Genomic DNA, 72,089 nt, shown 5'->3' with positions numbered 1-72,089 from the left:
ATTGTTTTAAGATTATAATGAACTCCATAGGTCCAGATAATGATTTTAGAACTGTGATGAGATCACACCAGTGAGACCTAAATCTTTGATAGCCATGACCTAAAATATTCTTAGTCATTGATTCATTGAGTCAGGGATCAATGATACCAGTAAGACTGGCATGTCCTATGTATGTTCAAAAATAAGGATGGTTGATCTTACAACCACTTGTGTGGTGACACTAATACAAGTATATGGATGCTCATTAAAGAATAAGTTCACTAAATAGACCTACGAGAGAATATCAGATGGAATCTTATTTATATATCAACTGATGATTCTCTAGTGGGAGTTGTGTAAGTGATCCTTTGATCTGAGATCACCATAGTACCTTATGTGCATGGATCCATATTTTGGTTCACTTCCTAACTTGATTCTTCGGTCCTTGTATGGGGTGTTCTGGATATGGTGAAATATGCATGGAGGTTGTGAGTAATCAATAAGGGATCAGTCATTCCTAATAAGGGGAGCGAACATCCTATGTGATCTTATATATCGGTGATTCTGAAAGTCTTTGGCCAAAGCAGGATGATAATTAAAAAAAAAATTTAATGTATCATTAACTATATTATCATCTTCTGATCGGGATACATAAAGATAAGTGATTGGGTTTGATATATTTTCATACCCACAGCTCCTCCGAGATATTGTTTGACTGAAAGATTGAATTACACGGTAACTTACCACTGAAGGATATTTTGATAATTTTTTATCAAAATTTTAAATCTTTTGGATAGTCATGACACATTGTTAGATGTCAATCTTGACTTGTAGACTCATTAGAATTAAAAGAGTTTAATTTTGAAATCAATTAGGAAGAGTCCTAGTTGATTGGGACTCTTCAGATGACCTAATCTGATCGGATTAGGGTTACGTCGAAAGTCTTGATCCACTACTGGTTAGATTTGGAACCCAATGGGTCACACACTTTGAAATTTGATCTTGGTCTGATTTAATTAGAGTTTAATATAAATTTTAAGGATTAATTTGATATGCTAGCACATTGTATTAACTCAAGTTCCTAAATTGGTTTAGATCAAAGTGTTTGAGCTAACCTAAATTAATTATCTTTAACCTAATGGGATTGGGTCTATCTTGATTGAATTTTTATCCAACAAAAAATAGTTTCAAGTGGAGAAGGACTCCTCTGCGTCTGCCAGATGCCACACCAAAAAATAAATGCCACCCTACTCATTTTAGCGTGTGAAGATGAAGAGTCCTTGTTCATCAAGACTCTTATCTTAACGCATTGCCTTAAATGATCAACCATAATTCCTATGATTTGTCACCAATTTAAGATGGAATTTTTATGGCACGTAGAAGAGGGAGAGTCCTTTTGTGTAAAGCTCTCTTGTGCCATAATTCCATACAGTGAATTTATTCACCGTATGAGAAAGTGGAGCGCCAAAGGTTGGCGCCCCTTGGTCCCATCTCACGTCTCTTGGTCCCTTATTTATATGAAACGTCCCATATGCCCAGGTGCTACAATTTTGGGTTGAAACTAAAGATAAGTGGCATGTAAATTAGAGATAAAATTCTAAAAAAATCTAAAAAAAAAAGCAAAAAAAAATTGAGTGGCAAAAGTTGTAAGAAGGATAGTGAGAGAATTAGCAAGTGTTGCTAGTGTGCCCTAGGGTTTGGTTTTTCTATGTGTTGGACCTAAAAATTAAATCCTAGGTTGTGAGACATCTGAAGAGTATCTTCTTGACATGATCCTGATGGCAAGTTTAGAGGTGACTGGGCTTTGACGTGATCGTTGCTTGAGTTCGAAGCCGACAGTGTTCTTGAGAAGATAAGGCTGCGGCGGCACACCGGTTAGGAAGGACCTTGGCCAACTTTCGTATGGATCACCATTGGAGGGTTTCTACTTTAAATTCTTATGGAGATCACCAATATGTCACATTATCATTTTGGTGAAAGTAAAAATTCTATCCCTTTTTGTATGCTTGTTTTGTTTTGATCAACATCGGCAAGGTGATTCTAGGGTTTGAATTTCGGCTCGATAGTTTTATATGTTAAAGCTATTGACTTGTTTGGTTTTTAAAATTTTAAAATTATTTTTTACTGTATGATTGAAACCCAATAGCTGGATGGTGGAGAAAAATTAGATGAAGACTCTCTTCTCTTTGATTTTTCCTCACCCAAAAATTTTAGAATAATTCTAGATCTCTCACCCGAGAGGAGATCGATCTCCTCCTTTGCACATGCCAAGATGGTAAGAACCCACCCCAAACCTCACACCCCAAGAAGGATGTTCAGCCCCTATTTTCCTCTAATATCTCACTGTAAAAATCAAAGACATGTTGGCACACAAAAACATAAGCTTTTTATGGTTGCCGGCATCCTCAGATTAGATAGGATAAGAGCCAGAGTTTGTTACAATTCAAACTATTTTGAATTTCAATTTAACCCCAACTTTTTTTCACCCTTATCTAACCTAAAAAAGGGCCGACTAAAAGATTTTGGGTATGAAAAATCAATCTAAAACTATTCCTTTTGTCGCACAAAATAAGCACGTTCACAAGGGCCGACGGGTAGGTAGAGTAGGATAAGAAGTTTGGTTCAAATTCAAAGTCCTACTTGAATTCAAACCCAAACAACTAATACCTATCCAAAATGGGTAACAAAAAGGGTGTTAACTTTTGATTTTCTCACACACAAACTGATTTTATGTGATGAGAAAAGACATGAGTCTTTCTGGGTGGCACAAGGGAGAGAGTCCTATTCATCTGAGACTCTAAGATTTAACCAATTATATTTCTTTCAAATCTAATCTAATTAAATATAAATAAAATATGATGAACCTAATCTAATTAGGCTCCTATAACCTCAATTAAACTTGATCAAATTAATAAATTAATTAAGGCATAAATCCAATCAAATCAGGGTCAATTCTTCCTTATCGATTAGGTCATCTCATAACCTAATTAGACCTGACCTAATTGAATCCAATTCAATCAAACTTGATCCAAACTTTAATGCTCAATCACATTGAGTTAATTAGTGATCTAATCACTGACTAATCCTCCATTAATGATAGAGTCCCAATCCAGTGGGAGTCTTCATCAGAGTTCCAGTCCAGTGGGACTCTTTAGCAGAGTTTCCATCCAGTGGGATTCTTCACCAGAGTCCCAGTCCAGTGGGACTCTTCAGATTAGCCATCTGCTCAGAGAGAAATTTTTAATGTGTGTGACCACATAGGTTTGAACCTAAGCCAGTAGCACAAAAATAGATTCCTGTATCAATCGGAATAACCATCTAACAATGGTATCCAACATCCGGATAGACCGAATGTATGCAAAGCAACACTCAAAAATCTATTTGGATACAGTTACCATATAATTCATCTCTTTGACCCTTGATGCTAGGATGACTTAGAGTTTAAACTGTCAATTCTTAACAGTACATCCATTATGTGTCTCAACCTAATAAATTCTGTGACTCCTCACAAGGACTGTCCTGGTCAAAGTCTTACTAAATTGAAACACAAAGTATTCTTTTCAATCCCTTGAACTGATCAATTCCATCTTGGCTCACACACTGACTTCACAAGTACTTGACTGTGCCCAAAAATCTTTTGATCTTGAATTAAAAATTCAAGTAGTCTGGTACCAAAGCACAATGAGTTACTTGCAAGTCATCGTGGTGATCTTAGGTCGGAGGGATACTTATACCTATATCCCTTCGAAGTAACTCTTGACAGTAGAGTACTCTGGAGTTGGTCACGTTCTATGAAATGTACTCCTATATTTCACCTGTATGCCATACCAGCATCTCCACGCTCTTTGGTTAAGAGGACAATCAACTTATATGGTACAAAATAACCTACACTTGATATGTCTATCATCCTAGTAATAACATATTATTTGGTCATGAACTCATTTAAGGACTAAACGATAAATCCTCCTTTATCGATTTAAAATAGTCCTATGGACTTTCATCATAACATAGAAGTTCGATATAGAAGATGTACAAGCTTATGATGAAAAATTATCAAATAAATATTTTATTAATAATTAATTTATATACAATTACATCAAATAACACAATCATCAATAGGCTGACGATTGACTTTGGGAATATTTTTCAACAACTCCCACTTATACTAAAGTCAATCGGTACAGAATCGTATACCCATCTTTATTTTGTGATCTTTGAACTTCTTTACCGCAAAGGTTTTAGTGAATGGGTCAGTTAGATTTTTCTTTCCATCGATCTCTTAAAGGTCGACATCATCTCGATCCATGATCTCTCAGATAAGGTGGTAGCGACGCAGAATATGCTTCATCCATTGATGTACCTTCAGCTTCTTTGCCTGAGCTATGGCTCTAATACTGTCGTAATAAAGCAGAACTGGACCATCGTGAAGAGTGCTACTCGAAGCTCGATGATGAATTTTCTTAGCCACATAGCTTCTTTTGCAGCATCAGATGCTGCGATATACTCTGCTTCGCATATTGAGTCGTACTGAGTCGGCCACAGTATGCTGCTTAAAATTTTTCCAGCAAACAGCTCCACCATTTAGGGTAAAGATGTATCCTGACATACTCTTGCTATCATCACGATCAACTAAAAATTAAAATTAGTGTATCTCACGAGTTTCAAGTCAGATTCTCCATAAATGAACCACTGGTCCTTAGTATTTCTCAAATACTTAAGGATGGTTTTTACAACCTTCCAATAATTCTCACCTGAATCTGATTGGTATCTGCTCACTACTCCTAGTGAGTATGATATATCTTATCTCGTACATGTCATGATGTATATTATAGAATTCACTGTCGAGGTATATAGGATTCTACTCATATGCTCTCTCTTGAGGGATTGTCGGACAATACTTATTCGAGAGAGAAATTTCATGACCTATCGGAAGATAGCCTTTCTTGAAATTCTCCATGCTGAACTATTTCAGTATGGTATCTATGTACGTAGATTGGGAGAGCTCGAGCTGCCTCTTAGATCTATCCTTATAAATCTTCATCCTTAGGATGTAAGCTGCTTCTCCCAAATTCTTCAAGGAGAATTATGACGACAGCTATATTTTTATTCTCTATAATGTAGGAACATCATTTTCGATTCAGAGAATGTCATCCACATACAAACAAGAAATACAATCACTGAACCATTAGCCCATTTATATATACAGGGTTTCTCTCCTTCTTAGCGAAGCTATACGTTCTAATCATCTTATCAAAACGTATGTTCCAACTCTGAGATACTTGCTTTAATCCATAAATGGATCTCTAAAGCTTGCACACTTTGGACTCATCTATGAATGTGAATCCTTCAAGTTATATCATATACACATCTTCGTTCAGCTCTCTATTTAAGAAAGCTATTTTTACATCCATTTGTCAGATTTTATAGTTCAAGTATGTTGCTATCGCAAGCATGATCCGAATAGATTTGAGCATTGTCACAGAAGAAAATATCTTGTCATAGTCAATACCATAATGTTGACGATACACCTTGGTAACCAAATGAGCTTTATAGGTCTCCACCTTTCTGTCTGTGCCCTTTTTCCTTTTGAAGATCCACTTACACCCTATGGATTTTACCGCTTCAGGTAGATCAACCAATTCCATACATTGTTGATCTTCATGGACTCTATTTTGAATTTCATGACTTCTAACCATTTCTCAGAGTTAGACCTCTGCATTGCATCCATATAGGTGATTGGATCCTTGTTGTTCTCATCGAGCTCAACAGGATCTCCGTCTCAGACTAAGAAACCTAAGTATCTGTCCGACTGATGTGGTATTCTACCGGATCACCTTAAGGATGTTTATATATTGAGTTCTAGGTTTGATCTAATCAAATCTGATTTAGATTCAGTCACTGGTGTCGGTTCTTCTACCTATCGAACTTCATCAAATGCGACTTTGGAGGTACTTATTCCTTCACTAAAATTTTTTTCAAAAAGTATGCCTTACGCTGACAAATATTTTTTATTCAGCAGGAAGATAAAAGTAATATCTCCTCATTTTCTTGGGGTATCCTATAAAATTATACTTATCGAACCTAGGTCCAAGCTTGTCGATTTGTAATCATTTGACATAAGTCAGACACCTACAGACCTTAAGGTAAGTGAGGTTCGGCCTACGCTCTGATCATATCTCATATGGTGTTTTACTAACTGACTTGCTCGAAATATTATTGAGCACAAAATAGGCTATCTCAAGTGCATATTTTCAAAAAGAGATCGACAGACTTGCAAACCTCATCATAGACCGAACCATGTTCAACAAGGTTCGATTCCTCCTTTCTGAGATGCCATTATGCTGTGGTGTCTCAGGAGGGGTCTATTGTGAAAGATTTTTATTCTCTCCTAGATATATCAAAAATTTACTGAAAAGATATTCACCCCTTCAGTCAGACCGAAGAGTTTTAATACTTTTTTCAATTTGTTTTCCTACTTCATTACGGAATCGTTTGAATATTTCAAATGATTCGGCCTTGTGTTTCATCAAGTAGACATATCCATACCTAGATAGATCGTTTGTGAATGTAATAAAATAGCTATATCCTCCTCTGGCACTAATGTTCATAGGTCCACATACATCACTATGTATTAGGCCTAAAACTTGATTAGCTCGTTCATCTTTTTCAATAAAAGGTGATTTAGTCATCTTTTCAAGAAGACAAGACTCACAAGTCGGCAATGATTCACAATCATTGATATTAAAGATATCCTCTTGTGCTAACCTATTTATCTTGCTCTTGTTAATGTGACCGAGCCTATAATATCAAAAGTAGGCATCTATGACATTATTTAACTTTGGATGTTTATTTGGAGTGCACATTACACTCACAAACTGTGATAAAATATAGATGCTATTTTTTAATTATCCTCACATTATTTAAATCATTCATAATGATATCACAATAATCATTTTTAATTGATAAACTATAACCATCTTTGATCAAAAGACCAATAGAGATTATATTCATCAAGAAAGATGGATAATAGTAACAATCACTTAAAATGACACTATTAGACTTGAAAACAAGCTCGACGACTCCTAAAGCTAGGATTGAAATTTGGCTTCCATCTCCCATATTTAGAAATCTCTCATCGTTCTCAAATTTTCTACTAACTTGAAGTCCTTGCAATGAATTGCATATATAAACTGGACTTTCGGTATCCAATACCCAAGTAGTAGTGTCACATATAGAGAAATTACAAGGTGTTATCATATAAGCACCTTGATCAGTAACTAATTGCTTGTTTCTCTTTAGCCTATTTGGATCATAGTTTGCTTGACTCGGTTCAGCCCTAAACCTTTTAGCTAGATTGGGCTCAAGACCAATGTTCAACTTCTGATACTGGCTATCGAAGTTGAGTCCAATAAGCTCATCACTATCAAATAGTGAGTAGAGCGACAAATTACTAGTCATTTTTAAAAAGAAAGAAAAACACAGACCCAATTAGTATGTGAATTAATCAAGCCTAAAGACATAGACTTTAGTTTAAAGGTTCTCTTACTATTTTATACGAAATGGTAGCCTCTACCTCCAATTCGAATAATTATCTTAATTTCTTAGTAGGTACTAAAATCCATACAGACTGCATACAGGCCCGAGTATAACTCGACCAACCCATATGCATCTATGGGTCAGTTTTCAACCAATTATTTCTTCAAATATTTTTTTATAATTAATTTTATCTCAGGTTTTATTTCAGTAGACGATGGGCCTCCATTGAAAGTCCTGATTAAGTCCAACCATTAACATGAACCTACTCAATAATTCTAACTAATGAATAATCGGACTTGAGTATAGCTCAGCCAACCCAACCATTCATTAGATAGTACAATAGAGATATTATATGATGAATAATAATTTCATCATTAAAAAAAATACCAGATGGATGGCGCTTGCAATATCAATCAGAAATAATAGACCCATTACCATTCACCTTAATGGGAGGCTATGATTTAGTTATCACCATAACTAGCTCATTTTATGAACCTAATAATTTAGAAGATTTGGTTAACATAATTTAATAAAATTAAATACACAGACCAGCTAATCTCGATCCTCCCACCGACTTCACCAAGTCAGACAGGCTGGACTAGAAACAAGCTGGTCCAACTAACAAGTCATCAATCCTCTCACTGACTTCACCAAGTCATGATGAGGACAAAAGCAAGTCAAACTAAGAGCACCTAAATCAGTAACAACTGATTTTTTAGTTAGCATGAATTAAATTCTAATCGTTAAGTGATCTGATCAAAATATGATTTACCATGTTGGCCAGGTAAGTGAGATCGGTGAAGGGATATGTCATTAACTCATCATAGACTTAATCTATGCGAGTAGCTTCCAATTAAAAATCACTGATCAAGACTGCTAAACTTACCTTAGACACCAACTGGTTAATCAGTTTCAGTTGGATCAACTTATGGATTTAGATTCGATCGCTGAGCTCAAGATCAAAGTCCATTTGGGTCTAATCAAAGATATGGACTCGACCAACTACAACTATTGTATTAGCTCTAGAGAAATTCTGATTTAATCTAATTTTTCTTTTCAGTCCATCTAATCTTTGATTCTAACCCTAGGGTCTAACCCAATTAAAAGGATCCGATCAAACTAACCCATAAACCCATCACCCATATTTTATGCGAATGACATTAGATCTTTAATTCACAATTCTAGATCTAATATGTTCAACTTAATTCTTAATTAAGTTTAGAGCCATGGATGGGGGTTTGATATTTGAAAATAATTTTAAATTTTATAAAATATTTTTATAATTAATTTTCATGCACAATTATTTAGATCTGAAACTTGAATCAGCTCATTCTTGGATTAAGCTGACTCATCATAATGAGTCGACTAAGTTTCTAGACTTAGTTGACTTATTGATGATGAATTATGAATCACAATGTTAGTCTATTTCATTGAGTCAACTCAACAGAAATTGAGTTGACTAATCAGGATCCTAAGTCGACCTAAACAATACTGAGTCGACTCAACAGACAAACTATAACAATTGTATTAATTTTAAATCAAAATAATTCTATATAAATAGTAATAAAATTAATCATAAATTATTTTAAAATTATTCTAAATATATTTATGATTCTAGATTTTATTTACAAAGATTAGATACAACTACTTTTCATAGAATGTATCACACACAATCCTAGAGTTTTATAGAAAAGTAAAGCTTTCTTTTCGCATTCATCTTCATAGGATATAATTACAATGGCACCCCTACACATCATAAGAAGATCCAATTGAATGAAAATAAAAAGATCTAATTTTATTACGTCCTATGACCAGACGGCCTGATGACAAATCCGATCTGATTACTTCGCTACTCAGATTATCTAATCTAAATAATTTAGATCTAATCTAAATTATTTCAGATCTGATTATTATATTTTGATCATATCAAAATTAGATAATAATTATCATAAATAAATTTTACATAATTTAATTTAAAATTAAATTTTATAAGGATCAGCACAAACTAGGACAACCTTTGCACTGTAAGGGTAAACCTTACAGTAGGACAATCTTATATCAGTTTATACGATCTGATCTATAACTAATTTTAGATCTAAATATCATATATCAGATCTAATCTAAATTAAATTATAGATCTAAATGCATACAATATCATGTCATATAGAATCATGGCTCGATACCACTGTTGGGACGCGAAGGGATTTCATGCATGCATTTCAAAAATTTTACAATGAAAAAATATTAGATTAAACTATTTAATCTATAAATACATGCATAAGATCTGATCTTAAAATTTTTATAAATGGATCTATAACATTAATTTACATGCATAAAAATCTGAATTTAAAATAACAAGCATGCGAACAAAAAATCAACATATTGTGATAGATCTAATCTACCACAGTGAGGGTTCCAAACCCAATAACTGAGCATAGGTAGTTGAACTCCACAATTGAGAACATAGATCTAAAAGTCTTCTCTGATCATTCACAATCGTACAAGCGTCCGACCTCTATAGATGGTCCACACGAAGCCCTCGGACCGATCAGCCCTCTGCGGAAGTGCTAGCTCACGCAGTTGGCTTCTGATGGAGGATCTGATTTGATCTCCTTCTTCGATCATCTCGAACCTTTCTGATATCAAAGATAGATCAGAGGAGGATGCTCAATGGTGAAGAAAAATCAGATGAAGACTCTCTTCTCTTTGATTTTTTCTCACCCAGAAACTCTAGAACAATTCTAGGTCTCTCACCCAAGAGGAGATTAATCTCCTCCTTTGCACATGCCAAGATGGTATGAACCCACCCCAAACCTTATGCCCCAAGAAGGATATTCGGGCCCTCTTTTTCTCTGGTATCTCACGATAAAAATCAGAGACATGTTAGCACACAAAAATATAAGCTTTTTATAGTTGCCGGCATCATCAGATTAGATAGGATAAGAATCAGAGTTTGTTGCAATTCAAACTATTTTGAATTTCAATTTAATCCTAACTTTTTCTCACCCTTATCTGACCTAAAGAAGGGCTGACCAGAAGGTTTTGGGTGTGGAAAATCAACCTAAAACTATTCTTTTTGTCGCACAAAATAGGCACGTTCACAAAGGCTAGCGGGTGGGTGGAGTGGGATAAGAAGTTTGGTTCAAATTCAAAGTCTCACTTGAATTCAAACCCAAACAACTAATACCTATCCAAAGTGGGTGACAAAAAAGGTATTAGCTTCTGATTTTCTCACGCACAAACTGATTTTGTGTGATGAGAAAAGATGCGAGTCTTTTTGGATGGTGCAAGGGAGAGAGTCCCATTCATTTGAGACTCTAGGGTTTAACCAATTGGATTTCTTTCAAATCCAGTCCAATTAGATCTAAATAAAATATGATGAACCTAATCTAATTAGGCTCCTATAACCTTAATTAAATCTGATCAAATTAATAAATTAATTAAGCCATAGATCCGATCAAATCAGGATCAATTCTCTCTTACTGATTAGGTCATCTCATAGCCTAATCAGACCTGACCTAATTGAATCCAATTCAATCAGACTTGATCCAGACTTTAATGCTTAATCAAATTGAGTTAATTAGTGATCTAATCACTGACTAATTTTTTATTAATGATAGAGTCACAGTCCAGTGGGAGTCTTCACCAGAGTCCTAGTCCAGTGGGACTCTTCAGCAGAGTCCCCATCTAGTGGGACTCTTCACCAGAGTTTCAATCCAGTAAGACTCTTCAAATCAGCCATCTAGTCAGACAAAAATTTCTAATATGTGTGACCCCATAGGTTCAAACCTAAACCAATAGCACAGGAATAGATTCCTGCACCAATCGGAGTAACCATTTAGCAATGATACTTGACATCCGGATAAGCCGAATGTATGCAAAGCAACACTCAAGAATCTATTTGGATACAGTTACTGTATAATTCATCCCTTTGACCCTTGATGCTAAAATGACTTAAAGTTTAAACTGTCAATTCTGAACAGTACATCCATTATGTGTCTCAGTCTAATAAATCCGGTGACTCCTCACAAGGACTGTCCTGGTCAAGGTCTTACTAAATTGAAATACGAAATATTCTCTCCAATCTCTTGGAGTGGTCAATTCCATTTTGACTCACGCACCGACTTCACAAGTACTTGACTGTGCCCAGCAACCTTCCGATCCTAAATTAGATTCAGGTAGTCTGGTACCAAAGCACAGTGAATTGCTTGCAAGTCACCATAGTGATCTTAGGTCGGAGGGACACTTATACCCATATCCCTTCGGAATAACTCTTGATAGCAGAGTACTTTGGAGTTGGTCACGTTCAGTGAAATATACTCCTATATTTCACCTACATGTCATACCAGCATCTCCATGCTCCTTGGTTAAGAGGACAACCAACTTATATGGCACACAATGATCTACACTTGATATGTCTATTATTCTAGTAATAGTATATCATTTGATCGTAAATTCATTTAAGAACTAAATGATATATCCTCTTTTATCGGTTTAAAATAGTCTTAAAGAATTTTATCGTAACACAAAAATTCGATATAGAAGATGTACAAGCTTATGATGAAAAATTAATAAATAAATATTTTATTAATAATTAATTCATATACAATTACATCAAATAGCACAACCATCAATTGGCTAATGACTGACTTTGGGACATATTTTCCAACAATACGTTGGAGTATGACCGAGGTGTCAACTTGTACTTGGGTCGGTAGGATGACATATATTACCTATCAGATCTAGCTTTTCAGGAATAGTCTGGTCTTCGAAGCTGAGGTTGTACCTAAGCATCGAATGTTGGAGAGAGCTATCTACTTAGCTACGAAGTACAGCCGTTTCGATGCTGCTGGTCCATCCCTTGACACCTCGGATTCCTAGGACTCCTATGCTGCTCCTGCAGCGATTTGAAGGATTCTTTTCATTTTCTGAGAGACCCCTTCTTCGGGGTTTATCAAAGTTAACTTTGATAGTAGTGTTAGGGATGGCAAGGGTGGTGCTAGCTATGTCATCTGGGGTCTAAATGCCAGGTTGCTGGCGGTAAGGGGCTCATATCTATTTCAACCTTCTATCCTCCGAAATTGAGCTTCAAGCCACCTGGGTGGACATCATCTGCACCACGCAGGAGCTATAGGCAGATAAAACTTTATAAAGAAATTCTACGACCTTATCTACTGGATCCGAGATGAGATGAAACAACTGGAAGCCCATCTATTCCTCCATGACATCTAAAGTTCCATATGTGATTTCATCCCAATGTCTGTTCGACATGTCTTCTAGAAGGCGAACAATATGACAAATTAGATTGCATCATATATTGTCGAGCACATCGAAGATTGAGCTTGACGATAGGATGAGGTTTGCTTGCAGGACTTTTTATTTTCTGGCTGTTTAGGATGTACTAACATTAGAATGGTATGATCGCCTGCATACACCAAGAGAGAGAGATAATTAAGATAATTTAAGTATACTGAGTAAATGGACTGCTTTTTTTTATTTTCTAAGATTGCTTGTTGCGGTTTCCAACGAGCTTGCATGAAGTAAATTATTATGTGTGCTGAAGAGAGCTGAGTTAAAGAAATTCAGATGATCTCCCACAATTTCATGTTTTCATTACCGACTTATGGACTGTTGAGATGCCTCAAAGTTGGTACTTTCTAACAAGTACACCTGTTTTCCTTACATCATGCCAGCATGTCGGTTATTAGGTGTTCCCGAGTCGGTTATCTATCAACTCTTGGTTTCAGTGCAATCCTCTTCCTGATGCAAAGTCTTTTCTTTCTTGTATCTATTTTATGATCTTGACGACATGAATTCACGATGAGCTCGATAAAAACCCTGTTCATTGAGATAATAGAATCCATGTCGTCCGATCTAATCAACAAACCAGTTAACCAATGCCCTTTTGTCAATGAAGACATGGCACATCATACATCCAACAATTGCCTGCATGAACGACTAACAAAAATGTTGACCGCTATTAAGACAATCCATATCCCATCCAATTGACAAATTAATTGACAACGAATGCCCCTTTCGATTAATGAGTAGAGCTGAAACACAACTACTGTTTGCGTATAAGATGAATTAACCTCGCAAGGGGAACAAGCTTTAAAGCTTAAATACAAAAAGTTCAAAACCATCCAAAATTTTCCAAATCCTCTTTTGCTGAGATAAGAAGAATTCATAAAGTTTGATTTAATTGGCCGATAAGTTGATAACCACCACATTTTGACCAACTAATAGCGCTGAAAATGTACGTCATGCACCGTACAAAGTGTACAGTCCTAGCATAGAGAACAAGCTTTTTGTGTGTTTTGGCAGCAATTTTCACAGCCTTAATAAATACTAGTAAAGTCTGATAACAAGATATGGAATTGCATAGAAATGGAAGCACAGAAATCCCAAATCGTACGAGACCACCAATCTGTCATACTATTGGCCCCTTAACGATATGTGCAGCCTTAAAAGGATATCAGAAGAAGAATAAGCTTCAAAGAATTGATACACAAGCCTGCAAACCAATCATAAATGCCTTCAATAACACCCCTCATGCAACAGTCCTAAAACCTCGCACCGCTGGATAGAGGTTCAAACCCATAAAATCCTCTAAACAAAAGAGAGGCCCCAAGATCGAACCAAGATGGTGGCAAGCCCTTGATCACAGGTGTGGATCAAAAGAAAAACAAGCTAGTATTGCTGTATTCTTCAATTATGAGTCAACAATCTTGATGAGAAAATGCAGGGTTTGAACAAGGTGGGCTATACCCTGAAACAGCAATCAAACTTCATTTTCTGTTTGCACTGCCACTTTCCTAGAAACTGAATTTGGGCATTGAGAGAAACCTCAAAGCATCTTGTCCTCCCACAAAATCTTTTGTCCATTCAGATAAAGAACAAAACAAATGTCACAGCTACTTTTCTCAAAACATGATTAATATCAGAAACATGTTCTATCAGCCGTCCTCAAAAAGCTAGACATTGTTACACAGTTTTGTGCTTCTTCTCCCACGCGTACCGAGCAAAATTAGCGCATAAAAACAAGGGGCACTTGAATCGGCTCAATTTGCTTCCCATTTTTCGTAGTGACATAAATTACTTGGTGAAGACATCCAGTGCAGTCCAACACAAAAAATTACCAAGCATAAACCGTCAATGGTTTTGTCCACAATTTGTGATAGATAGGCCGTGCATGCTCCTCCATTACAAACTTGCTGACAGTGCTTGTCTCTCCTCCAAAATTCACTGATTCCACAACTTTCCACCTGGTATAAACACCCACACTCTTTTGAAAGAATCCAACAAATTTCATGCTCGGAAGAGCCAAGCTACCATCGGATGATCCCCAGAAATGTTACCTGCTCTTTCTCCTCTTTCTCAGTTCACGTTCTATTGCTTTCTTCCGGTTATTCTCCTGTGTATCTTTCCTTTTTTCTCCACTGCTGGTGTCACGTCCAGCTCCAACCTCATCATTTCTTTCTCCAACAGATTTTTTCCCTTTGCTTCCATTGCTAGCGTAATTCCTAACTCCCCCTTGTCAGGCTTGTCGTTGTTTCCTTTAGCCTTGGTTGAGCTGGTGCCTTCTTCAGGAGTAGAGACTACCGCATGATTGGCTTCCTTGGCAGACACTCGCATGCTATGGCGTGCATTCTCGAACCATTTACCGATCTGTAAGCACATTAGCACAGTAAGGTAATCATGATGTATGTGTGTGTGCAAGAGAGAGAGAGAGGGAGGGAGTTGCTTCATGAGAGATTAGACCTGTCGACTGGTCATCCCAAGTTCTATTGCTAGCCTTTCTTTTGTCTCCCGGCTAGGATATTGGTTTTCTTTGAAGGAATCATGAAGTTTCTGCCAAAAAAAGAAAAATAACTATAGGTAATATTTTGCCAGCTAATAAAAATTTTGAAGATCATCAACTTCAAGCAAGCATTTCTTTGAGAACTGGGAAGGCAGAGAAGGCAGAAAAAAGGGTTTTCTTCGTCCCAATTCAGTAAGGTTTGTTCCTCCCAAATCACCTCCTGTAACCAGAACTCTCAGATCAATCTGTCAAAAAAAGTGCAGACCTTAGCCACTGGCCACAGTATTGCATATCATGGACAGGATAAAACAGGAGACTCCATCTCTTCACATCCTTCTTGGCAGACACTCATTAAAAGCTCTCTTGCACGAAGAGATACCATTTGTCGCGACACAAGGCCTCACCCAAAAGGCAAGCTGAAAGATGTTATTTGAGTTCTTTAGCCCTATATAAGTACTCAAGATCTGCCTAGTGGATAGCCAGTGTAAGTCTAAACACAGCCGCATGGGCCTTGCAAAAATCAAATTGGAAACAACTTGCCACAAGTTTTAAACAGGCACATCCTTATCAAAAAATTCTATGGCGAGATGGTTTAAGGAAATTCATTGCACTAGCAACTTAAAGTGGTAATTGGATCTTCACCCCAAGGTGATGAAAATGTTAATTCTATTTAGTTAAGGCAAAAGTCTTCAACAAATAATTGAAGAAATTATCTTCATTGTTAGAGATTGGTTTACAGCTATGTCCAGTGGCAGCAGCAGGAGATTCTAGAAGTTTGAGAACTCCTTGATCATCTCTCTATACTTTTCCATGGTAACCGCAAAATTTCTATATAGACCCCAAGAAATCTTTCCACTGCAGCATCAGCCCCCTCTATCCAAAATTCTGGTCTAATCCCTGCATTTCAGCAACTACTCAAGAATTGAGAACACCGGTCGGATCACAACTGTTGTTGTTCTTTGTATTTAAAATGTTTTTTTGGGAGAGAAATTTGTAGTCAGAATTGTTTTATACACCTAAGAGAGAAGCATGTATTAGGAGTCTTCCTTTAGATAATATGACAAATATAGACTTCCTTTAAGGCTTGACAAGTTCCTGATTGGAGGGAACCACAGCAGCCACAGTAATTTTCACATTTTATCTCCCTAAATTTATATTATTTCACCTTCTACACTCATGTTCCTGGAGTCTTTGGACTCTCTCTCTCTCTCTCATCCCAATTGCTGAGGATTCAAGTCTCATTTCCAAACAGCCTCCTTTCAAAGTCTTCCATATCCACTATAATTCTGCCAGTATACATTCAATAAGATTTGCAACTTAATTTATCTTGTTAAATGTATAAAAAATAGTGAAGTGTTTTTTTTATAGATTCTATTAAAAATGCGTTTGTTTTATTCAAAAAATCATACCTGAAAATATCTTATATATGCATTAAGCATAAAAAATCTTTTTATTTTATTGATAATCTTTATCAAAGTTAAAATTTATCAATCACCTGCATGATATGTCTATGTAGTTATGCACGTCAAGTTCTATTTTTATAGTATTTTCTATGTAATGCTTTTTTGTTCTTTCATTTGTTTATCCATGATAGCTCTCTACTTGTCAAAGCAGCAGAATAGAAATTAATTAGAAAAGAGTTTTTGAATAAATAATAAGGAAAAGCTAGGGAATACTATGTAAATGTTAAAATTTTAGAACTTGAGTTCCATTGGCATTATAGCTTTTAGAAATAATTATATCATCAAATCTTTCTATGATAAGGGATGTCTTGCTTTGGCATTCATTTCCACTTTTCAAACACAATAGTTGTTGCACAACGAACCACCCACCAAACCCCCCACCCAACACCAAAAACACACACACAGAGAGACCTAATTGGTGTTCATCAAGAAAATGAAGAATGTATGGAGAAGAGGAAACAAGAGGAGATGAGAGAGTAAGCTGAACTTTATAATGAGGAGGAGATCTTCTGTTGTTTGATAGATGAGATAGCCGGGGGCAGAACCAGGAATTTCCTCCTTATGAACACCAGACAACAGAAGATCTCCTCATTCATTATGAAGTTTGGTTTACTCTCTCATCTCCTCTTGTTTCCTCTTCTCCATACATTCTTCATTTTATTGATGAACACCAATTAGGTCTCTCTCTGTGTGTGTTTTTCGTGTTAAAGTAAAATGTTCAGACAAAATACAGACCAGATCTTGAAGAAATGAGTTGGTGAACTAGCACGTAGCAAAACCTGGTGAACGAATTGAATATGCATCAAGAAGAGAAACTAAGAGTAGGAGAGTGAGAATGTCAATGGCAAAAATGCAACCCTTCTCATCACGCCCAGAATGAAGATTAAACAAACATGATCCACTTGTGCAAACATGCCAAAAACCACAAACCCATTACTTATTTACTTTCACAAATCTGATATTATTCTCGACACTCATAAAAATATCCAACGTGCTCTTACGCTTTCAAGCCAGTTTGAAAGGTAATTTGATCTGCCAGTCAATACTGAAGTAATTGCATGATTTCCTGCCTAACAATTAGCTTCAATGTATTAAAAGTATTTTGCAAAAATGGCTGCAGCATTTTCATATTTGCAGGATCAACGCTTTTTTCTCCAGATCTGCAAGATCAACGATTTTTCTTTTCTGACCAAATTGCCTCTGGCCTCATACATAGATTCAATGGGACTTGAGCATATATTATACAGTTTACATATTTAGACTAATTAGTGCACACATTTAGACTAGGTACGTTTAACAAGAGGTTTAATCTAAAATAATTAGCTGCATGCATGTAAACTATTTGGTGCTTATAGATAAACCAGTAAAAAGTGTGCGGTACACACATTTAAACAAATTAATGCATTATAGAGATGCAGACATCTAAATTAATTAGTGTACAAATTCATTGAGATACACAAATGGGGAGAAAAAAGGTGATTCTGCAATTGTGAAAATGTGCATGGTCATTTTTGTAAAATGCCCATACTATGATGCACCACCAAAGACGAACAAGAATTTGTGCTTGCAAGCAAATAACGAGATATCAGCTAGTCAGCCGTAAAAGCACATTCAAGATCACTCCAGCTATGATACCTGTAGAATTTTACCAAGGAAAAATTTCTACTCTAGCCCATCTATCTTGGGACTAAAGGTACCAACTTGACATATCAATACCTATGTTACAACCCAAGCCAGTTATCAAAGCTCTAATAATACTAATCACCACCACATAAAGATACCTATAAGACATATCATCTTTCTACCCCACCTTTCCTCAAGTCAACCTTCCCACCCAGATAGTCTCTACTTGACCTCTTTTTTTTGCAACCGTCCTTAAAATTAGAAGGAAAAAAGGTGACAAAAAGGCCCTTTTCAGCCACCATGTCCATGTTTTATTAAATGCATCACCTCACCATCAAGAATAATGTCTCCAAGTTCCATCCTCACACTCTCACCCTTGACCAACCTATCTTTATCACATTTACAACGACTTGTCTTCCAGTCCACTTTTCCAACATATGCCCAGTGAGCTTCTCGTTCTGCAACCTTATATAGTAAACAATGTGAAATCCATCATTCAATAATTAACAACACCCACATGCAAACATAACTTCTCAAAACTGCATGGCACTTAAATGGTGACAAAAATGTCAATTTTCATTGGACCATATTCTGTGGATAGGAATAAATGTGCCGTATATACTACCATAAATCAACTAATGACACAAGAGAGAGTAGTCAAGTAGTGAATAAAAATTAGAATGCAGTCAATCATTTCCCCTCCAAAAATAAGTATTCATTTGATTGTTTGGCAGCATAAACTTGACCTCAGGCAAGGGCATATCCACGATTTTTTTTTTTATTAAAGAAATTCCCAACTTGTTCAGAACATGAAACTCCCATGGGTAAAAGTAGAATCTGTGCTCTGCTCCAGATTTCCACCATTCTCTCCAGAAGGCTGTCCAACTGGTTAGGTGCATGGAAAAGCATGACCAAACAGGCCTAAGATCTAACACAGAAGAGACCAGCATAGGAAGCTAGTAGACACCAAGTGATATGGCATTAGACAATAATGCCAGCCAGAAATCAATTGACTCAGGTTAGTAACTTGAACTTAAGCCAGGTTCAAAATAATCCAATGCCAAAAAAATGGCAGCATTACATACATTCAAGTATTCAACACAAACAAGTGCTCTGTTAAATACTTGCATGAACCTGAGATCAATGGATGTGGTTATGGATTCAAGTTCAAGTTTAATCTAGACTGGTTCAGTTCCAAGGCAATGCATCAGTCTACTGGATTCAACATTGATATAACTCAGTAAAGCTGATCAAGTTTTAGGAACTAACAACACATGATGATGTATCCCATCTACATGACATCACTATTTATAATATGTCATGTAAGAGAGTTTGGTCTGCTATTGATCTTAGCCTAGCGATTTTGCTTTCCTTTTTAATGTTGGTGGAGTTGTAGTGGGCCAATTACCCCCAGCATGAGTCCTAGATCATGGAGGGAGCCACCGGAGACCATAAATGAAGTCCTCATATCCACTTCTGCATGCAAAAACTACAATTTGTTCCTTGAATGCAAAATTGTAAGATAGAAGTCTGTGCCAACACCCAGATAAATGATGAACAGCACCTCTGTGAGCCATGGTGCTGATTTCACAAGTTAACAAAGCCTATCGTTCTTCATTCATTTTTTTCCCTTTCCTATATACTTTGTTTGCTTTCACTTGCTCTGTTGCTTATGCTACATCTTTATGTATCACTTCCACTTGCTAGCCCAAATCTCACACAACCTGCAAACTCGAGTCTTGCATCAGTCACCTATCATCAACCTCATGGAAAATTTAAATTATGCATCGCACCTTTCCTACAAAGAATAATAATAACTTTTCTACTTAATTGGCAAATCCTATGCTATAGCAAATGGCCACTAAGCAATAGTCGTCTACCCACCAAACATTATTTAAAAAAAAAAAGAAAAAAAAAAGAAGCTAAATTAGTTACCATCAAGAACCCTCCTTTGGTTGTTCATTCATTATTGATTAAAGAATCCAAATTGGTTGTTCTGTCTTAGTTTTCCTCCTATCATGACCAGGCCCCATATCACCCATTGTCGCTTCCTCACCAGAGGGGAGAGATTTTATTACTTCTATCACCAGACTATAAAAGCACCACCAGCAAAGCAACAAAATCAACTCATGACATGATAACCACTTGATGCACTTCCCTACAACTAACCTCTTAAAACCTCTTTTTGAGATCTTTACATTCACATTCAATTGCATAATTTCATGATTTTAGCAACCTTTAACAGCATCTTCCTCGATGCCGATACTCAGACAGACAATCCGAGGAAGAATACCAAAGCATTCAAGTCATCCCCAACATAAGAGAACAGCAGAACAAGTATTATTTGACTTCAAGAACTGCTGTACGAACTGTCCTATAAGGCATGTGCAGCCTAAAAAGCACACGACTCCACAAGTCCATTGAGAGACAGACCACTCCTGCAACAGCTATGTAATTGCATGATCCTTTCCCTTGTCATCTAAGAAAGGAAAGTGGAACATCAATCTCCCCCCAAGTACCAAAAGCCCCTTTGATGACTGCACGATTAGCAGGATTAGACTTCCAAAGACAACCCACTGGGAGAACATAGCAACTAATAGAACACAAAACCTGCATTTCAATTAAATGCAAGCCCCACATTTCCAACTGAAACAAATTCCAGATATGTTCAAACACAGGAGACATTCTAACATCCCAAATTCCATACATGTAGGGTTTGAACTATCTGAAGCAGATATACCCCGTGTACTCATTTGAGAAAGGAAATTCAACCCCTGAAATCATTCAGCAACTTTTGGGTTCATAGTAATGCGATAGGTTAACCTCGTTACAAAGTACAAGTAATCTAGTATAGAAAATCATCGACCTCAGTCAGTTATGTTATTAAAATGGTACAGTATAGACAAGTATATCCACAAACAACATTTTAAATCCCATGGGACAACCATGTCCCGGTTTTTCCATGAAATGAGATGCTCCACTATCTCGTCTTGTCTTGGTGATAATTCCAATTGAGAGTCATGTAGGTATCCTCCCTCTCTCTCCCCTTCTTTTTTCCTCTCCTCTCCTTTTCTTTCTTTCTCTTCTTTCTTTCTTCATTTCTTGTTTTTCTTTCTTTACTTCTTCCTTCTTTCCTCCCTTTTTCTCTACCTTCCTTCCTTTTCTTTTTCTTCTTCTTTCTTTTTTTATCCCTTCATATGCTTCTTTCTTAACTTTTTTCTTCTTTCTCTTTCCTTTCTTCCATCTTTCCTTCAATTTTTTTATTTTGTACCTTCCTTTCTTCCGTTATGTTTTCTTCTTTCTTTTCACTTTTCCTTTTCTTTATCCTTCATTTTCCTCTTTTCTTTTTTCTCCTCCTTTTCCCGCACAGATGAGTTTCGAAGTCTCAACCCCATCCCGACCCCTTTTTTTTCATAGAAATGGGACAGGACACCCAAGACGCCCCCCGTCCTACAGAAACTTAAAACCTTGTCTACAAATGTGTTTCATAAGTAAAACTCACAAAATATCCATACGATGTGATCAAACAACGTTGATATACCACAAAGGTAACAGCTTACCAAGCTGGTAAAGTCTTTGGTAGTTGTATCAAAAGACCTAGGATCGAATCTTGACTTAATAGGGTTTGGGGACTTGTGTAGCACATTGACTATAGGCCCTTTCTATCAAAAAATGTTGATATTCTAACAGTACACAATTTATTATTCAACAAATCCCCTATTGTGAGACTCATCATGGAATGTTGTCTGAACTCCTACCAAGCAGTCATTCACTATAGGACAGTCCTTCAACAGCATTATCAACTAAAGCATTTCCCTGAACAAAGATAAAAAGTACAATGTTCTGCTACCAATAATCTAAAATGGTATTAGAGGATTCTACTGCCATCGGAACTCATATCTAGGACAACCTTGTAAAGCAATTGTATTCAAGAAGATTTTTAGCAATATATATACACAGCAGTAAAATTTCACAAAACATGGACTGGCATCAAGCTCCTATCAAGCAGATTGTTCTGCTAGTAATAACCATATAGTCATTGCATGGATTCTACAGGCACCAAAACAAAAAGGACTGACAACCTTGTACAGTTATGGATATTCAAGATGTTTAAAATATAGATATAGACAGCCGCAGAATTCCAAAAGAAGAAATTTGGCAAATAACTTCATCATAGATTAGGCTGTAGCTGAAAAGGGGAGTGACCAGTCAAGATTATAGAACCTGTAAATTGCAACATGCTGGTATGCTTAGATACTGTAACATACAAAAGAAAATCCACAGAACATGAACTATCCAAGGAAAAGCTAGAAAAAGCTGAAACGCCAGCCTATCCTCCAGTGAAGATAGAGACCAATAACAATCTATCATACACCAAAATAATTCAACAAAATAAACACAAGAAATTCAGATTGCAATACCTGAGTGACTACTGGATCAAAACGCCTTTGAACAGAAGTAGTTGCCCCATCTCCATTAGAATCAGGCTCCCAAGGATCATCATGCTTTTGCGTGTGATGCAGAGAAGCAGATTGCAGCTTTTGTTGATATGCTTTTTTGGGAGTATCTTCACTCGTTGCAAGTAAAACTTGCTTTTGAACTAAATCTGACTTTGTTACAATGTTTTCCACTGTAGCCTTTCTCTTGGCCCTCCCAGAGCTTCTGTAATTCTCGGTAGATTTAGATCTTGCCTTTAATACATCAGTCTCTTCTACATGGTCATCTTTCTTTCCTTTTTTCAGTGCATTCTTATCAGACCAGTCTTCATCATCACTTGAATCAGAAGATGCTTTACCATAAGTCTCCTGTAAAATTCAAGATCAGACAAACTCAAGTAAAGACAGTGAAATACCTGACATGGTAGACAATTTCCATAATAAAATTAAAGTTGAGTCAGCCATCTAGAAAGTGGAACAACAGGGTAACATAAAACCCATTAACATACAAATATGTGCGGAATTATATAGAAGCAGTATGAATAAAAGAACCAAATATTAAGTCATATCCATAAGCTAAGTGGCAATGATATCTAAAAAAAGGAAAAGCAGAATAAACATCAATGTGCCTTGCATGGTTCACCTTAATTTGGAGCTGTTCACTAAAAAGAAGCTTTCAAGGCATATCACACTTAAAAAAGATAACACGAATACATACATCTGGATAAATATATAAAAGAGGGTTTAAATTCCAAGCAGCCTGAGGACCCATTCTCAGAAAGCAAATGGGTAGAAACATTGAAGGACAAACCTTGGATAAGCATTGACTAGGATACGTCCAGAAATCAGTAAAGATAGAAGTTAGATATGCTTAGCTAATTGAATGCAGAAAAGCCTCTGTAGTGCAATATTTGATGATACACTAAACTCAGACTTCAAGAAACACTGTACCTCCTCAACAGGTGTAATAGAACCTAAGTTCTCTATTTCTCTTAACATACAGCTTATTATCACAGTAACTAATCAGGTTTCAAGGACAGTTATAAATTTCACAGGATGCTTTTTCAATATCTTCTATCATCATACACCAATCTAGCATTTTATCTCTTAAAATAACAAATGTGATACGGCAATAGCCTTGACAATTACAACTGACAGTGGCTTCATATCTTGGCCTTTAAAGCTATGTTGTATCAGTCTGGCAGAAAGGAGATTCTCTTCTACAAAGTAACTTCAAGATCAACTTTGGCTTTTCTTGCTTTATATGAACAAACCTACTTGGTCCAATTTGAGAGGAAGGGTTTAATTCTGTTGACAGAGGCAAACCAAAGGAAGAATAATCTGGCAGATACTATTAAGTATTGACCAAAATTAGGAGAATGCTAGACATTATGAATGAATACAAATTACCAACAAGAACCTCATCTCATCTATTTGCAATTGTGCATGTGTAATTACTAAAATGTATGATAGAAAAGACCAGAATAGCAATATCCCTGAAACCCCTGCACATGATATACACAATTAGAATGGTGCTATTCACTTGAACTGAAACCTCATCTCTATATATTCACATATATAGACGCACAGCGAATACTTCGGTATATAGACATCTATATAATTACATATACATGTATAAACATGCATGTGTCTGTATTTGAGGGAAGGGAAACTTACATCATATAGCTTCTTGTAATCTAAACGATCACGCTGCCTTTTTCCTGACACAGGTAAGGCATTCTTTTGGCTCGGGTCTGGCTCCAACATGGAAGGTTGCTCAGAATTTGTTGCATTTTCATTTCTATCACTCACACGTTCTCCTTCACCAGAAGGTTCTAATGGCTTGAGATTTGGTAATGAAGAAGCTGAAACTTCATCAGTACCTCCACTCTTGCTAAGCTCAGCACAGAAGTCATCAGAATCCGACGTGAAGTCTGATTCATCCGAACCTGAACTTTCCTTCTGGATTTCCTTATCAGGATCTGGACCCTCAGGGTCATAATCATCATCTTCTGAATCATCAGAGGATAATCCAATATCCTCGTAATGTTTTCTCTTCTCTGAAGGCCCTGAATCCTCAGATGAGTAGGTAAAATATGATTCTTCAGAACTTGATTGTTCTTCATGATCTTCTTCAGAACTAGATTCTTCCATATGATCTTCTGTATCAACTTCCAGTACATCAGGATCATAGTTGTCGTCCTCCGAATCATCTGACGGGAGATTGGATAAATCATATTGCTTGTCACTATTTGCAATAGCAGCTGCTTCAGGAAAAACTTTCTGCACAAAGTATAAGATATCCTGATTTGGAATATGCTCAACAGCTCTCATGGAATGAACTGTCAATATAATGCAGTATACCTATATAAACCCATCCATACAAAGAAAATGGCTTACAATTTGCACATTAAGACTTACCTCCCACGAGTCCTCAATTGACAGGTCACTACTTCCCTGAAATTCACTCAGCAAGTCAATGCAATCTACCTTGCAATCACATGCAGGACACAACCATCCTTCGTCTCCAGAAGGAACTGAGAGAGAGCAATTAAGCATAATTCAAGAAATCAGAAATATCACCCTCATTTCAAAATGATAAAACAAGCAGAAATATAGGTCCAAATATTACTGTTTTCACTCAGAAGTGGGGGATCCAAACACTTTTGGTGAAACCCTCTATCACAAGCACCGTCGCAAAGTATGATATCATTATCAACTGATAAGTCTTTCGAACTACATTTGGCACAAAATATCTGCAATACGATGAAAAATGTTTATCAAAAGTAGACCCAAATACCATAGAGTAAGACAGGACATTATGAAAGAGCATATACTTTGAGTAGATCAAATTAGGACACATACATCCTCACTGCAAATTTGTCCATCAGAATCAAATAAAGATTCCTGAAGCCTGCCCGCAGAAAGCAAGGAGTCTAGACACCGAAATGAGTCACGAATTTTCAATTTGCAGCGTAAAATTTCAGACTTGGCTCGTTCAAGCTCCTTCTCAGGCCTGAGCTTTTCCAAGCTGCAAATTTATGCAGCTGTTATACATTTTTTTTTTTTAAATGACAATTATTTACAAGCATCATGATAGGCACATAGGAAGTAATGTATGTAATACTAAAGCATGATTAAAAGAAGCCCCAAAAATTTAAGATGCTTCCTTTGCATAAAGGGCTCTGGATGTAAATGAAAATATGTTCTACATTGGTAATATTTAAATTCAGAAAAGAGAAAAACAAACAAAGGAGCTGTTTGGAGCCTTGTCATTGAAATTGCAATACAACCCAAGTCGTATTGCAACTCCAGTTGCGGTAGTTGACTTTACAAAGAAGCACACATTTTTATGTTTGGAGGAGAGTTTGGGCATCTTTGACAGACATTCTGTCAAACGCCTTGCAAGTGGACGCCAAGTTGGAAAACTCGACATACATGGAGATGAGGTGTTCTAGAAGAAGAGATAAGAAATGAAGTTATCGGTGGCAAGGGCATGGACATGGACCTAGGCACCCATGGGAAGGGAGCGGGTAGCAATGGAGGCCCTCATAAGGGCAAAGAAGGTGAAGGAGAATGATAGAGGAAGTGGAAGACAGGGGAAGAAAAAGATGAGGTGCAGTGGAAAAGGATGGCACAATTAAGTCCAAGGCAGAGGTGGCTATGGGTCTCTAGAGGTGATGGGCTGGCGACAACATCATAGTGGGGAGGGATTTGAGAGCAGGGAGGGGGAGGGGAAGAAGAGGGGAAGGGAAGGAGGAAGAGGAAAAATTTTTTTAATTAAGATACCTACTTAAGTGTTTGCAACTCAACCTGCAGCCATTTTGACCACAAGTCGCCCTACCACAAGACAACTATGAGTTGCGGCCCAACAAGTGACTCAATTTACTATGTAATTCAAGTAGCACGCATCCAACAAGCAGGCTGGCCAGCATTTGCAACTTGTACCGTACACGGCTCCACTTACAAGACTCCAAATAGGCCCAAAATTAAAAATAAAATGAGGCAAAATAACAATACTCCAAATAACATCAACTAAAATTACCAAAACAATAAAATTTGTTGAAAGTAAGAAATGCAGATGTATAACTCCACATTGTTTTATTGGGTTAGGCAGAGGTTGAACATGAGTTGGTAAAGCAGAACTTGGACATCTGCAGCTTGAAATGCATGTAGTTGGGATTACATGAGGTTGTAGTTGCTGCATTTGCAACAACATTTCCAATATTTGTTTCAATAATTTTGTTGTTAGAGTAAAATAAAATCTAATGTTTGTTTGCCTGTAAATGAGAACTGCAACTGGATTTGATCATACTATTAAGGTATATTAAATATCTCTCCACCAGCTACTGTCCTTATTGTACTTAAACCTATCATAAAGATGCCTCTAAAGCTTTTTTCAAATGCCATAGTTTGTCTTGTGGCCAATTTAGCCACAAAACATGATACTCTGTAAAAGAGTCATCAAATGCAGTTTGACTTATAGGATATTAGTCTAGTTATAGCAAATCCAAACACTAGAAAAGAGCCGCCTCTTGCAAGTTGCAACTGGAGTTCACTTACACCCCATTGCAGGTGTCCAAACATATTAGAGACTATTTGGCCAATAAGTTTTGTTAAAATGGATATATAAAAACTCAAAATGAATGAGTTTCAACAAAACAATTGTTTGGTTGGTTTCCACAAAACATGTTTTGCCAAAATTGACATGTCACAGAACCTAAAAATTGAATTTTATGAAAAGAACAAGTCTCCCATAGTTTCATAAAATCTTTAGCATGGAGAATCATGTTTTACAGATTTTTCTTTTAGTAAAACTCACTGGCAACCAAACAGCCCCTCGGAGACTTCAGCAACTCTACAAATGTGACGTACACGTCTCCGCCTCTTATCAATAATTTTGGCAGTAGCTGCCTATTTAAATTTACAAATACATTATGTTTGATGTTTCTTGAGCATTTTTTCTTGAAACCATGAAAAGCTGAACTGACCCAAACTGCTGTACTGAATCAAACCAATGTTGGCCCTGGATGGTTCACCCATTTGGAACTTCAGACTGGTTCCTTTACAATACCCTCCCCACCCTATTCTACCAAGGGTCCAAAAGTTTGACTCTCTCGCACTTGCACGCAAACCGCCCCCCCCCGCCCAGCATCCCTCCCCCCTCCCTTCATCGATCAGCACTTCTCTCCCCTATTGGATGCCGATCGTGCCTCTCTCCCCTCTTCGATGCCATCAGGTAATCTCTCTCTCTCTCCCCCCCCCCCCTCCCCACCCCTCCCTCTCGGGTTCCAACACCAACAACTTCCGCTGCTTTTTGTCTCTCTCAACCATTGTTCCATCGCCAATCTCTTCCTCTCTCTCCTTCTCCCTCTCCTCTGCTCCTGTCCCAGTTTCAAGTGCCCCAGAGCGACACAGTAGGGACCCTACCGTACCAAACTGGTCGAAGGCCGGTACAAGCCCTGGTACCATTTCAACAGACCTTGCTTGAAACAAGTATTCTAGTCTCACAACAAGATGGATGAAATAGATAACTTCTCAAAAACGTTATTTTATATAACCAAAACAATGATCAAAAATTAAATGCATATTCAGCAAGAAAATTTACATACATTGGTCAGAGGAATGATAGCCAAAAACAATTCAAAAAAAAGTAACAAATGTTCAAAAATAGGATGTTATGAAGAACAAACCTTTGACCTTTCCATCCTTCACTAGAATATGCATCAATCAAGCTTTGCTCATAGTTTATCCGTGTCAACAAGTACCTTACACGTTTCCTAGTTAGTGAAAATTCATCTTTTGAAGCTCCCTTTACTTTTCCCCTCCTTTTTCTTCTTTTTGTTGTTGGATTTACAGGGGGAGTTACTGACTCAGCAGGAGTCTTGCTTTTCCCCTTTGACATTGATCGTAGAACTCTAACACCATCCAGTGAAGATCTTAAGAAATATCTTTTGCCTCTCAGACTTTGAGAAGCCTTCTTTCCCTTCTGCAATGTTCTTTTTGAGTTCTTTTTTGCACCATGCTTCATATCTGCCTTTTGAGAATTTGGTTTGATGCTTTTATCATGCTCAGCTAGGGTAGTCAATTTGTCAGAATCAACATGGTTGGAGTCTGCACGCCCAACTTCTGTAGAATCATTTTCTATACCTTCAGATTTCAGCCCTTGCTCCTGATGCCTAAAGTTTTGTCCATGGCATACATCATTACTGTTATGGTCTCTATACCCAACAGGAGAAACAATATCCAAGCGATCCATGCAGAAAATTTGGAATGCAATTTTACTCACAAAAAGAAATCCAGATATGTTGCTGTTACCAGTAAGGCCCACAACATAACAGCTAGACTTATTCCATCACGAAACAATGTGATGCCACCTGCAAGGTTGTCAGACAAAAAAGGAAAAAAAAAACTAATTAGCAATAAAGACTAATATGCACAGCAGATTGTACTTCACATATTAGTTCTTGGACCTGTAAGGGTACTCTCAAGGACTTCATGTTTGTACGAGTATCTTGGAAAAGATATTTTAATTTCTTTTTAGTAGATATTGTCTACTAAAGTACTAGGATCTCTTGGGGTTCTAGGCCATTAGAGTGAAAGAGAGGGATGCACATGCTTTTCTCTAGATGATTCTCATTTTGTATAGGGGGCAAATGTTAGCAATTTAGATTTCCCGCCCCCTGCATAATTCATTCTTAACTTTTCCTTTATTGATGAAAGCCCTTCAAAGATTTTAATAAGTATTTGCCCTGTAAATCTGTACATTTTCATTCATGGAGAATTATATTTTGTTGAAATCAAATAAATTCTTTCTGGAACATTCTGTTTAAAGAAATATGTTGCATGTTAAGCATGTTCATTCTTCTTGTTTTCTTGCTCGGCCTGAATGTAGATGTATTTACATTTGTGGATTTCTACACATTGACTGGCACGTGCCAGGCATGTGTATGCAAAGGTAACATGTTTAACTATTAAATTTGGTTCACTTTATGAAACCTGATATCTATAATGTTACACCCAATTCAATCAATAAGCAAGTTTCATAACAACAATCAAAATAAGATCTTCTTAATGATAAAAATATAAATTATGAGTAGCCAACTTGTACAAATAATAACTGCTTCTCTACCAATGTGAACTATAAATTATATTAAAAAATATAGTGGCAGAAAACTATCTAGTTTGAAGTTTGGACATATGGGCTTTAGATTAGGATATGTTTTACATACAAGATGAATCTAAACGATCTTTTTCTTGTCCAAATGGTTTCCACAAAGTATATAAAGTAATAAGATGACTGAGATATTAATATATACTGCAGGCACACAACAAGAAAGCAGCGATAAGGACTTCAAAGTATCATGTTTGCATTCTTAAGATCATTAGTAATATATCTAACACACTATGTAGAATATACTTTAATTGCTTTGAAGTCATGAAGACAAATCCAAATAGCATACTACAGGAAGTGGGAATATGTTAGCTGAAAACATCCCGTATCTATATTAAAATTGCTTCACGTTCTGCTCTTGTTTTTGTTCAAGATAAAATTAGGAGGCCCTTTGGATTTCATTTTAGTTACCTCTAACAAAATATACAAAGCAATTAAGTGCATCTCAAATTAATACAGGCTGCAGGTTTAGAATAAAAACTTACTGATAAAGACATAAAGTTGAAATATTCTCATTTATTAACTGATTGCATTATAACCAAGGTATCTATTGCAGAAAATTTTATTGGTCTGAGGTTATGGCATCAAAGCCAGCTATATGTTTAAATAAAAAGGAGGAAATGACATCATAAACAATTTCATCTCTGATTGTAGTCTTCTACATTACACACACACACACAAAAATGGAAATTCCACGGATCGCTGAGATGCATAAGTCCGATGAATCAGCAGCAATGTGGAATTGAGTTTCTCATCCGGTGGATCTGATCTATATAGATACATATACACACACACACATGTATAATCATGTAGATACATGTATATATATGTGCATGTGTGCGTGCAAGCTTGTGTGTGTGTGTGTTGTGTCGGCTTACAGAAGGAGGCTTCAAAAAATACTAGTATGAAAATAAATACGATAGCAGGGAAATTAAGTTAGAAGACACTATGTAAAATGACATAGTGATCCCTATTGTCAAAATATGATACTTTTCCAACTTAATTCCAGAATATACTAGTTGCATTCCAAGGCAAATTTTAAGTCTGAACCTACAAACATGCAAAGTGAGATCAAATTAACAATAGGCACTAGGCAGGTTCACTTCTAATTCAATAACATCTAGGAAAATAATAAATCGTTAAGTATGAAGAAGAAAAAATAAACTAGTTACAAGGCCATAAGATGCTCATCTTATAATTCCATTTAGTTGCCTTCAGCTTCATCGATATTGTTGTTTCAGTCAAAGTCATTACAAGTACAGCTCCAGCAACTTAGGATTCTTTTTTTTCCCCCTCAGATTACGACACAAGTTGGGATGCTAACAATATTGGATTCGGTTAGATCTCATTGGGAAGTAATTGCTTAAAATTTTCGTCCAGCTGTGTAAGCTCCAGTCCGATTGGATCAGGTAGAATCAGCTATAGCTCCAATGAGGTCGAGTTCGACCATGATGGGTGAAGTTGGATAGGGTCAACCATATCAAAATGGGTGGAAACAGGTATAGCCTCCTTAAAACCGAGTTTAACTTTTAACGAAGTGGAGACATTTAGAAATCAGGTGTGAGCTTTTGCCCTCACTTTTGACAAAACAAATCCCCAAAATTGCCATTTCTAAGTGGACTCCAGTTCAGTCCTGAGCTACACCAAAATCAACGGCTATTAAGTTTGATGGAAACATGATGGGCGTCAAAGTTTGCACTTGATGTAGTACACAAGCAATAGAAATCTTGGATAGTATCTTGCTGACCATATGCTTTGATGTGGAGGACCTAAACGCAAGTTTGGGTCTTGACTTATTTCAGCTTTTTCCTTCAAGGAACTCTTTGTTTACTACTTTCCAGTTTGAAACATTTTGCAATTAAACAGGGGTCTGGAGTTTAATTAGCCAAAAAAAAAGGGGATTATGTGCAAAAAGGGGCTAACTTGCAGAAGAAGCAACCATCCATAAATATGTTAGACTTCTTCCTCTATAGTTTCTAGTATTTGCATATGCTTTCAAGAAAGAAATCAGCTGTTTCTCTCTTTTTTAACATGCAAGTGTGTGCGAAATATGTTGTGAAAACACACGAGGTTAATTATCCAGACCAGTCTAAGACCAGTCTACTTTCTTTTCTCTTTTCTTTCTTACAGCTTTGCATTCCTCTTTCTTTTGGAATTATGCATTCAAATTATCAATTGAAATTCAAGTAAACAAAGAGAAAGTGTATATATAATATCAGCTAATAATAGTAACATCTGCAACCCAAAATCAGTCAAACAATCACTACTATCATCAGTGATCATGCACAAGGCACTAGCTTATTTAAACATAGTTTTTATCAATTTTTATTTTCCAAAAAATTTATAGCATGATGTAAAGTTGCAAGTTTGTTGCATGCACTTCCTTTCAGCGTTCAGCTTATTTCATTCTGTACATCAATTTATCCTCTCTTTTCTTCGTGATCTAACAACACTAGTTAATAAAAAAAAGAAAATGCAACACCTATCATAGAAAAAAGTGTTTGGTTATCTAACACCATACCTATATTTTCAATATACTAAATTATAAAATATTATTATAAGTATTTAATTCAAAAAATAACTTTAGAAATCAAAATAATTCCAAAGAGATTATTTTTATTAAGGGCTTTTGTAATTGGTCCCATGTGCACAATATATATAAAAAATTAATCTCAAACAAAAGTGTTCTTGCCAGATTAATTTGAAATTCATGATAATTTCCATCCCCAGCTTGGGTAGAACCCCAGCATGTCCATGTCGCACCGATTTTGGATCAAATTTTGGTAGCTTGTACGTATCATCGATGCAAACACACTACCTTTTTCCAGAAGTTGAAAAAATCACCCTAAAAAATTTTCAAGAATTCTTTTGTAAAAAAATTAGCCATAAAAATAACCCAGTAAAATTACAATTGTGCCCCTTCTTGAATCTTAATGACTGATCCAAAAATCAATCTGAACAGAAACCAGTCGCTCAGATTATGTTTGAATTTACACAAATTTTTGTATAGATTTTTGAGGATCAACCTAAAATGCCAAAATTCGTTAACGTGGTGTTGGATTCATGCTTTGCAGAATGAATACAACGATCAAATAAGGTTTAGTCTCAATTTCAAGGAGTTCCCACTTAATCTCACCAATTAGTCATGAATTAGTTAGATTATTGATGAAATTTGAAAAAGGCATAAGAAAGGAAATTGCCTAGCTAGATAGCTAAAAAGATGGTTCAATCCAAGACCAAAACTCCTATAGTAACTTGTCCCCTCTTCCTCTCATGTCCATTTTCAAATGGTCAGAAATAAGAAAAAATCACCCATTAACCCACTTTGAACGGTTGAAAACTCGAAGAAGGGCATGTCGATGCAACCAATTCTAGCGAGGTAGAAATCCCACTACAGCACATACGACACAGGAAAGACGGTAGTTGGAAGAGAAGCTAAGACGGATCACTCTCTTCCAAGGCCACACACTATATTGGCAGACTACTCCAAGGATATAGCTCTCGCAACACTCGCAAATCCTAAGAATAAATCGAGAGAGAGAGAGAGAGAATAGAAAGAAAACAAGGGGAGAATAGTTCCCGCAATTGAATTTTCACTACTCAAGCATCTTCAATATTGATTACAAAAGAAGCCCCAACAGAGCATTTATTAATACAAAAGGACTCTTTTCTTCAACTTTCCAACGTGGGGTTCCAAGGCCTATTCTAACTCGAAGAATCCTATGTTCCTAACTGCTAATTTTCAACTCCCAAGAATTAACTAGCATTAAACTTTCCTAACTAAGATAGAAAAATAAGTAATCATCAAAAACTAATCGTGTCCCAAGACTCATGCACATGGGACCTGCTACTCATGTGGTCAGGACCCACAATCCATGCGGCTGGAACTCACAACTCATGTAGCCGTCACGTGTGCTAAGCACTCCAACATCATATTCCTCAAGTTGGAGAAGAGTTGCCACCAAGTCTAGGTCTTCTTGGTCTTCCTAGACTCCATAGTAGTAAGGCAATAAGCCAGCTATGTTGAATGTTGCAGATACTACATAGGCCCTAGGAAGTTCAATTTCATAGGCATTGTCACTGATGCGTTTCAGAACTCTGAAAGGGCCATCAAATATTTTGTTGCATCATTTACCAATGACAGGTTGCACAATCGAGGTGACTCCTCAAAGTCTGATGAGAAAATGAAACCCGGATCCAATGCAATTGAAGGATTGATAAAACCAGTGCCTGGGTCGAAACAGAGTGGAGTGATATAGGAAATAAAGCTTAGGGCCCTACAACATGATAGGTTGTTCCCAGTCAACGTGCTTCTAGGCAATGGTGAACATGGCAGTGGCAATCATGGACACAATAGCATGTTGATCGTCATCATTTTCTGCATGTTTTATTCCCAGAAACCTCCAACCTTTGGCATTGTTAGCATTCTTTAGAACTTCAACCTCTAGACTGAGAATAGGTTCATTTAAAAGCCCCTTGCAAGCCCTTCCTTAGAGTATTGGGATGCCCAACATAAGGGTTCATAACAGAAAAGACAAACCCCTCTTGATGTACTGGATTGTTGCTCGGATACCAGGACTTGTTCATAGAGGGACTTGTCATATGCATCTACCCAATTATCTGCAGAACTTTTTCCAAAAAGACCTTCACTGACCTGATGTCCAAATTCCTCTGCCCAGTCTTGGACATGCAATTTGGAGAACTCATTTACCCATTGATCAACTTCATGAAGTTGATGTTCCTCAGCAAACTCATTTACCCACTTATCCATTCCTTATGAAAGCTCTTCATGTACAAACTGATCAGCCCAATAGTTAGGACCAATATTATATTGCACTTGGTATTCATCAGCCCAATCAGCAGAGATATATCCAGTAGCTGGCTTGATTTGGTTCTGACCAACTATAAGCTCACTATGGCTTATCCTTGAAACAAACTGGAGAAACTTTGAATTTTGGAATTTTAGGTCAGTAGTTTGCGCTAAAGGATTTGCAAGCATACCGCTATGCTCCATGGCTGCTAGACTAGACATGTTGCCACCTTTATCTGATCAATTGATTCCATTCATGATTATTCCCACTCAAATCCAGAAGCCCAACCATTAGCACCTTGTAGTTGTTCAAAAGAATGAGCCCAAACCTCAGGGTCAACATTCTCCCTCTGTTGATTAAAATTCAATAAGCCATCTATTTGATTAGGGTTTGCCGAATCGCCACAAATCGGACAATTCAGAGCGCGCCAAACCATACCGACAGCTAACCAGTGCGGTTCCGATGTCCGATTTGGAACATCCACGAAGATGGAGCGAGGAAGAAGGAAAAGGAGGAAGAGAGAGAGAGAGAGGAGGAGAGGGAAGGAAAAGGCCAGCGGTGGCCTGACGAGGCCTCCGAGGCTCCCGATCCTCTGCAAGATGTAAGAGAGAGAGATAGAGAGATAGAGGAAGGAAAGGAGAGGAGAGAGCAGAAGGCGACAGAAAGGCCACCGAGTGGCCGCTGTCACTGTCGGACGGACCAAGATAGCCCTGCGGCCGCTGCAAGTTTGAAACAAGGATTCGCCCTGTTTCATCGTGTTTTTTTAGAAACATGACATACAATGAAGTAGGCGAACTCCTGTTTCGAACCCGCGGTGGCCACAAGGCTATTTTGGGCCATCCGACGGTCCTCCGATGGCCTCCCCACCGCCTTCCGCTCCCTCCTCTCCTCTCCCTTCCCCTCTCTCTCTTCTCGCATTTTCTCTCGCGAATGACCATGGAGCCCGAGAGGCCTTGGCAGCTCCCCAATGGCCTTAACGGCCCTTCGATGGCCACCGCTGGTGTCTTCACCGGCATCTCTTTCCTTCCCTCCCTCTCCCTCCCTCCCCCCTCTTTCTTTTCCTCCCCGATTCATCCCTCGTTTCCGTATCAATTCGGGCCTGGTATAGTTCGATATAGGGACATACCGACTCATATCACCGACCAGCCGGCATGGGATCTGATTCCGAGTCGATGGCGTTTGTATTTGATTCTTTTGGATAGTGTGCCAACAAACTCCCATTTGAAGGAGATGATAACATACCAGTACTCGAACTCAAATATTGTGAGCTGACATGGCCACCATCTGAAACTACAACTGGATTTCCACTAAAGGCCAGCCACCTAGAATTAGCAGCAAGTAGTCCACAGCCTAAATGCCTCCAAAACCAGAAATCCCAGAAACTATAGGATAAGTAAGAATTGTAAATCCTCCCTCCAAGGACAGCATCAAACAATGTATCCAGGAGGCCTACAAAACAGCCACAACTCGAGGACTGCACCTTACTGAGTAATCAGCTGTCCTGAACTTCAAGACATGCACATAATCATGCGTCCTTAATAAATAAAACTGGGCAAATGTTGGTGATGGATATTTGTTTCTCGGCTCCTGGCAACCACGAGCACTTCCATTTCAAAAAGAGCAAAACCCATCAGGATTGTTTCCACTTCCAGAAAATGATCCATCTCCAGCAACAACTAGCAAAGAACACAAATCTGCACATTTTTCTTCAGACCCCTTTTTTGTAATTGACTTCATTCGCATTTGTAGAAATGAGATAGGACCATCATGTCTGGATACTAGCTGTCTTGCATCATCTGCCTGCTCAAGATTCCAAACCTGAAAATCAGACTTATAAGCCAGCAAAAGAACCTTCCTCAGGACATCACCCTTGCATTCTAATTTGTTGAATCCAGCCCAATGTACCTTACCTTGCCAATGCAAAGTATATTTAGTGTGAAAATATATTATGGTGTGAATAGTCTTCCTCATTAGCTATCAGGGTCGCATTCAAAATACAGCAGGCCATTAAGGCTTCACCTTGATCGCTATGCACTAATTCTTCTTCACCTAGGTCTTCCTCATCCCACTTGACTGGTTGATTTTTCTCTCCTACAAACGATGCTTCTCCCACTAGAAAGAGATTAGCATTCAATTTGGGCAATCGGTTGTAATATTCCCACAACTCTGGCACTTGAAGCAATTGCAAGGGTTGGAGGCATCAGTGTTGAAATGGTTGGGGTTGCTATGGATGTCCTTGTCCTTCCTTTGAAACAGTTGGAAGGCACTGGCTTTTGGGGATGGCGCCGTCTTTAATATAGAACTCCCATTGGATGCTCCATCACTGTACCTCTAAAAGCATGAATATTTGTTCTTAATTGTTGCTTCTCAACTTTTGTTACGGATCGTATCACGTCATTCAGCATCCAATAGGTTGAAGTTGCACGACTTGCTCATGTTTAGGCTTCAATTCTCCAAGATATCACACTATAATTTGCTCTTCGAGCTCCCTTATGTCACACATTATGAGGAGTTGCTCGAATTACATTGTGTACTCTTCGTCATATCTCATTGCCTAAGATTGGGGAGCTTAAAAAAATTATTCTAACAATAATCTTCAAATAGGAACTTACGTTTGAGTCCGCAACGCATCTTTGTCCCATGTTCGGAATTTACCGCGTCCTTCGTGCTCACATTGTCACTTCAAATTTTCCCACCAAATTGATGCATACCTTTTGAGCTTGATGACAACTAGCTTCACACATCAATCATCAGGGACTTCATTAAGCTCGAAAACTCATTCAACGATATAGAGCCAATCAACAAACTCATTAGGTTGCAGGCATACTTCAAAGTTGGGGATGTCTATTTTAGTACCGATCACAATGATTGCAATATGGTCTTCATTCATGTTGGTGTCGGGAATCTTCTTCGCTCAATAAAGATGGTTTTCTATTCTAGAATGGAACAAAATTTTCCACTCTTCGTTAGAACACTCGCTTTCATCATCAAAAGGCTCTCTATCGGAGTAGTAATTGGATCGCTGGCAATATTGGCATCCACATTGCTCTTGCCGTTGATGAAACCACTGATTTTCTTATCGAAGTTGTTCAAGCTGATGACTCAATTCATCTAATTTGATATCTCATGGATCTTGCTTACATTTAACACACTCTTCGACATTGTAGTAGCATGGCAGCATCTTGAAACCGTGTTATGATACCGATACTGGAGAGGTGTTGAACTTCGGCTGAAAACTCAAAGTTAAAAGAGTATGTCAGCACGATCGATCATAGTGGGGTAGAGACACCACTATGGCACATATGACAAAAGGAAGACGGTAGTTGGAAGAGGAGTAGGGGTGAATCACTCTCTTCCAAAGACAACAACACTATCTTGGTAAGCCACTCCTAGGGTACAGCTCCCATGATGCTCACTTGCAAACCCCAGGAATCCACCAAAAGAAAGGAGAAAGAATAGAGAGAAAACAAAGGAAGAATAATTCCCACAATAGAATTTCCACTACGCAAAGATCTTTAGTATTAATTGCAAGAAGAGCCCCAGTAGTAGGGGTATTTATAAGTAGTACAAAGTGATTCATTTCTTCAACTTTCGAATATGGGATTCCAAGCCCTATTCTAACTTGAAAAATCTTTACTAACTTTCAACTCCTTATAATTAACTAATTAACTAACATCAAACTCTCCTACTAGATAGAAAAATAACTAATCATCAAAAACTAGTCATATCTCAAGACTCACACGCACTACCCATGTTGTCGGGACCCGCATCCTATCCGTCCGGGACTCACGACCATGTAGCCGATACGGGTGCTAATTGCACCAGTTTCACACTTTCTCAGCTGTATACAATTGTACACTCAATTCAAGAGCAAACCAAGGTTGCTTCACGGCAAATTGACCTCAATCCACACCAAAGTCCCTCAGATCTTATACTAAGGAGGCCTTGGTATGGCAAATATTGAGTGATTCACCCCAAACAACTTGGTTTTCAAACATTGTTTCATACTTGGTTTCTTACAAGGTTCCAAGTGACACGTGTGAGCGACGGCAATCTGGTATTGGCATGATAATTGCCATGCCAACCAAGCACTATTAAATATGCCATGCCAACCTGGCACTATTAAAAATGCCATGTCATGCTGTGGGATTAGCAATGGCATGTTACATGATATGCCATGCAAGTGCTTGACGTGCATTGGCATGCCACATGACGGTCCAAACCTATCACAATATGTTTCCAAGAGACAAACTAGCATGGCTGGCACTTTTAAGTCTTGATTTTTTGTGCACGTTGCATTCAGATTTCATACAAACGGGGATGCACAGGAAAAATTAATCTAGACTAAACTATAATTCGTGCCATATAAAAGATAATAAAAGATATTATTCCTAACGGTCTTTTAAACAATTTGTGAAAAATGACAATTTGCAATATCATTTTAACATGTACGTTCTTAACCAATATCTGAAAAGAACAAAACTTCATTTTAAAAATTATTATGGTGGGTCGAACTCATTGATAGAGCAGTCAACTGTATACCAATTTCTTAAAACTGCCATTAATAAATCTTGATAAATATCCAAGCGTCTGATATGTATCCAAATGGGATACATATCCTACACAGATTTTAGATGTTGGACATAAGTATCTAGATAACACAGTTTATTCTGCCAAATAACAATCTGGTACCGGCAGAAGAGGCTTACTCCCCACTTACAATATCTCAGGGGCTATCCCTCCACTTATTCACAAGTCAATTCCAGCCTTGGGCCTGGAAAGGCTTGTTCCACAAAATTGGACAGAAAGTTATTTCGCTCAATTACCATATTATACCTCCAATTACTCTTTTGCCCCTATGCACTAAATACAAGAAAATGTGAGAGCAATGTTGTCCTCGTAATAAAATCTGAATTATTATGAAATCCAATGCATATTAAATGCCCCTTATTTCCTGCACTTCTTCCTCAAACCAAATGCTGATAAACCTTCTCCCACAGAATAAGGGCATCCCTTAACATTCCCTTACTCCCTTAAGGTTTATTTTGCAACCAAATGCTACCCTCATGTACTGTGCAACAGATTGTTCCCTAAGGCCTGCTATGCACTAAGATGTTCAACATAAAAAAATAAGGAAATGAATTGTCATGCATGAAGGCACTACCCTTGTGCCGATTGCAGATTAGCACAGTATAGCATCATGTTCCATTGTAACATGATCATGTGCCAATCAACACCATATGGAACAAGAATACATGCATGACAAGGCAATGTGCCCCATGTCCTGACTGTATCTTACAAGCATGATACATACTCTATGGCATAGACCAGCAAGACTTAAACCCACGCTGGAAAAAATGCAAGTTATATCTTCCTTTAACTATGGTCGAATATCTAAAGAAAACAAGTCATACGAGTACAGGCCTATTTACATGTTTCCAGGAAAAGTAGTTTTGCTTGTGAGCCATAAACACAAATAAGAAAACAATTAAATGCATAGGCATAACATGATACAATTTCTCAAAAAAAAAAAAAAAAGGAACAAAATAGGTGCTGAAAGAGAAAAATATAGAACAGCAAACATACTGACCTGCAAATTTTCTGTGCAAATGCACAAATATGTTCTCAATCCCAGCATATAGGTGCGAAAATGGTGCAGATGAGCTGAAGTATATTATTGCAGGTGCATGTCGTGGACAAGAGCAGGAAAAGGACCTATTTCCTCAAGATATAAAATTACTTCATTAGATTATTGCCCTTGCACAATAAGCAAAGGGAAAAAGGTCGTTGACATCAAGGAGGGACGGCGAGGAGGAGAGAGAGAGGGATCTTATATAACAACCAGTGCACAGCTTCCACTAACCCACATAGTTACAGTATTCTTTGGATCATAGAAAATCTCTTCAATTATCCATCGTTTACCTTGACCGAAAGACTCCAAATTACTCAACAAAACAAATTGTACAAGAACTCCTCCATTATTCTGGACTTACTCATGAATTTTACAATTTGTTCATGAATGATTCATGATTATATGTGTGTGTGTGTGTGTGAACTGCAAATTAATGATGCCATATTTTGTTGTAGGTGTGGTTTTCACTATTACCTATTGTTCTTACTATTAATAACCTTACTTTCTTGTTGCTTCTACTTTTTTATTTGCAGTTATTACAATCGAATTTAGGGGTATTTTTTACTAACATTTTCCACAAATTCCAAATCTCTAGCAAAATTGTTCTCGACATGAATTGTTGTCCATGCTAATTGACATTGACTAGCACATATAACATGAGTGCCTTACAAGCACGTGACTCAACGACATGCCAATGCTTGGCATGTGCTGGTGCCAGTCCATGCAAGGAGCAGAAGCATGGCCTCTTCAGCACACTCCATGAAAGCAGACAGCATGATACTAGCACATGGGACTTCAACCATTTGTTCTTAAGCATTATATACATGGTTTGCTGTACTGACCTGTACCATCCAAAATGGGATGTACCATACCATACCAGTTCCAACATTGGTACACTATCTCATACCATACCAAACTGCATACCAACATTGTAATAGGATGGTACCAATACGGAGTTCAGTACCGAGACAGCGAACCTTGATTGTATCTATCACTACACATACCCAACTATATTATATACTTACTACTTAGTAAATAGTGCAGTCAATAAAAAGATCTGGTATAACAATCAAATTCAAGAAGACTACAATCAGTAGAGTAATGAAAAATACACAATGTAATAATTACTAAGAAGTTATTTATCTTTTCTATCTTGCGCCATTTGTTAACCTATAATATTCAAAATTCAAGGATTATTTCATGATTGTCAAAATATTTTAAATTTTTAATATCAATATCAACCAATTTCAAATTTAAAGCATTCACAAACATTCTAATTTTAAGAAAATGTTCTCTCCTAATTGTTTAAAGATACTAACCAAGGTACCCATTACCATATTACCAAAGTATTTACTTGACTGCATTTTAGGATAATGCTAGCTCAAATGGTCCTTCTATCTCCAACACCAAGATCTCGCCTTTTCCTGATGAAAGGTAATCATGGTAGAAACAGCCCAAGCATATTGCAAGCTAAATAGGAGAATTTGATTGTCCACATGAACTAACATTGGTAAACAATCATTGTTTTGCAATTATTTTGTTATGCGTTCTATTCTATAATCTTTATTCTCATAACGTTGTAATCTGGAAAGCCTGGTTAAAGTTCAATATCATGAGTCCGATAGTAACCTTAATAGGTAAAGGACATGTAGCAGCTAGAAGATGACAACACCAAAAATAGTTCATGAAAATTATGAAGCAAGGATTCATGGCCTGATGCATCATGGCACATCCAAAACCAGTTCCATACCATTCTGACCAGAGAAACAGTTCCCGAAACACCCCCAAGACATAAACTAGGATGTCTCGACTGTCATGGTTTGTAATGGCTAGACTGGGCCAATATGGTTGTTTCCCGACAACTTGGGATAGCATAGCATCCTGAATCATTTATTTTTTTCCTCTTCATCCTTGCTTTAATGTCACTTCGATCCATCTCACTCTTTTACCAAACCAACCCAAGATCAGATTGGATGGGTACTGGTACTTGTAAAGTCTAGATTTAACCAACAGATGGCTTATTAAATAAACTTCCCAACAACTCAAGAAACATATGAATCAAATGTTGGATAGAGGAAATATGATTGCCTTACTGAATGATTTTGGCCACAACTGATGGTATTGCCACTCCAACCATACATGTGATGTTTTCAGTCAAATTTTGCTTGTGTCTTAAAGAGTCTTGCGAGCACATATTCTCACCCATGCAAATATGATAACCTGTTGCACAGATTACTAGGCACGTTGTTGCAACAATTAGGTACTCAAACACATTATAATCCCACTACAAGATGGAGTTCTTTATATATAAATTTTGTTTGAGTTGTAGCCCACACTATCTATCAACCTTCTATTATTGCCACATGCTTGATTCTTCACCATTAACCCTGATTAATTAATTAATCTATTGATTGATTAATTAATTAATCTATTGATTGATTAATTAGAGAATCAATAAATCTTGTTTGCCCCACCACAATCCAAAAGCTATGGAAATTTCAAATCTATGATTTAAGAGAGAAAGGATAGGCCATCAGCCTCCATTGCTAGATTGACTGTCTCATGGCATGGACCTAGTCTAATGGAGCCTCCCCTCACAACTATGATTCTCCATGAACTCAACCGAGACAAATTTGTTTCCCCCAAGATGAGGATAGCAACATCAACTAGAATACACAACCATCTGAGGATGTCCGTGACCAAAAGCCATTCACCATGGAAGTATGAATGGATAAGTCACCTGAAAAGAATAACCCTAAACCTAATCAAAACTGAGAACCACAAGAAAAGAAAATCAATTAAGTTATCATACATCCCTTTCATTGGCAATGATGAGGTCTCCTTGAAGAAAGCTCCTAATTGCTTACCAGCTTTTCTTCCGGAATACATTATAGACTGTGATGATAGGCATGTGCAAGTAAATCTTTCAACAATTCACATCAAAACATGAAAGAGAGGATAATACAAAATTGTTCAAAGATGCATGATCCCAACCTAGCTTCAGCTTCTTATGAGGTGAATCCTTCTAACTGATGGGATTTGATATTCGTAAAGAAGGATTCTTTTTGTAACATCAATAACAAAATCCAACCTTTTCTGCAATGGAAGTAATAGATCGAGCAAGAAGATCCAATTTCAGAGTAAAAACTGCCAGAATTTATTGGAAGGATAAACAAGAGGCATTTGATCATCCACAGTAGTTGACAATGACATGCCATCATTACTCCATTCTACTAATATTTTTATCTGGTGTTTTTACTCTAGACAAGCTCTAAGTTTGCAAAATCCATTCCAAGTTTAAGTTTGATTAAGAGATTAGTAGTAGTCCTCGCAAGTTAAGGACAAGCAACAGTCAAAAGATTGCATCACCAAAAAAAGTACATAACGAATACAAAGTTAAGAATGAAGCCGTTACATAGCTTAAATTAACTTTCCAGTACCTCAAGAATCATTTGAATCAAATATCAGATGAAGAAGGCAAAGAATTCCTGGAGCTTTTCAAGAGGTGGAACTAATGACTAAAAATTTCAATGACTGCAAGGTGACCCACATTCATTAGAAAGAATGCTCTGCCAGAGATTGGTTAGCAAACAACCCTCAACAAAGATGTTAGACTGGTTTCAAATCCAGGATTTCCTACTGAACTCTGATACATTGCAAGGAGGGATTTGTTTTCTTGGTTTGTTTATGAGAGACTAACACAGGTTTTTAGCTTAGTTGCCCAAAAAAGGTATGATATTTTACTGAACAACTGTCAGAACTATCAAAAATTACATCTTTACCATTTCATACATATTGACAACATAATGGCTCAATTTAGATTTTTGTTTTTAAGTCTTCTGCATTTGCTTTAGACTTTCAAGGCCTCTAAGTAATACAGACCATTTAGGCTGCCATAAAGCTTACCTCCTCTTGAATGAATAAATCAATATTTGCATGGTTAGTGCTCTCTGTAGTGTTGTTTTGGATGTTTTGGGCCTTTTGGCTCCATTGTTGCTTTGATGCAATTTCAGAGCACACTGGGTGGACACCAAGGTTCATATTCTTCTACCACAACATAAAAGCATCAAAAACAAAGACCAATCCAACACCAATATGATCATCAGAAGACTGAGAGGACACTAGTGAGCATCTAGTCTGATCAATTGGTCTTGAAACTCAAAATGATTATCTTATCCACTGTTTTCCTTTTCTACCCACAAACCCCACTAAAACTTTAGAAAATATTTAATGGTTTAATGTCCATCACATCCATATAGTTCACTTTATTTTTTTAAATCATTTTGACCAGCCCTAAATATTTTACAATTTTGCTTTCCAGAATTCTTTCTTCCACCCAGGATTTATTATTTTTAATAGATCACAACTTCTGGTAACAAAACCTAAGCTGCAGAATTGTTCTTACAAGCTTGCGCCTCTGCATTTGGACAACAGATAGATCTCAAGATGCCTAGGCAACCATATATACTGTGTCCATTAAAAGTTACACAATTACATATATATGCATTCATATATCTGTAATTACATGTGTATTATTTGTCCATAATCACAACTTTAACTATACATGTACTTATGTTTATACATACAATGTAACCACATAGATACATCTACATAATATTCAAACATGTACATGGAACATTAAAAGAATCAGAATGTATCTGAAAAAAATATAGATATCCCAAGTTTATCTGCCAAACAACTGACTACAAAAGGGATTACAATCTATAATTCAAGAACCAACTTCCAACTTCCAAAATGATGGACAATTGAACAAGCTCGGTATCCTCTACAACTTGATATAAGACAAAAAATTATATACAATATTACTAACATAAAGAGTTAAAATACCAGAATCGTACCTGTACCATCAAGGTTAGAAGTACCACAGTGAGGTGGTATATTAGTCAAGTATAAAAATTAGCATATATCAGGTTATGCCCCTATATAGAGCAGCACGGCACGGTACTACAGCATGTACCTATGTAGACCTAGGTACAGGGCAATATGTATGTTGGTATGGTCTATTCCCCAAAGCATGCATACCAAAAACTTATTGGTACAGTACCGAAAGGCATCATAAGTACCATACTTATTGCACGTGACATGGTGCCAGCACAGGAAAAAAAATGATGTGATGTACCATGTGTCGGCATAGATTGGAACCAATCAACATACCAACAGCAGTACCTTGCTAGAATGGTACAATACGACTAGTACAGATTGATAGCACTAGCAATTAAATCCTAAGCCAATATTATGTTCACTTCTGAGTTCAGTAGAAATTTCACAAATTATGATATATCACAAGGGTGTTTTTAATTGTTTATGTCCATGTAAATGCTTACAGAATGTTATAATGTTATTTGAACAAAGAAAACAAAAATTAAGAACACAAAATGAAATAACTGAATATTGAAAAAAATGGTTGTGATTTCATATGAAGCCAATTTCTTTGGCAATCATAACCGTCTAAGTCCACATGCACACTAAGTATGGTAGCAACAATAGTCTAGGTCCATGATCCACTAATTAATGTAGCCAAAGGTATTTGATAACTATGCTAGTTCATCTTTGATAAACTACTGCATGACATCCTAACATGCAACCAAGCCATGCGGGATTACCAGATCATAGCCTGTAGAACACTAGCTCAAATTCAACAAAAAGTGGAAAATGAAGCAGTATGACCAGAAAACCCTTGCTTACCCAAAATGGCATGTATATTTTGAGTCAAATGAAACAAATGCGTGAAAAAGAAAGTTGAAGCTAAGAGGTCAGTATGGGTTCTTATCAAACCCTCCCCTTGATCAAAACAGAGATGCACTGGCTTTTCTTAAGCTTCTCACATCAATATTCACGTCAAGTTCTTCCAACATTGCATTAGATCGAAGGATTTGTGATAAGTCCAATGCTTATCAGACCATTTGATGGTACGATGCAGCATCAGCCCTCAAATGGGTCCAATACTTTGAGATCAGTGCTCTTGATAAATGGAGCAAAAACCTCATGGTCAGCCCCAATATCAAAATAAACTAAATGTAAAAGAAATCCAAATATCCAAGTCCACCATTCATCTCGCACCATTCATCTCGCATAAAAGAGGTCCTTCTCCTCCCTCTTCCCACCTTTTCATTCCATATTCTTCTCTCCTCCTGACAACTCTCTCTCTAATGGTTTCTCTTCTCTCCTTGTTCTCTCTTCTCCTCCCTCTCTACCTTCTCCTTGGAGTTGATACATGTCCTCCTACTGGAGAAGATGTAGCTGACACTCCAACATTCCACCTTGTTGGAGAACGTCCAACTCTCCTTGTGGAATGCCTCCAACACACCCCTACCTTTGACACATCTTCTAGTGGCCTTCATCCCTCCCTCTTCCAACCACAGCTCATCACCGATCCCTCCATCCACCCACCCCCTCCCCAACCTCAATAGGTCCATCACCCCAAAGATCAGTGACGTCTCCTCCCTCTGACCCCTTTACACTGATGTCAACTCTCTAGCAACTTCCTCGCAAGCTTGGCAACTACCCCTCCCTCAGCAATATCAACCTTGCTAGCAACTCATTCAATAGCATGGCCTTTCATGGAAGATAAAGAGAAAACATGAACAAAAGAGTTTCTTTTTCAATTTAGTTTATTTGGATATGGAGCCTGACTCATGGATTTTGGCCACGTTTATCATGACTATCAACCTCAAGGTGCTCCATCCCCATCGAACGACCAGTGCTGCAAGGACCTATATCAAACACCATATAAAGAACCTTGGAACAGCATCAAAGGTAGTACAAAGTCACACTGCCGTGACAACAAGGGTGCAATACCTAGAAAAACACTTAAAAAAGCACCTCATACAAAATATTTATTCATTCACCAAAAGAATAGAAGAGGTGTATTTATTGGCTATAAAGCCTCTATGACCTAAGACCCTTGAAGCTCTTAGAGGTCCTAAAAAATTACAAAATTAAAAACAGGCCAATAATCAATCATAAGCATCATGTATACTCTAGAATGGTAATATCAACAGATTTGACAGTTGTTAAATAAGTCAAAATATTTCCATGTCTGACATCTGATCTGCAAGACACTTAACTCCTGCAAAACTCATTCAATCAGCTATTTAGATAAATTTTGTCTTGACTTTATATGCATCATAAACTATTTTCGGTTATACTATTTTTTTGAATGTTGCTTGTCCTTGACCTAATGAAACTTACCATTCAACTCCTAATAAAACTGGAGCTTCAACCAGAGTTTATAAATTAAAATTCTATAACAAAAGTTCTATATAAAGAGCTAATCAAAAAATAATGTCCAAGAAACTATGCAGCCGATTCCAGTCATTGTGTATGACCAATGCGTCCACTTTGGTTTTATGATGCACTAGAGTTGTCTATCTTCCCAAGTTGGACTCATTACCATAATCAAAAACAATATCAGATGCTATCGGTAAAATATACACAGGATTTCTCCACCTATACCATAGAAACTTAGTAAGCAAAATAATTCATAGGAAAAATAAGCATTATATGATAATGCATAGTTATAAGCCCACTAAAACAATGCACACGACCCGGCATAATTTCTAATGTCTTCCCTAAATCCAAGAATCCAATCACATCTTGATTACCATGACTGATTAGAATAATCATGGTCTCATAGTCGCCCAAGTCCTCTCTTGTTTTCAACCGATGCTTTGCACTATGCATAAACAAGAGGGACCAATGTGGTGTCAATGATAAACAATCGGACCTTGTTATGTCATGATTGGCAAAAGTCAAGATAACTTTGACTTGTCTTTCATAGCACAATCATGTGTCCATGACAGGGGAAAACATTGTTTACTTGAATATCCATGATATCAATAAAGGTTAATCCTAAATCCACTTTGAACAAATTCATCCTTAAAAGGGAAGAATGTGGTCTCAATGATACACAATCGGACCTTGGTATGTCATGGTTAGCAAAAGTCAAGAGAACTTTGACTTGTTTTTTCATAGCACAATCACGTGTCCATGACAGGGGAAAACATTGTTCACTTGAATATCCATGATATCAATAAAGGTTAACCCAAAATCCACTTTGAACAAATTCATCCTTGAGGCTTTAAATCTCATGGAAGAGTATTTCTTAAAACATAAATTGCTAAAAAATATCTTGAAGTATGAAAAAACCTAAAAGGTATGAAAAGCATTTAAGTATTCTATTTCTTTGAATTCTCATTCATCACATCATCCATAGCTTATAACTCTTCATTCACTACTCACCTAAAAAAGATATTTGTATATGCTTAAAGCCATTAGCATCGTCTCATACCTTACAACTCTGCTCAAAACAAAAATAATGTCTTGTTAGTCCACTTCCGCACCCAACTCCTGCAGTTCCTTTTGCAACAAATAACTTCGTATGGATCACATTCATGATACTGCATGTAATTTTTCGTATTTCTTGTTTCATTCTAGCAGCTAAGTATATTCTATACTACTGGAAGAAAATAGAAGACAGCTTAAGCCCATCTTAGCAATACAATCCTCAACTATATTTAAGCAAAATCCAATAAACTCTGCCACATTCATGTTGCATAGAAGATTGGAAATGAACCTAGTAAGATACCTTCATGATTTATTGCTTGACAGGTGATCAGCAACTTATTCGTTAAAATATAGTGTGATACCTCTTCACCGTAAATCTTGAAATGTTGGATGTTATAGAAGGCCAAAGCACAAATCATGAACCTCATATAAAAAAAGAAAGATAAGGTGATCCTACGGTAAACCTAAAGTGACTAGATTAAGCGATGAGTACAATAGACAAAGCATAGAAATATCAAATTTTCTCAGTAGTTGACAACAATACATAAAATGTGCAAGAAAGATTTAAGGAGGCTATGGTAAGGATAGGAGCTCAAACTTGTGAATCGGGGTCGAGAAGGAGGGCAAACCCAAAAAAAAAAAGGTTATGGAAAAGAATTTGAATGGACGAACAATGACATCATATGTAGTTCTAATAGGACAAGTAGAAAAGGAGGATTCATAAAATTGATCTTGATTTGTAAAGATAAGGCTTAAATTCTATAGTTATGGTTTCTCTTAATGGTCAATCATTTTAAATTATAATTTGTTCTTAACCCAGCAAGTCATTTTACAGGTGGTTATGCCTCATTTTAAAGGAATACTATGTCCATGCATGCCAAAATAATGGCACTATTTACTTTTAATACAAAATATGTGTGTGAACTCTAATTTGTAACTTTTGTTATCTATATGATACTTCACAAAATGCAACCAAGACCTACAAAATGTTTCATCAAGTTGAATTTGTGACCCATGAGCAAGCTCAACCCAAACATCAAGAGATAATCTCAATTTGGAGCCTTGAACTTTAGATAAGCAAAGACATGTCAAAACTGTTTAGTTTTAATTGAAATATCAAAAGCATTCTTAACTTAGAGGACAATAGGCCAAAAAACTTTGAAACTGTAAATCTTGAAGTAAGGATGTCTTCTATTTTCCAAAAGGATAAACCCACACACATTCTTCTTCCCTACACATCCATCGACTTATATGTTCAATATTTGTAGCCTGAAGTTCTCTTTTGTTTGACTCTACCTAAATATTCTTTTAGACTTCCTTATACCAGTCTATAATGAGAGCTAAGATCAAGGATCCTGTGTCAGATGGTATGGATAGTAGCATTGTCATATAGAATAGAATGACTGATGATTTCAAGGACATCGTTCCTCTAAAAAAGACTAAAGACTATATCCACTGAAGACTGAACCATAAGGCATCTACAACACGCACCCTAATAAAACGAACAAAGAAGGAAACAAATCCTCACTAGACTCCTCGAGAAACTACCTTCCATATTCTTGCAAAATAAAATCTTCAAGAAAAAGAAATGGACAATTTCTTACATACATTCTTAAACTTTTTTGAAATAAGCTTCTCTTTTCTGAAGTGACTAATCCATTCATATGATACAGCATCCAGTTTGGTCCTCGCACTCCTTGATCTTGCACATATACCAATTCACATTGTCCCCCTCAATCACACCAATGTATCCCGCCTCCTCCTACCGTTCCCCAACTTATCCTCCCACAATCTAGATCTGACTTCTAGGGTTTTCGACATATGAATCCCATTCACAAAAGACGCGGCTCCCCCAACCCATGCCTTCATCCGTCCAATCTCCATCCATTCCTAGCCACAAACACGACCATACAAACTACCTTCCCCGCTCTTCCTCTCTCTCCTCGTTCTTTCCCTCTAGGGCAGATAAAGAATGCCATGTTTTCTCACTAGAACCAAAACCCCGAGCAACCAAGAAACAAATAGAGCTAAAGAAACAAAATAGAAACAATTTTAAGCTAAAAAGCGTGAAATAAAACGACAAGCCAAGGCGAGTCGGAGCTTTTACCTGGATATTTTCTGCACCGATCACAACCGAGCTCTGCTCGGGTGAGCGGTGAGAGAGAATAAAAATAGAGCGAGAGCGGTGTCCTCTTTTTCCCTCTCTCTTTCCTTCCTTTCTATTTTAATATTATAAAGAATAGATGGATGCCGCGCCGCAAGAAGCTGCTGCGGATTCCCGCCGAGTTGTGGATGGGCGACAGAGGGAGATGAAATAGAGGAATACAGGAAGTGGAGATGGGGGAGAAAAAATAGAAAAAGAAAGAGAAGGATGGAGTGAGTCCGACTCCCAAAGGCTGGAGCCCTCTGGAAGCGTGGAAGGATCGAGGGCTTGGTTTCGCCTTTGTTTTTCTTTTCTTGGTTGCTGGAGCAGCGCACGGATTTGACGGAGCGAGGTGCGGTGCCGGTGGATGCGTTGGGTCACACGCCCCAGTTCTTGGCCCAGACTGACAGGCTCATAAATGACCTACGCAGGACGGACGGACTCGACGGACTGGGTCATTGTCGAGAACCCAATGTGACCCGTCGGGGAATCAGTGGGTTCATTTCAGGAGAGTGTTGAGGACCCGGACCAATTTTGCACCCATTGGAGCATGGATCCAGTGAAACCCAATTCGAGTCCAAATCTGGCTCCTGCACCACTGCACGATCCAATGGTGTTTGGGTTTGGGATTTTTCAGACCCGGCCTAGATCTATTGGATTTGATTAATTGGTTTAAGTGTAATTGTACATGGATTTTAAGGGCATCGTGGATGAGTACTAGCTCATTTTTCTACCTAGCTCATTTTTCCTCGTACCGGAAAAAAGGTATTCAGCTGCCAAGTCTTTAAGAGGAAATAGGATAAAAGAAAATCTTATCGGACTTGGATTCGTGGGAGTTGCCCTCGTGCCCCCCTCTCTAGAGGCATTGCACTTTCCCATCATGAACATGGCAACCGGCGATCTCCTCTTCTAAGGGTGTGCACCGATTCAATTCGTTGAGGGTCAATCTTCAAATCTAATAGGTTTAAATTGGTTTTTCAAAATCAAAACCGAAATCAAACTGAAAATACAAAAAGATCAATTCAAACCCGATCCAAAAAAATCAATCCGATATGTCCGATTCATTGAGTTGTGAATTATTGAACTTCCGTCAGATAAGCAGCTTATAGAATAGGCAAAATAGGCTGCTATACATTTCAAAATCTAACTATATTAAATACATAATTTTTGAGATGGGCTAAATAGGCACCTTATGAATGGATTAAAAGAGCTAAATGGGATCGGACTCCAACCTCTTTTAAGTGAATACGATAGCTCATATTTTATATAATATATATATAGAGAGAGAGAGGGGGGGTTGGATCAGTTTAAATCATGTTCAGATTTGCAAAATTTAAACTAAAATCGGACCAATATTTTTGGTTTTCAAATTTTTAAATTGAAATAGAATTGAATCTAAAAAAGCTCTACCTAAACCAAACATAGCGATTCAGACTGATTGGTGGTTTGACCGATTTGGCTGCACACTCCTATCCTCTACCATGCCACATTTTGAAATTTCGAACTAAAATAATGGAAAGTCATCCAAGGTCCTAAAGTAACACAATGGTCATACTCAATGAACAATATTCTTAAGCTAGATATGATAGGAGGATGATCGTTGTTGTTGTCAATCTCTGAATCACTAACATGGACTGCTTCTATCGATCTACAAAACAACAAACAAAATCAAAGAACTCATCAAAGCTTTATTTGACCGGATCCTTTGATGTTTAAGTCAAAAAAAAAATGTTTTGTATAGAAACAAAGGACAAATAGGAAAGATAATATCTCGTTTAGCTAGAGATTGATTGGTTACTCTTCACAGAGGATGTTTAAGATAAATTTATAGTTGGGATCCCAAATTTCTTAGAATCATTTCATAACAAACTCAAGGACATGTTGTAACAACTTGTCGACATGGTGTAACAATTCAAAGATATGATATAACCACCTGGTACATAATGGAATTGCTAGAGCCTCTTGTGCATTTCAACACAAAGGTTGAGCTGCCTCCACCATGAGAAGAATCCATGTGACTCGGATTGGTTCCGAGCTCATTGATTGTTGAATTAGACCAAGCTAAGCAACTTCAACTCCAAAGATCAACTGGTTCTAGTTTGCTCATCCAAACTTTTAGGTCAGCCAGTTCTCGATTAGAGGGTCATGGAGAATCTCCTAGTATATCTAGATCACTATACATATGATGAGATGGACAAATCTAATTGTGCCATATCACTATGTTCATTAAATATCACATCAATCACTATGAGTGATGTTTAGAAGGATCGCTCACAAGTGCGAAATACGGATCTTCCGTCCAAGATCGCTAACTTAGGTGACGATGTCGATACCGTAATAAAAAGGAAGAGAAATAAAAAAAAATACAATCAAATACATGGATCAGCTCAAGGCTTATTTTTATGGAGCATGCAAGCTTTACTATGAAAGAAATAACAAATACAAAAGGAGATCATACCCTCTCAACTCTTATATATTAATTTGTTTCTCAACAAGAAGCACTAAACCCTTATAATACTCTCAAAATCCCAAAGAGACTCTTTGCCACTCTCTTTGCTCCACGGGCCACTCTCAGGACATTCTCTGTGTTCCACAGCCATCAAGCCCTTAAAAAATCATAAAATTGATTCCTGTTAGGACTTAAAACCTTCCAGACTATTAAGTCGGGCCCGCACACCTTCATAGCCATTGGATCGCGCAAAATAGCTCCAGATCACGTGAAAACTTTTTTGGACCGCATGTGGACCTCGCACTACTCGCCCGTGTGGTAAATCAGAGCCTCTCTGCCACGTCGCATGTCGTGCGCTCATCGGCACATGCGTGAGCCGCATAAAATTGCTTCTGGACCGCGGCAGTCCGCGCCTTATGCATGGACCGCATTTTCTCCCGCAGCTGCACGGTCGACTATTTGTCTGCGCATGCTGGGTCGCGCACGCTGTAGGCCGACGCTGCTAGTAGGCTTGGGCATCCGCAGGCCTGCATGCTTGCATTTATTGGCCTGATCTACCGAACTTCTCTGTCTTGAATTTCTACTGTGGATAAAATTCGAAGCACCAAAATTCAACAATCTCCACCTCGACTTGACATTCGATCTCCATATAACTTTGAGAGCTTCTGGATGATCTCACTCCCATGCTCTGAGGCATATGCCTGACTGCTCATGGATGGACAAATATGAGAGTCGAGTCAGACCACTCGATTCAATCTCTGTTATATGCTGTGATCTGTTTGATTTGAGATATACTCGGGATAGCCTTCTGCGGTAATAAAAATTTTACCTTACGATGTCGCCTATCATCCTTCCAAGTTTTTCATCTCGTGTCCAATCTATCTATACCCAAAGCTCCACCCATTCTGAGCTCTCTGCCAAGAGGTAATGTCCTCTATACCTCTTCCCTTTCATCACAACCTACTGCTGTATAGAACTTTCAGGATTCTATCCTCATCTCTTACATGTAGCTGTTTGAATCCAATCTGATCAATGAAATTAGATTATCTCTGAAATTGAGTATGTATCGGATCTTACTCAATTTCTTCGTTACTCCATCTTGAGTCTATAAGCTGACAGTCCCGATATTCTTGATCGTACAGCTCGATTCATCCGACAGATGAACAATACCCTTACTACTCTCTAGAGAGTCAAACAGCTCCTCTCTGCAACAAATATGATGCAAACATGTAAAATCTAAAATCTAATATGAGAAAAAAGTAGATACCTCATCAAACGTCAAAAAATATCATCACTTTCTTCTATATCTCTATCTTGGACCACCGCCGTAGTAGTCTTCGTCCGATCTCTGAGCTGTAGGCAATCTTTGACTCGATGTCCAACTCATTACACCTATAACATCGGATCTTACTGTAGTCCCTCAACTTGGACTTGAACTGCCCACCTTACGATCCTTGGCCCCTTCTCCTCTACACTACCTCCTCCAGTTACTGTTATAGCCGAGTTGCCACCTGAACTTGAAGCTTGACTCTCCAACCTAAGAATCTCATTCTGAAGAAGTACAGAAGTAACCTCATCCATCTTGATGGTACTCTTTCCTACAAGAAGAGCAGTCATCGAAGATTCAAAAGAAGAGAAAAGCGACGAAAGCAAGGCCAACATCCTAGTCTTCTCCTTAGCCTTCTCACCAATGCTGAGGAGATTGGTGAGGATCTTCTGAAAGTTACTGAGATACTCCTGTATGCTCTATCCTTGGCTCATCCACAGTTGGTAGAACTACTTTCAGAGGAAGAGAGCATTGGTGAATGACTTCGTCATGTACATCTCCTCGAGTTTCTCTGTATCACTGTCAAAAAAGTCTAATTAAGCATATGGATTACCACATCATCTGTTGAGTACAAGCTGATCGTACTCACCACCTGCATCTGGAGCCACCTTCAATCATTCTCCTCCATGGCAGCGGCTTCTCCTCGCACAAGAGAGTATCAATCAATCTTTATTGGATGAGCACATCCTTCACCCTCGCTTGCCATTGGGAGAAATTGCTCTTTCCATCATATCGATTGATCTCCACCTAGATTGAGCCTGTCTTCTCCATCTTTTTCAACCTCGATCAATACCGCCATAATCTAGACAACCACATGCTCTGATATCACTTATTGGGAAAGATCCCTCATGAGTACGGAATATGAATTTTTCACCTAAGAATGCTAATCTAGGTGACGATGTCGATACCACAACAGGAGGAAAGAGAGAAATAAAAAAAGAGAACACAATCAAATATGTGGATCAGTCCAAGACTTACTTCATGGGGCATGCAAGCTTCACTATGAAAGAAAGAATAAATATAAAAGGAGATCACACTCTCTCAACTCTCATACATCAATCTCTCTCTCAACAAGAAGCATTAAATCTTACAATGCTCTCAAAACCCCAAAGAGACTCTCTGCCACCTCTCTGCTCCACAGGTCATTCTCAAGATGTTTCCTATATTCACAGCCATCAGGCCCTTAAAATATTCTAAAACTAATTTATGTTAGGACTTAGAACCCCTCAGACCATTGGATTGAGCCCGCACACCTTCCTGACCGTTGGATCACACAAAATAGCTCCAGATTGTGTGAAAACCTTCTTGGACCACGCACTACTCTCCCTCACAATGAACCAAAGCCTCTCTGTATTGTTGCATGTCGCGTGCTCATCTGCATGCACGTGAGCCACGTAACATTGCTTCTGGACCGCGGTGGTCCACGCCTCGCATGTGGATTACATTTTCCCCCATAGGTGCGGGTGGACCGTGCGGTGGTCCGCACGTCCGCGCATGCTGCAGGCCACACGCATTGGGCCACACGTTGCCAGTGGGTCTGCGGGCCGAGCCTGTAGGTTTGCACGGCTCTGTCTGCAGGTCTAGTCTGCTGAGCTTCTCTATTATGAATTAAATTTGATGCACCAAAACCCAACAAGTAGATGGGGAAAGGATGGGGTGCAACATGGTAAAGGAGATTGCCATTTATATAGCTTAGATTTGTCATTCCCAAAATCTCGTCCGATAGCTCAACCTGCCAAATCAAGCGATGACACATGTCCAATGAAATCATTGGCCAATCAAATCTTCGAATAATCAACAATTGATTATAGCTCAATGTGATCTTAATCCACCCAACAGGAATATCGTAATCGGCCAGTAGACAAGGAAAGTGCTCAATCATAGCAAACTTAAAAAATATACATGTGTGGCTGGGCAATAGCCATGTATCAGTCCCGATAAGTTGCATTCTGTGGTTGTTGCATATGTTGTTTGAATGAGTCAGCATCAGGCTAAGAAGGATCATCAAGACATAGAAGTGAAATAAGCATATATAATCAGAAGGATAAGATAAGATGAAGAGATGATGTGAAGATGTTGAACATCTTGTGTATATTGGAATTGTGCATATATTAGTCGATCTGTTCATTCAGTGATCTGTGAAAGATAAGTAATGAATCATCTTCTCGAGATATTTAATATTTGTTCTGAAAGTAAATAATTATTCTTTGAAATTATACATGATTTATAAATTGTGTTTTGAATGAAAAGTGATTCTGAAATACTATGAGTTTATTGATTATACATATATTCAATAGAAATTATGATATGTTATGATACAAAAGTATTTTGATACAGATTGGATTTATGCTTTCAGTCTAACAATGTTTCAGTGGCCCCATCAATGGGGATTATACGTTGGTACTCAGTGGACTCTGTCAGTGGGGTTGTGCGCTGGTATTTAGTGGACCTGCCAGTGGGAGTTGTGTGCTAGTGTTTAGTGGACTCTGCCAGTGGGGGTTGTGCGCTGGTATTCAGTGGACCCCATCAATAGGGATTAAACATTGGTCATAGTCGAGGCTGTTGAGTTACGATGTTTTGAATCGAATCGGATTTATGATTATATTATATATGAATATTTAAAAAGATTGGAGTTACATTAAATCAGCATGAAATATATTTTTATATTTATTTGCAGTATTATTCTTAAAAATTATATAATATCTAAAATATCTAGTTGAGATATTTATTACTTACTGGGCTGTCTAGCTCATTATCTTTCTTTCTATTTTTCAGATTCAGATAATTAATTATGAGCGCGGAATTAATATTGGGACAGAACTTTTAGAGGCAAGATTTAGCATTGTCAACTTCATTGAACTTAGATCTATTATTTTATTTTTAGTAAAATTTTATTGGATATAAAATATTTGATTTAATTACTTGAATTAAAGTTGAATAATAATTATTTGAATTTATTCCGCTGTGATGCATTGATATCGTGATGAGATGTCTTGCATACTTATGGAGAGAGTTCTTCATAAGTATGCGGCGGTTGCTGCGACCTCTAGCTCGCGACCTCGGGTCGGGGGCGTGACAAGTATGGTACTGAAATTGAGTTGGAGGGAACAATCCACCTAAAAAATTTGGCAATCCTTATACTTGATAAATGAATAGTGAATATCAATGAAATAACAGCTATTACGATGGTTACCGTAAGTATTTTGGATCAGCATGCCAATCATGGAATATCTCAGGTCTTCTAGTTATTATCGGGACCGCTGATCCAAGAGCAGAGCTAGACATACAGAGCATATATAGAGTAGAGCTACTTACGTCTGATCTAATGTACGGTCTGCTCGGTGCGTAGGTTATCTCCATTGCCTCGGCAGGTCAATATCTTAATGCATAGGCTGCCCATGTTATCACAGCCGGCTTACCTCCTCATGTGCGCGATAGCTGATCACTCCGAGTGAATAGACTCGGGCATAACCAACTTTTCTAATCTTGCGGGAGCGATTGAGGACTGAAATATCTTATCCGTTATGGCATATCCTGTAATCTTGTGATCGCACAATCTCACAATTGTTTGACCAGCAGTTCGACATCATTCTATATAAGCAACCAATTCCGAAGATAAAATAAGCTAAGTAATCCCTCTAAGAGAATTTGTTGCTGCTTTTTTATTTTTTGAATCTGACTTGAGTATTGGAGGATCCTCGCCGGAGCGAAAATCTCTAGTTTGGACTTATTTTGCATATCACTCCAGCATCAGCATCCTTTCGCGAGTCTCAGTTGCCCTCCCTTCGATCTCGATCGAATCAAACAGCAACAGCAGTATATAAGGGAAAGACCTGTATTAAGAAGTCAGTCACGTAAAAAATGAACTTTATAACCATCTTTATTAAGAAGATATAGATAATATAAATCAATTGCATCTAAGGAGTTTCATTGAAAATCACCATCCAAAGCTTTATTAGCAAGGAAGTTAGCTACATTTTCTATTGAAAATCACCATCCAAGGCTTTACTAGCCAGGAAGTTAGCTACCTAGTTTGCCTTTCAAAAAATATGATTTACCCTAAAAGTAGTACTTGAAGATTTCCACATCGAGATGTCACGGAGATGTGGCAAATGTCTATATTTAGTTAAATGAGTAGCCTAGATTCAAGATATAACAATGGCAGAATCATCTTCAAAAATAATATGTGATGCATGAAATTCAGTTTTTGCCACCTTAATGCCAATCCAAACCGCAATTAATTCAGTAATAGGTACTGACATGTGAGATAGAACTTTGCCCCCTACTTATAACATTTTGACATTGTGATCACGAAGAACATATCCTGAAGCTGCTTTGTTTGGGTGCACAAAAGCTTAGCAAAGACCTCAAATTAGACAAGCAACAAAAGTCTTATAAGACTGATTAGTTCTAGGATGATCCAAATAAAATAGTAGATCCTGTATAGAGTTAAAAGGACAAGATACACAAGTCAATAACTGCAAATGATCCCAACTAACCCGAGCAAAGGGACAGCATATGACAACATAGTCTAAATCCTCCATAACAGCAAAACACATGTCACAATTCAGGGGAGCTGAATTAGTATACCATAATGCATCAAATAAGCTTTAGTAGGCAACTGATTCCAAGCTATCTGCCACAAGAACATTTTGACTCTCGGAGGAACTTATAACTTCTAAATCCAATTAAAAGATGAAGTGGGAATGTGAGGTGGGGAAGGAGTATACAAAGGTAAATCATTCATGTCATATAGAGAAACATTAGGTAATTCAGTTTTTGTCCAAACAAGTTAATCATCCCAATGTCTAATAGCAATAGGAAGAGTCATAATAAGCTGAACAATGTCATGGGAAAAGAGTTGATTTTAATACATTAGGAGACTGAGAAAGCAAATTAGATGCCTTCAATTGTAATGATTGATCTTCAATATTGATCATAGTGGGTATTGTAATCAATGATTGGTTAGAAATCTAAGGGTCTAAATAAAAATTTACATTTTCACCTGTCCTGATAAGCCACTAAAACTGAAACTGAACAGTAGATGCAACTTCACAAATCTTAGTCCAACTTGTCAAGCAATTACAAGGTTTAGAATAATTAAACCAAGAATCACTGAAAAAATATTTAGCCTGAATTAGCTAAGCCCACAAATTATGAGGATGCAGAATAAGTTGAGCAGCTAATTTACACAAACATTGGAATTTGTGTAATCTAATGATACAATACCTAACGCCCCTTATCTTTTGGTAAGCAAACCTAATCTCAAGCCACTCTATGCAACCCAAGCTGATCAGAAGTATGCCCCCTTAAAAAGGCCTTGAATTCCTTTCAAGTTGATTTATAACATACAAAGGCACATGAATGGATAATAACATATATAAGGGAATAGCAGAGAGAACCGGATGAAGTAGAGTTGACCGAGCAGCAAATGAAAGCTTTTCCATTTCCAAAACTCTAATTTACATGCAACTTTGTGAAATATGGTTTTAAAATCATGTCTTTACAGCGGGACACCTGGATACTACCATGGTAATCTTTTTTGAGTAACATTTAATATTTGCTAGATCCGAGATTTGATATGCCTTGGAGTGGAGAGATTAAAAGTAATATGAGATTTAGCATGATTGATAGTTTGGACAGAGTGGTAACAATAAGTATATAAAAGGGTTGCAAGATAAGTAGCTTCTTTAACCGTAGCCTACCTAACCATGAGGCAATTATCCACATAAAACATATGAGTAAGGATTGGATGACGAAGTGGTTGATAACCTTTACATAAATGATCTGAACAGCATAAGACAGTAGAATAGATAAGAATTAGAGCAAAGTATAAAAAGATAAAGGAACAACAGACATCCCTGATGAAGACCACGAGAGCTGGAAAATCACTTAGTAGGTGAACTATTTAGTAACAAAGAAAATTGAATATTACACACACATGCCTGTATCCATTTGATGAACCTAGTATGAAATCCAATTAGATAAAGCATATGGAAAGGAAAATTCCAATATATATAGTAATACGTTTTTTTCATATCCAACTTCAACATCACTAGACATTTAAATCAAGGAGCCCTAGTCATAGAATGAGCAATTTCCTATGCCAACATGATATTAAAGGAAATATAGTGACCTTGCACAAAGGCACCCTGTTCTTTAGAAATCAATAAAGGCAATAGAGGTTTGATTCTATTTACAATAACTTTAGCCACCAACTTGTAAATAGTATTACACAAGCTAATGGGATGGTAATCAGTAAGATATGATGGATTTGACTCTAGTGGTAATTACAAAATAATATAAGTTTTCTTCCAATTCTTAGGCATGAATGAAGTCTGAAAAAAATAATAAACTACCTATTAAGACTGAGCAAATAATCAAAACTCAAAGAAACCCACCCAATTCGACCCAATAAACATCGATTTCGGTCGGTTGAAAGATATAAATCAGATGGAATCACGTTGGAGTTTGTAAAAAATTAGTTATTTACAGTCAGATTTGGTTTCTATACTTTTAAACCATATAAAACCGAACCCAATCGATGTAGTATTTCGCAAACTCACTTTCATTTTGGGATAGCATTGTTTGGACTTCAATACTTCATTCTAAAAAATATCACGTCATCCATTTGGATTGATGAGAATATTAATATTGAATTATTAATAGAAGCACATCAATTTGAGACAGTTTTAAAGTAAAAACTTTTAAATGTAGTTGTTTTCAGATGAGTAAATCTTTTTTTTCTATTTTATTTTGTACAGATTCAAAAATAAGAATAAAATTTGTAACTTATAAGATTTAGATTTTTTTATATTAAATTAAAAAAAATAAATAAGCTTAAGTAGACTAACATTGAACTTAAAATCAATATTGAATCAACATTGAAGTCCAAACCGACACAATCCATTCGAACCCACTACAAATCGTTCACTTCAATTTCAAATGGTTTATACATAATTAACGGTCGGTAGTGGATTGAATTTTCTTCAATCTGATTGGATTTGTCAGGTAAAATTTTTCTGTCAACCTGACCGAACTCGATCTGTGCTCAGCCCTACTGCCTGCAAAACTTCAGATTTAATAGAAGACCAAAAATATCGAAAGAAAATGGCTAGGAAATTATCTAGGTCAGATACTTTATCTGGATGCAAAGTAAATAAAGCATACTCAATTTCATCATACAAAATTAGAGTAATCAAAGCATCATTCTAGGAAAAGGGAAAAGTAGAGGCACATACGAGATAGTTCAATTGTCCTAAGTTAGATTCAGCTATCCAACATTCCATAAAGTGAGACGTAAATATCCTGCCAATCATATGTGGTTCAGCATGACATTAATCACATGAATCACGCACACTATAAATTATGTTTTTCCTATGAGGCAACATACAACATAATTGAATGATGAAAAAATCTAGTTGTTTGCATCTTCCTTGCATAGCCTTAGATTTTTGCTACCAAATCATTTCTTGTGTATATAAGATTTTATGATATCTGCTAGGAGCGATAATAAAGTGCTATGAAGATCAAAAGATAGCTCTCCGGAAGAAGCTTTTTGCATTTGCAAATTGTATATTTGATCATACAATCTCGATGCATGATGAAAAAGATTGCCTAGCCTATGTTTTCATGTCTTGAAGGCTTGACGAACATTATGTAATAGCATAGAGAGCTTGCTAGCATTTGTGTGTTGAGCAAAACCTTACCCAGCTTGATGAATGATTTGATTACTTTGCTCGTAGGATAACCAAAACTTCTCAAATCTAAAGGAAATTGAGCTACGAGTGTGACTAGTAGAAATATAAATGAGTAAAGGACAATGATCTAATGCAAGTCAGGCTAAGTGGTGAACAACAGACTCAGAATACAACTCAAGCCAACTGTTAAAGATAAAGGCCCTATATATGCACTCTCAGATTCGAGCCAACCCTAAACGGCTATAACATCAAGTGTACTGGAGCCTTTGATAATCAAGATCCATAACACCAGTAATAGTAAATACAAGATATGTCAAATAAAATTTACCTCTTGAAAGTGTAAAATGCCAGATCTAGAAAAAATACTTTGATGTATTAAATATCGATTCCCTAAGTATCCCGGTCACGTTTTCGATCACAAAATGGAAAGAAAACACTTACCACAGCTTGAATTGCCTTTCACCTACGTTGTTTTTCTTCCTTTCTGTGGGATCTCGAGCCTCCAAGAAAAAAGTCCTCCTTCAGATAAAACTCTTAGTTATCTCTCTTTAGATAAAACTCCATTTGTTTTATATGGGAGTTATCATGGGTGATTCCGATAACCAACTACCACATTTCATGTGAAACTATCCACTTCTTTATCGTGTCAATTATTTAAGCCCATAATTGAGCATATATATATATATATATCTTACATCTCCCACTTGCACAATGATGGGCTTAACAACATTTTCGACCCAAAATATGATCTTTTTTTGGTGATCATTCATATTGGCAATTAGGCCGTAATATCTATGAACACTCTTGGCATATTGCTGTGAATCTGTTAGGGATATCATAGCTGCCATTATTAACAATCCATATAGAGATATTTTCTTAAGTGTCACTTGTCCTGGACGTATTAATATATACATCAATAATTAACACATACTCAATCCCTCAAGAGTCATGTTTAACTTTCTTTGCACAATATATATATTCACAATTATATATAAAAAGCTAAATTTAGTGAACATATATGTAACTGGCCGATGGGTGAATATATATATACACAGTTGGTGTAACCAATAGCCTTCCTTTCTTACTTATATCTCTCAGTTTCAGATCAATCACTTTCTTAACATGTCTCATAGGGCTAATTATGTTCATCACCATTAAAAAACATATTAAGGTAGCAAATATTGACCTGTCACTTTAAGACCTAGTCAAAAGTCCATAAGGACAATGGTGAGGTTAAAATTTATTTACCTCAGAAAACTCACGCAATGAGATTGCATGGATTTATTATTAATATATATATCTCTCTTTCCCTTTTGGTCGTCTTTACACATGTAGTATGAAATACATGCTATAGTAGTCTTTCTTTTCACAATAGAAAAGAGCGTATATCATTATTTATTTTATATATTACTATCATGCAGATCTTCAGCATAGATATTCTCTCATATCAAGCTTGAGTTTAGCATTTGCTTGCTTTTCTTAGCACCATTATGCTCAAACTCAAATCCGATACTCTTTTAGGCTAATACTTTGGTGGTATTAAAGTATTCGATCCTTATAATGAAATTGGACCTTATCTTGATCACTCTGTTCAAGGCGACACATAAAAAATGCAATTAGCTCTTAATTATCTTGGTATCTTAGGTGCACATATGTCTCATCTCTACTGTAACTCTCACGTCAGAGGCGGTCACTTGCGTGAGAGAGCTAACCTTCTGCCTGACAACATACTTTTATTTCTTATAACATATGCAAGTGCTAGTATATTTCAACAATATGACAACCATAAGAAATACACCATTCATTAATATTAAAGTGCATACAAAATGTAGCATTTCCCAATTTATATTCTAGGCAGCCCCATGAAATTTACATGAGTAACAAATACATCCCTTGGAATGGGCTTAGTAAAGGGGTCGGCTAACATTTTGTTAGGATTTGATGCCTTGAGATACGATCCACACTAAGCTCCAGCGAGGTCCGCGATGACAAACGGAGTCCAACGAGCAAAAGATCAGCCCAAATGAAGTCCGAATGAAGAAGTTATGCTCGAAAAAAGTCTGTACGGAGATCAGGGTGGTGGAGACCTGCAGAGGCTGCGGCGGAGCAAGCGCGCTGGTGGCACGTGGGCCGATCGCAAGCGCACAGCCCAGCATGCGGATGTGCGATGCGCGGCCCAGGTCTAGGAGGGTGCATGTGCGGGTGCGGCCCAGGCCTAGGCGCACGTACGGGCGCAACCCAGGCCCATCCTCATGCGATCTATGCACGGTGCATAGACCGACGATCCATGACGACCGCTATGGACCAATCGAGCATCTTCCACTTGGTTTCTCGCGGTCCACCATAGACCAAACGCATTTCAGAGGTGATTCTCGCGATCCACGATGGATTCTCATGGACCAATGCGTGATTGGGTGGCTATGGATGATTTCGATCATGATCAAACAGTTGTCGACGGTTCCAAAGAGATCAATGGGTGTGCAGCACGTGATCTGGTACGATCTAACAGTGCGGAAGTGTTGTCGGGCGTAATCTAACGATGAGAAGCATGTTTGGATGCTGGGAGGAGTTTGTCTCCAATACTGTTTGGATTTTAGGGCTTTTAAGAGGTCCTATGGGTGAAACATCAGAGAAGGCAGCATAGCATGGTGTGTTCGATCGAGGACCCAGTGCAACAGCAGATCGAAGGAGCTGATAGAGAGTAGAGATAGGAGTGCTTCAGACAAACTGTCAGGCAGTAGATAGCGATCGCTTCAGGGATATAGGAGATCTTCTTAGAGAGAGAGCTTTTGTGAGGGAGAGCTTCTTATGAGGGAGAGATTGGATGTACAAGGGTTGAGGGTGTGATCTCCTCTTATAACTTTCTTTTTTCTCATAGTGAAGCTTGCATGCCCCATAGAGGCGAGCCTTTTGGCTGATTCATATATTTAATTATTTCTATTTTATTTTTTCTTTCTTCCTACTGCACCGAGCATGGTATCGAAAAGATCTTATGGAGGTGGTGTCCTAACCAGACATCTCCAACAAGTGGTATCAGAATGAGAAGGTATCAGGATGCAGGTTGCAGTGGTGATGATCAAAATTGAAGATGGAGAAGACATATTCAATTAAGATGGAGATCAACAGATTTGATAGAAAGAGTAATTTCTTCTTGTGGCAAGCAAGAGTGAAGGACGTGCTCATCTAGTAAGGATTGATTGATGCTCTCTTATGCGAGAAGAAGTCGACTACCATGGAGGTGCAAGATTGAAGACGGCTCCAGATGTAGACGGTGAGTATGATTCATTTGTACCTAACGGATGAGGTGGTAATCCATGTGCTTGATGAGTGTTCCCTAACGGTGCTGTGGTCGAAGCTCGAAGAGTTGTACACGATGAAGTCTCTCACCAATACTCTCTTCTTTTGGAGGTAATTCTACCAACTGTGAATGACTGAGGGATAGAGCATGCAGGAGCATCTCAGTCACTTTCAAAAGATCCTCGCCGACCTCTTCAGCATTAACGAGAAAATTGAGAAGAAGGCTAGGGCACTAGTCTTGCTAGCATCGCTTTCCTCTTCGTATAAGTTCCTAGTGACTGCTCTTTTAATAGAAAGAGATCCATCAAGATGGATGAGATCACCATGGTGATTCTCCAGAATGAGGTTCTCAGGAGGAAGAACTCATTTTCGAGCTCAGGCGACAGCTTAGCTTTGGTGATTTCTGGAGGAGCAGGAGGCGGCAGACAGAGTAACAGAAGATCAGGATGAGGACGGTCCAAGTCCAGAATGAGGGACTTAAGTAAGATCAAATGTTATCGATGTGACGAGTTGGGACATCTAGCCAAAGATTACTTTCAACTCAGGGATCGAACGAGAACTACTGCAGCGACGACTAGTAGCGAGTCAGAAGATGATGTTCTGGAGATATCTGATGAGGTATCTAATTCTTTCCATCAATGAATTTTAGATTCTGCATGCACTATCATATATGTTGCAAAGAGGAGTAGTTTGACTCCTTGAAGAATAGTGAGGGTACTATTTATCTATCGGATGGATCGAGCTGTGTGATCAGAGACATCGAAATGGTCAGCTGGAGGATACATGATGGTGTAGTGAGAAGATTGAGAAAGATCTGATACGTATCCAATTTCAGACGAAATCTTATCTCACTGAGCAGACTGAATTCGAGAGGCTATAAGACGGTAGCTGGTGGAGAAATTCTGAAGATCATGCATAGCAATAAGATTATTCTGGAGGAAAAGAGGAGGAAAGGACATTACTATCTGATGGAGAATCTAGTGCGAGATGGAGCTTCATGAGCAAAGAGGAGCTTAGAGCGAGGTGAAGCTCCAGATGGAGGTGGATCGAAAATGAGATACGAGACTCAGAGGATGATAGGTGATATCACAATATGAGATTCCTATTACCGTGGAGGATACCCTGAGTAGGTCTTAGCTCAGGAGGAGCATAGCATATGATAGAGATGGGATCGAGTGGTCTGGCTCGACTCCCATATTTATCTATCCATGATCAGCACGTGTTTGCCCAGGGCATGGGGGCGAGGAGATCCAGAAGGTCTCAGAGTTAGAAGGAGGTCGAATGTTGAGTCGATATAGAGATTGTTAGGATTTGATGCCTTAAAATTCATTCTATATTGAGCCCACAGTGAGGTCTGCGATGATAAATGGAGTCCAATGAGCTCAAGATCAGTCCAAACAGAATCCAGATGAAGAAGTTATGCTTGAAGAAAGTTTGCACAGAGATCGGATCGATGAAGGCCTGCGGCAGCCGGCGGAGGTTGTGAAGGAGCGAGCACGTGCGGTGCACGGTGCATAGTCTAGGCCCGGGCGGGCACGCGTACGGCATGACCAAGGCCCAGGTGGGCACTCGCAGGCACAGCCCGCATGGATCCTTATGTGGTCCACACATGGTGCGTGGACCCACATGTGGACCAATGGTCCATGATGACCGCTGTGGATTGATCAGGCATTTCTCACCTGATTTCTCATGGTTCATCATAGATCGAACGCATTTTGGAGATGATTCTCACGGTCCACGATGGGTTCTCATGGATCGATGCATGATCGGATGGCTACGGATGATTTCGATTGTGATTGGATAGTTATCGATGATTTTAGGGAGATCAGCGGGCGTGCAGCACACGATTTGGCGCGATCCAACTGTGCGAAAGTGTTGTCAGATGTGATCCAACAGTGAGAGGTGTGTTTGGATGTTGGGAGGAGTTTGTCTTCAATACTATTTGGGTTTTAGGGCCTTTAAGAGGCCCTGTGGGCAAAACATCAGAGAAGGTAGCACGGTGTGGTGTGTTCGGTCGAGGACCCAGAGTAACAGCAGATCAAAGAAATCGATAGAGAGCAGAGGTAGGGGTGCCTCAAATAGACTATCAGACAGTAAACAGCGATCACTTCAGGAGTTTAGGGGGTCTTCCTAGAGAAAGCTTTTGTGAGAAAGAGCTTCTTGTGAAGGAGAGATTGGATGTACGAGGGTTGAGGTTGTGATCTCCTCTTATGATTTTTTTATTTTTCATAGTGAAGTTTGCATATCTATGGAGACGAGCCTTTTGGCTGATCTTTGTATGTGATTATTGTTAGATGTGTGTCCTAGATGCCAGATTGGCTAACACATTCCTGTACAAATGTAAGGGCAAATTTATAATTTTGACTATAAATGAATAAAAGAGTTATTCTACTATCACATTGTGTACATTATGTCTGTGATACATCCTTTGAGTTAGTAGGAATGTTAATTCATATTTTCAAGAGTTAAAATTTAATGCATGAATTTACATAACTAACTCATAAACAGCTCCTGACCATAGGATCATCACGAGAATGATGATCGATCCGAAAGGTTGGTGTACGATCACTTTCTTAGGATAGATGTGTCTTGAGTCTACGGTGTGGAGACATCAGAGTGAGAGTACAGATATTCGTTGAGAATGAGAGTACTGAGCGTGATCACCTCGAGCAGTCATAAGGAAGTCTACTTTCTCGTCGATGAATAGCTTGATGCTGCAGCTGTGTGTCTAGTTCTTTGACCTGAGGTACATCGACAGTTCATCTTGAGTATGTTATAGTTTGACTACACCATAACTCGATCTCCTAGCTATTCGAAATTCTGAGGTGTATGTTGGCTGTAGCATATTCATTGTAGGAACCAGATTGCACCAAGATGGGATCTATCAACCTCAGTAGATAAGAGGAGTAGTTCTATGATGATCGAAAGATTGAGTTCTTAAGCCCATGACCATGACAGAGTGAAATAATGGAAAAGAGTTTTCCATTAAGATTTCACATCGAATTTGGATCGATCGATTGATTCATATGACTGATGTTGGATTTGATGAGTTCACCTTAATCCTAATTTAGTCGGGACTTATGATAGAAGAACTCAATCACACAGATAGCTGCACCGAGAGGTTCATCTTTATTTCTGATGGGTTGCCACCATATACTGCTAGGTTCACTAGTAATTTTGAGAGTAATTAGAATGATCTTGATGTTCGATCATTCTAATTATCTGAATTAGAAGAGTTCTGATCCATCGAAAGGAGTTTTGATGATGTCAATGATGAGATCACGACATGTCTCATTACTATACGAAAATGAACCTAACTGGATCATACAAATAAGAGTTAGGGTTTGGATGTCATCAATTGAACTGTCCAGTTTGATTGATTTGGATTAGATCTAATTAGGTTCAAGAAAATCGTGCTAGCACACAATTGAACCTAACTTTCTCCTCATGTAATCTTTTCTATCTCGACTGAGCCAAATGTGATTTCGCTCACCCAGAGAACCTTCAGAAAGTTTCTCTCAGTCTGACTGGAGCCAGTCTAACTCAAAAAGGATTTGTCTTAATTCATGAGATGAATTTAAGACAACATCTGCTAATTTCTGTCACCTACCATTTTCGTTTTAGGATATTGGTCAAACGTTGACCCATGGACCTTAGACTGAAGGTCACTTGGCAAGAGGTTATTGGAGAATTTTTGTAGAGTGTCCACCTACTAATTTTATCCTCAAAGTGGGCACCATAATCAGATATGGCGTGCACCCCAAGTAGATAAGGATAGAGTCCCATGAGATGAGGACTCTGATCCCTGATCAACTTGGACTGTGGGGCGCCAATCTCACTGTGCTTATCCAGTGTTGGCGCCAACAGTAGGAGAGATTATGGAGATTCTTATCTGATATGATCAGATAACATACTCCACCAATCAAAATTTTTTTTAAAATTAATTAAATTTTTTTGATTGGTCGAATGATGTGGCACTGCATGGCGCAGCAGGATTTATTTAAACCCTGTCTGCGCCTAGGGTTGAGAGACTCTGCTCAATAACCAGCAAAAGCCTGAATCCTCTCCACTTCTCCATACCCCCTCTGCTCCTCTCCCTCCGCTCTTCACGTCCAAGAGGTTGGGCGTCCATCTGGTGCTTGTCCAAGGCGTGGTGGCTCTTTGATTAGAAGGCTGTAGAGATTTGTCGAGAAGCTGCTGCTCCAGCTTCAGAAGATCTTTTGAAGATCTTTCAGATCAGATCCAGATCTAATTTTTGGAGCAAAAATTCATGAGGAGAAGATGATCCAGATCCTACTCGAGTGGATACCGATAGAGGCCAGACGACTGCATGGCTATTTTAGAACCTCGAGCATTGCTGCGATCATCTATAGGGTAATCTAGTTACCCTAGAGATATTTCTCTATTCCTCATGTTTCCAGATTTAATTTTAAATTTAATATAGATAATAAGAATTAGATCTAATAGATCTTAGATCTGAAATATTGTAGGATAATTTTTTGAAATATTCTGCCCCAGTGTTAGATGTGTGCCCTAGATGCCAGATTGGCTGACACATTCTTGTACAAATGTAAGGATAAATTTATAATTTTGACTATAAATAAATAAAAAAATATTCTACTATCACATTGTATACATTATGTTTGTGATATATCCTTTGAGTTAGTAGGAATGTTAATTCATATTTTTAAGAGTTGAAAATTTAAGGCATGAATTTACATAACTAACTCATAAATAGCTCCTGACCATAGGATCATCACGAGGATGGTGATCGATCCGGAAGGTTGGTGTATGATCGCTTCCTTAAAGTAGATGTATCTTGAGTCTACAGTGTAGAGATACTGAAGCAAAAGTATAGGTATTCATTGAGAATGAGAGTACTGAGCGTGACCACCTCGAGCAGTCATAAGGAAGTCTACCATCTCATCGATGACTAGCTCGATGCTGCAGCTGTGTATCTAGTTCTTTGATCTGAGGTACATCGATAGTTCACCTTGAGTGTGTTATAGTTTGACTACACCATAACTTGATCTCCTAGCCATTCAAAACCCTGAGGTGTATGTTGGCTGTAGCATATTCATTGTAGGAAACAAATCGCACCAAGATGGGATCTATCAATCTTGGTAGATGAGAAGAGTAGTCCTATGATGATCGAAAGATTGAGTCCTTAAGCCGATGACCATGGCTATGTATCAGATCTGAAAGCATGCTAATTAGATCAGATTTTAATACATGAGATGTATGCAAAGCATATATGAGTTAGATCTGAAATTATATATGTGATATATAACTTAGATCTAACTAGTTTTGTAGTTAAATCAATATTTCTGATTAAGATATTCCTCATGGCCGTCCGATCATAAGAATAAAATAGATTTAAGATCCTCTCCTCCCATTCAATGGGGTATTCTTATGGCATGTAGGGGTGCTGCACGTTCATCCTTAATCAGAAATCAAGCTTACTTTTCTTCAAAACCCTAGATCCTGAAACCTTAAGATTTATTTTACATATTTTGTTTATGAATCTAAGACTTAATTAATGAATTAAGCTTATGAAATTAAATTAGGTCTAAAATTGAAAATTTCATATCTAAGTCATTTTCATAAAATTGGGTTCGGGCTTGGATAGCTCAATTAGGTCTAACGGTTGATCAAACCAAATCAAAAGTTGGTTAGGTAAAATCACGAAAGCTAATAATTGACCAGCCTAATAGGATTAACTCTAGGTCAAGGTCGAATCACATTTAGATGTGACTCAATCAAGTTAAGACTTAATTTGACTCAGTGGTTAGAGCTTGGATTGTAGGCTAACCCAATTGATTCTGGTTCGACAATTTGATGTCTAAGGTAAGTTGGGCATATGTGACCGAATGATTTTTAATTAGGAGCTACTTGACTCGAATGCATTTTTATCGAGCTAATGGCATATCCCTTCCACCGGTCTCACTTACCTGACCATATGTGTCGACCCAGTTCTGATTTGAGGTGACTAACAATTCGAGCTAACCCGTGCCACTAGGTTAGTCATAATTGTTATGACTATGTCAAGTCAAGTTTAATGAGACCTAAATCAAATCTTCTAAGAAAATATTAAGTCTAAGGTCTTCCACCATTGTGGATGTGCGGGCCCTTCCCAGGGTTGATTGTTCTCGGTTGGTTACAGTGGCTCAGTTGCACCGGAAAGATGCAACCATGTCCATTAGGCATTGGATGCTACGGATTAGAGGATGGGTTGTGCTCAATATTTCGGATACGGTGAGAGACCCAATCAGGAATCTAATTCGTGCAAATGGTGGGTCTGACTTAACTAAGGATTGGAGCAATATTTCGGGCATGGTGAGCTTCATGAATTAGAGATCAAATTTTGGATGCACCATGATTCGAGAATTATTGGACAAGAGTTGTCCACTC

The 72,089-nt window shown here is 37.8% G+C and overlaps 1 protein-coding gene across 5 annotated transcripts; it reads right to left on the bottom strand.

Moving 5' to 3' along the window:
* Window positions 1-13,689: 13,689 nt before the first annotated feature.
* Window positions 13,690-51,250, bottom strand: LOC105033501 (homeobox protein HOX1A). Of its 5 annotated transcripts, none has more exons than XM_010908332.4 (11): window positions 50,870-51,249; window positions 40,414-40,538; window positions 29,128-29,215; window positions 28,532-29,017; window positions 25,704-25,869; window positions 25,471-25,594; window positions 25,260-25,375; window positions 24,516-25,121; window positions 22,824-23,207; window positions 15,277-15,366; window positions 13,690-15,183 (listed from the first exon to the last, which is right to left on the bottom strand). In XM_010908332.4, the coding sequence occupies exons 3-11, from the start codon at window positions 29,172-29,174 to the stop codon at window positions 14,905-14,907; spliced, it is 2,298 nt and encodes a 765-aa protein (XP_010906634.2). In that variant the 5' UTR covers window positions 29,175-29,215; window positions 40,414-40,538; window positions 50,870-51,249; the 3' UTR covers window positions 13,690-14,904. The 5 variants fall into 5 exon arrangements, with proteins under 5 accessions (XP_010906634.2, XP_010906636.2, XP_073107955.1 ...); XM_010908334.4 differs by having other exon boundaries at window positions 29,157-29,215; window positions 50,870-51,247; XM_073251854.1 differs by lacking the exon at window positions 50,870-51,249 and adding an exon at window positions 50,371-50,453.
* Between the last annotated feature and the right edge of the window lie 20,839 nt (window positions 51,251-72,089).

This window comes from Elaeis guineensis, chromosome 2 (assembly GCF_000442705.2).
Source record: "Elaeis guineensis isolate ETL-2024a chromosome 2, EG11, whole genome shotgun sequence".
NCBI lineage: Eukaryota > Viridiplantae > Streptophyta > Magnoliopsida > Arecales > Arecaceae > Elaeis > Elaeis guineensis.
The sequence above is the reverse complement of the archived record's forward strand: the minus strand, read 5'-3'. Positions and strand labels throughout refer to the sequence as shown.

Coding starts and splice junctions, on each gene's coding strand:
- LOC105033501 (XM_073251854.1), bottom strand. CDS start 50,438: ATGCTGTATCATATGAATGGATTAGTCACTTCAGAAAAGAGAAGCTTA. Junction 40,539..50,370: donor TTTCAAAAAAGTTTAAGAAT/GTATGTAAGAAA, acceptor TTGAGGAAATAG/GTCCTTTTCCTGCTCTTGTC. Junction 23,208..24,515: donor ATTACAAGAAGCTATATGAT/GTAAGTTTCCCT, acceptor TGAATTTTACAG/GAGACTTATGGTAAAGCATC.